Raw genomic sequence first — 72089 nt, 5'->3', positions numbered from 1 at the left:
AAATTCTCTTAATTATTTTTCTTGTTAGATATAATTTTTTATTATATAATATAATTTATCTTTTAGTTTCTACTTAAAAGTATATAGTAAATACCACATTTTTAGTATAATATTATTTAAAAAAATTTTAAAAAATTTATTTTTATATTAAATATATATTAAAATTAACTTTTAAATATAAAATATATATTCAAATATAAAATATATAATAAAAATAAATTAAATTATACATATACTTTAACAAAAATATATGGTGAACTAATTTTAGTATATAAATAATATTTTTAATTTTTATAAAATATATTAATTGGACATATAGGGGCGCTACATTCATTGTTTAATTTCGTTTTCTTTTTTAAGTTACCACAACGATATTTTTAGGATTAATTTTTACATCAATAATCACGATTCTAGCTTTTAAGTGGTCAAATTTCAAAGGAGTACGTGTGCACTTTTAACACACCCTTTTTCTATATTAAAAGAATCCACAATATCGTTTTGAAGTCATAAGTAGTGGCCATTGCAAATTGCGTCCAACTAATTAATTAAGATAATTAAGTGCGAAATTTGTTAATTCCTTCAAATATAGAAGGACATATAGTAAGGTTCTTTTGACATTTTGCACTCCCGAAACTCAGACTTATGTCTACTTTACTGATGCGCTAATATTTATAGGGGAATAAAGAGAGATATAGGCATAGTAGTGATTGTCAAAATAAAAAGTCTCGTAAGAGTTCTTTTAAGATAGAGTTAAATTTTGAAGCATTAATTATGATATTGTTAGAGATATAATTATTTATATTATTTTTTATTAATTTTTAAGATGAATAGTTTCATAATATAATATGAGAGTTCTATTTTTGAAAAAATATAGAGTTTGATTGTTAGTAAATAAAAAATGTTAGAAATATTAAAAATGTTATTTGTACACTAAAATTAGTTATTAAAATCAGCCACTAATATATTTATGTATAAATATATGTGTTGTTTAATTTATTTTTAATGTGTATTTATATTCTAGTATGTATTTTATACTGGTGACTGATTTTGGTATACACGTAGCATAACTCTAAAAATATAATAATTTATGTTGTCTTCTCCTATAGTTTAAGTTTTAGAATTAGTGATTTCATCATAGATATATTGTATAATTTTCTGGCATGTAATAATGGTTAACAAAATAATTTTTTTACTAATGTCACTACAAGAAAATAAGCTTTTTGCCACGCTTTTAAAACATGCCAAAAAGTACTAAAAAGGGTGCCGACAACTTTACGCCACGTTTTTTTAGATATCGGCACGCTTTTGAAAGGGTCACATCCGCTAGTGTACCGGTTGCTCTATTGCCACGCTTTTGTAGATCTATCAGTACTACTTGAGACATTTAAAGGAGAATTTTGGGCTGCTTGCACTAAGGCTGCTACCTCTTTGTCACTCATTCCAGGATTGAGTTGGTGCAACATCACCTTTAATAGAGCACAAACACCGTCCATCTTTTTTTTCTAATGATAAGACCTTATCGTTGTATTCAACTTTGAATTGGCGAATCTCCTCATTCTTTCTAAGAGAGCTTCTTGTAACTGAAGCCCCATAACAACAAACTCGACCTGGTTGGTCCTTTCCTAGCACTGCTACAAATGCATCCTCATGATTTTCCCCTACCTCTATGCGGCTTTGAAGTTCATTCTACCAAAAGTAACAACAATAAAAAAAATACAAAGTCACATTAACTTAATATAAAGAAAAATCTATCTAGCATTTATATTGAACAAATCCAAATACAGATACAAAACAACTCACAATTGTTGTTTGTGTTTTAGCATCAATTTTTTTTTTATTTTTACTTATGCGAGTTGCTGTAAAAACATCAGTCCTTGATGGCTCTTCATTGTTCTCTTTAGAGTCACGTTAGAGTATGAAAAAAAAATTTACACGAAGCATACTAACTAGACAATATAACATGAATATAAAGGAGAAATCACAAAAAAGTAAGTTATGTTACCAGCTGCTTGCACACTGTTACAAAATTTGTGGATCTCATTCGGTGAGGACATGTTTGCTTTGACCTATTTTTAGTATTCTTAACAGACATAGCCTAAATATAAACATGAAAAAGAGATATTATTATTCTTAACGGACACATTTTCTTTCTCTTTAAAAATCACATCACCTTTTTTTGAAATACCAAGTCTAATCACATAAAAAAATCAAGGATAGCTAGAAGAAATAGAAGACGTATAACATTACCTTGATAGTTGGAAGACTCCAATACTGAATTAGTTTGCGAATTTGAACCTCAGGAATCTCTAATGGTCGGTTCTTTATCATTTCTTTCTTTGTGTTGTACTTTAAAAAATATTCTTTTTTTATTTCACCCTTGTATTTTTTTCATGCACGACAAAATTTTCACATGACCCACGACTTTGAATTTATTGGAAGAATGAACTTTTGCTATGCAACCAATACATTAGAATGTCAAAGGTTAGCACACACAACATAACAAATAAATAAATTAAAAAATTGTCCATAAAGGTATATTTACATACGTTGGCGTACTCCCATATGTCCTCCTTGATATTATCAGGCACACCATGCCAACTAGTGTATAGCAAAGTCACAGAATAAGGATTTCTAACTGTTGAATCCAAAAATTGGCCTAGATTAGCTACGACCTCCTTGGTTGGACCAATAGGCTGCTCTTGTAAAAATTCCACCTCCCGTCGATCATTAAAATTAGTGGCATGAAATTTTTTGCATAAGGTCTTGCCACGAATTTTCTTTTTAGTGCCTAAGTCTAATTAGAATAACAGAATTTTAACTCTACCTAATTGAAAAGTAATATAAGCTATAATTAGACAATAAGGGAGATAAAAAAAAAAAGTACCTTCATACTAGTTTGTCCTCCACTACCTTCAAGATTTGCAGCATCTTGCTCATCTTGCTCATCTTGCTCATCTTCCTCGTTTTCGAAATTAATCTCATGCACCTTAAAATACATGTCAATACTCATTCCTTTTTTGTTTGATTCTATACTCAGCTCACTTGTGTCTTCTCCCTCTTCATTAGAACTTACATCATCTTGATCCACATCATCTTAATTAAATAAACATAATCAGTACAAGCAAGTAACTAAATAAGCAAAACAACCAACAAAAGTAAATCATTTAGAATACTACTAAAAAAATGCAAAGATAAACACATGTCAAGATGTTTCATAATCAACATCTTCCATGTATTCGTCATATTCGCTTTTCTCGTCTTCTTCAAAACGTTGCTTGACAAACATGTTTGGAGCCATATATATGATAGTAACTCGTATATCATTTATCACTAGATCAATTTTACCATTATCATTTGGAACACTTGAAATCATTTCAGGTTCACATGGCTCCCTTAAATATATTGTGGGGGAATCAGACTCAAGGTCGTTACTTATTCTAAATAAATCTCTCAGAATTATTTTCATAACATAGTGTTTGTCACTCACATATGGGTCTTGCACATAAAAGCATTAGTTTACTTGAGATGCTAACACAAATAGTTCTTCTTAGTAGCATTTTTTACTGAAATACATATATGAGAGACTAAAGTGGTCTTTTGCAACTGTATACCACTCACACTTAAATAGGACTACTTTAAATTGGCCATAATAATCTAACTCAATCATATCAACTATTCTACCATAGTAGGTTACTTTTGCTTCAATTGGATTCTTATCTTTCACACTAACAAAACTAGGAGTCAATGCCTCTAATGTGACACCACTATTTTGGGTTTTACGTCTCGCATCACGGTGTCTTGTATGAAACCTATATCCATTGATAACAAAATCTGAAAATCTTTTTGCAACTCTACTTGGACCTCTAGCCAACCCTTTTGCCCAACTAGGCACATCTTTTTTCATGGCACGAACTTTAAACCATTCTGAGAATTATTGACTATGATATTTGGCTTTCTCCCACTTCGTTCTGTGTAGATTGTTATCATTAACTTCACGCTCTCTGAAGATATCAAATATTCTTATTTATTAGTAAGGTACGATGTTATAATTGCAAACAAAAAAATGATAATAAAGCAAACAAAATACCTCATGTAGAGTTCGATCTTATCACAGTTATTCAGGATGTATGCATGCCCTTGTGTTTCTAACTTTTCATCTAAGATGAACACATTTTTCATTTTTTCACCCAAGGAACATCCTTTCTTTGGAAACAAACTAGGAGTTCGCATATCATCTGAAACACACTCATCATTATTTTGAGGGATTCTATTAAATCTTGTCTAAACATCCTCATACAAATATCTTGAGCAAAAGTTTATACACTCATTAGCCAAATATCCTTCAACAATGGACCCCTCTGAACGACTTCTATTACGAACATACGATTTTAGTGTGCACATATACCGTTCAACTGGGTACATCCAACGATATTGAACCGGACCACCTAACCTCACTTCATTTGCCACATGAATAGGCAAGTATATCATTATGTCAAAAATGCTTGGAGGAAAAATTCTCTCAAGTTGGCATAATGTCTCAGCAATTTCTACTTCTAAGTTTGCCACCTCAGCTAGGCTAATTACCTTCTGACATATCCGGCAAAAAAATGAGCATAATCGAAATAGAGCGATGGCAACATGGTCAGGAAGTATGCTCTTGATTGGTACTTGCAACAAGTGATGTAACATGAAATGAGCATTATGGGTCTTGTAACCAGAAATTTTTTTTCTATTTGCTGCACACATCGAGAGATGTTGGAAGCACTGCCGTCTGGTAATTTTGTCCCCTTCATTACACCACAAAAGATTGTTTTATCTGCTGGAGTCACTGAGAAGCATGCCTTTGTAACTTAGTTTTTTTTTCCATCTTTCGGCTGAAGGTTTTTCCTGATACCCATGTCTTTAAGGACAAAACGAACAGCTGCATGATCTTTTGTGTTTCCAGGAATATCCAAAAGAGTTCCTATTATGCTATCAACTATGTTCTTCTCTATGTGCATGACATCAAGGTTATGTCTAAACATGTGGTACTTCCAATATGGTAATTCAAAAAATATTGACCGCTTTTTTTTAATTTGATAGTCCATTCTTTGATCTCCTTTACTTCTTTCCGAAAGAGTTATCTGCCTCTTGCAATATTTCAAATACAGTTGTTCCCTCTAACAACTGGGGTGGAGACCTAAATTCATCTTTTCTATTGAAAGATCTTTTGTTATGCCTCCACGGATGATTCATGGGTAAAAATCTTCGATAATCCATATAAACAGTCTTGTGACTTTCAAATAGATAGAAGAAGTCTCATCATTACAACACGGACAAGCCAATTTTTCCTTTATACTCCAACCAGATACCATAGCATATGCAGGGAAGTCATTAATTGTCCATAAAAGACACATTCTCATGTTGAATGTTTTGTTTTTTGAAGAGTCATATGTCTCTACACCTGACTCCCACAGTTCTTTTAATTCTTCAATTAGCAATTGAAGAAGGACATCAATATCATTTTCCGGTGATTGTGGTCCAGAAATGAGTAAAGAAAGCATAAAATAATCAGGCTTCATGCTCATCCAAGGGAGTAGATTATACACCATCAGAACAACAGACCATGTACTATGTGTACTGTTCAAAGTTCGAAACGGATTGAACCCGTCGCTTGCTAAGCCTAGTCTCACATTACGAGGCTCCTTCGCAAAATCTTCATATCGACTGTCAAATGCTTTCCATGATTCACCATCGGCAGGATGCCTTAACGAGCCATCTTTCATTGCATGAGGAAATGTACGGATTCCTATCCTATCCTACATTATTGACCGTGTCTTGATGCTCTTGATGATTGGACTCGATCGGATGCAATGTGTCCGTCTTCATGTTGATCGTTCGCCATTGTGCGTTGATCTCCAGGTCCCTGTTAATGGCACCAATGTTCCGAAATTTACCTGAAACCGGATGGTTGAGCTCAAATGCAAGGCCCAAACGTTGAAGGATGGTGGTCTCCGAATTGTTTGCGTCCGAAAGCCGCCGTCCGAGTTGTATGCATACGTTTGAATAGGTGGGGGTGGTACCTGCAAGACACTCCGATACCTAAGTTAGCAAAGGGTTAAACAGGTTTTGAGTATTGGAACTTAAAAGTACTTGAGTGTGTCAAGGTATTTATAGGAGATGAGCCAATAACCACCGTTGAAGTTGTTCCCCTTTTAATGATGGATAACCGTGCCTTTATCTTAGGGTTATTGGGATCTCCCTTCTAGAAATAGATGAGAAATTCTGGAAGGCAGTTACTCATTTAGTTAATTATGAGCTGCCTGTTTCGAATTATTCCGACCTCTTAGAAGAGGTCGGATGCGTGGACGAGACCATTCGCTTTGGTTGGGCCTTTTAATTTTATTGGGCATAGCTTATATTTTGGAGAAGAGTATGAACAGATTCTAATACTACACAAAAATTAAATTCTACTTTTAATTGTTGCCACGCATGGTAAACAAAATATTAAAAAAAAAAATTAGCGAATTGGTTTTTCTTCAAAGTATGTCATTTCAATATTTGAAGCAAAAAATATCTATTTCAATATAAAAGTAAATACAATAAGAACTTAAAAAAATAAAAGAGTAAAAAGAACACGTTGAAGGGGAATAGAAAGTAACAGCTTTGTCCTTAGGGTTTATTTATTTTCAATTTGATTAAAATGTTTTGATATGTACCTACAACTAAAACAGATAGTATATGTGTAAATGGGCTTTATAAAGAGGTCATAGACAGTGATAAAAACTTTGAAGTGGCTTCACGTCAGTTTTTGAGATGACGAATTAAAGGTACTTGCAGAAAATTCTGATGTCTAAATAAGTAAGAATATAAGTAAGATGAATATAGAATGGATTGAAAAATATCTAAAGTATTGAGATATGCATAAAGTAAGATGATGACTTAATTCTCTATAAAAGTAATCCCATATGAAGATAGTAGGTGATTACTTTTCAAATTGTGTGAAAGGTTAACTCATGCTGAGAGGGTTATTTCTCTTAACATATTACAAAAAATCTAATAAATAGCAGCAAAAATTTAGCGATAGATTGTATAAAAAGTTAACCCATGTGCATGATAACCGAAGTAATGGGGAGAGTAACTATTACTTGCTCCTCAAGTCAGATTGGATTTGAGTGATTTTTTTTTAGATGTGTTTGGATAGAAAAAAAATAAAAAAAAATATTATAAAAAGATAATTTAATTTTTATATTATAAAATATATTAAAAAAAGTGAAAGGATATTATTGAAAGTAGAGAGAAAAAATCTTTTCATTTTTTTTCAATGTTGGAGAGAAAAAAATTAGTGAGTTTTACCAATTTTTTTCTATTTTTTTTTTTTTAGTTTCTCTCTTCAACCAAATAATAAAAAATAATCATTTTCATTCTCATTTTTTTTTTCTTTCTTTTCTTTTTTTTCATTTTCTTTCAAACAAACATAACCTTTAGATTTTGGTGGTGGTTATTTGAGTTGAAATATTTTATTAGTTTTTATAATTTTAAAAAATTTATAATTAAATTCTTATATTTTAAAAATTTTTAATTAAATTACTACACTAATTTTAAACTTGTAATTTGATAAATTTTAACAGTAAATATTAACAAAATATTTATATCCTTCTTACAGTAATAGTGAATATATATTTCAATATATTTTGTTAAGTTAAATATATATTTTTAAAATGTTAAAATGTGATTATAAATTTAAAATTGATATAAAAATTAATTAAAAATTTTTAAAATATAAAGACTTAGTTAATAATTCGAAAAAACTATACGAATTAACGACAGTAATTTAACCTTTCAAATATTAACTAATTAACAATAAAATATATTTTTTTGTATCTGTTTTTAAATTTGTTGATTAAAATAATAAAATCCAAAAGTCATTTGTTCCGCTTTCCATAGTTAGGTATAGTGGAAATATTTTATCTGCTTCCTTTCTTGACTTTTGATAAATAGTAGTACGTGCTATGTGAGTATGTGGTATGTTATTCTTAACAGAAATTATTATATAGTATATTTTTAGTAATGTGTCAACATATCAGTGCGTACCTTTCTATCAATTGTTTCAGTTGCTTGCATTGAGAATATAATGTGGCGAACTCACGATCAAAGCGGATACTACTAAATCAATAACGTTGTCTAATATGATATGCTTTTAATTTGTCACTAAATATATAATAAACACATTTCTTGTAATATATATAAACCGGCGGTGAAATGATTCAATGAACTAGGGGTAGGTGTTCATAAATCGAGTGAAATCGAATTTATTCTGACTCAGATTCAATTTTAAATATACATTAAATTTATTTTTTAAATCTTAATTCAGCCTTAAACTCAATAAAACTTAAATATTTTTGGCTTACAATTATACTGAGTCCAAATCGAATGAAAATTGGGTATTTAAAATTTTAACAATAATTTATAAAAAATTTATTTATAAAAAAAAATTTATTTATGATGCACTTATTTATAAGGAAGAAATTTATTACCGAAAAATTGATATCCGTATTTGAACTTGAATTGGTCCATAAATTTTAATTTGATGTTTTTTTGATCTATTTTATAATTCAACAAAGGTAATTAAAAATAAAACAATAAGCTTATAATTAATATAATATAATATTAAAATTAATTTAAAACATATATATCTTTTTTAGTTTTCTTAAGGTGTACATGGATCGGATGAAGCTAAATTCGCATTGATCCGAAACTCGATCCAAAATAATGACTAGATCTATTTTTGAGATTCTTATCCATCTCTAGTCCCGATAAAATCACACCAAATTAATCCCTAAAATATTCAGAGTCGGACCAAATCTTCGAACCAAACCGGACCATGTGCACCTGCAATAAACACGTCCCATATATAGATGTATACCATTCCATATTCAAGTTTGATGATTGATTTATTTTTCTCTCATTTCATTCTTTCTTTTTAATTAAATGGTGACATTTGTTGTGCATCTATCTTTTTTCTTTATATATCATTTATAGTTATATGCTAGGTATCTTATTCAATTCAATAATGATAAACAATTTGTTTAATTTACATGTGGCAGGAACCATTTATTTTTCCTTTTAAAATACAAGAAACTTTTTACAGAAAGAAAATACATTAAAAAGTAGCATGAAAAAAAAGACGTGTGTATATCTGTTCAACTGTAATGACATAAGACCTAAAGCATTTATAGATCTATAAGAAAAATTTTAAACATAAGCAATAAGAAATTTTTAATTCAATGGCGGAATTTTGTAAAACAAAAAACACTAAATATTATTAGCTATCAATTTAGTCATCATTTACCAATTAGAAATAAATATATCATAAATAAATTAAAAAAAAAAAAAACTGACTTCAAATATTTTCCTTTTGCAACAAAGTTTTGGTAAGTGGAACTCATAATTGTTAAAGCTTTATGGATAGTAACAATGGCTTGTTTGTGAAATTGAAGACAAAGCAAGTGCTTAATGTAGGTGGATATGAGTGGTTGTCTCTATATGGGACAGTTTAATTTTATTCATGTTTAGTTCATTGAATATATGTAATGTCTATGAACCCTTAATTGTGCTTGTTTGCATCATTGTCTTTCCAAGCTTTCACATGTTAATTGTTCCCAACCTAATAAGTTTCTCATCTCCGAAAATTCTCTAAAATTTATTTATTTCTTTGCATAACTTTGAAATTTGCTTTTTGTCCAACCCATTTACATGAAATAATAATATTTGAGTTGAGAGAACATTAAATCATAATGATGTTAACTTTTAGCGAAAACTTTTTCTATTCACAAAAACTCGAAGCAGAACCTTGCTTAAGGAGCAACCTAATGTACCAAAATCATTTCCATTTTTTTTTTCAAAATCATATTTAAATATATGTTTCATACTAAATTAAGTTTTGATGACTAACAATGTAATATTGAAAAGAATTTAATTTTCATAGAGTCTTACACAACTAATGATGTATTATCACATCAATAAACATAAATAATTTTTAAACTACTACTTAGGTCAATTTGGGTAAACAACTTAATTAAACTCTTTTTAAAAAAATAGTTTAAATAATAAATGACTATATTAAAAGTAACTTATAAATAAGTTATTTTATGTTTAGATTTTTAGTTCTAAAAATGTTTATTTTATAGAAATGTGATAGGAAAAATCTAGGGAGCCAGCAATTTTATTAAATTCTGGCCAGCATGTAACCATCAAAGAAGAGTGAGCCATTGGATGAAATCTCACATTAATCTCACACCATTAAAAACCTCATTGATGGCTATTTGATGGTTATAAATTTCAAATGTTGCTGGCCCCCTAGCATTCCTCAATGTGATAAAAAGTAGTAGTATTATGAGAGAAGTCATTTTTTTTAACTTCTCTATAAGCTCTTTAGCTTCTTAGAAAGCCACAATTTGATTTTAAAAATTACACCAGACACTACTACTTTTCATAAATCAAAAGCTAAAAAAAAAGTTACTTTTGAAGCTTCCTAAATGGGTCCTTAAAATGTCATCTAAACCCTAATAATAGGAATGTATGGGCGAAAAATGTAGGGACATTATGTGGGTAAATGACCCATATAAACCATGCATTGCATAAATTTACATAATTCTACCAAACCAAAAAAATGTTACAACGTTCCACCAAGAGCACATTTCTATATAGTTCGAATTAGTCTAATTCGAATTACACACGCACTCAAGCACTACTTCGAATCAAGCTGATTCGAATTACACACACTAACTCACACTAATTCGAATGGACTAGCTTCGAATTAGTCTAGCTTTCGTGCCCATAGTAATTTGAAACAGGCGGTTTCAAATTACTCCCAGTTTTGCCTAGATAAGTAGTTCGAATTAACCTCATTTGAATAACTTTTTCAAATTCATATCCCACCAAATTTTTTTTTGTGGTATAATTTAAATAAATTTATTAAAAATTATATTTACTCAAATTTTAAATATAATAATAATCTTTTACATAATTAATAATTTAAAAATTAAAAAATTATTTCATTTCATGCGAAATAATTAAAAAAATATTAAATTTAAATACAAATATTTATGTATGTATTCAAATTTTAAATAAAATACTCTACATAATCAATAATAATTTAAAAATTTAAAAGAATTGTTTTATTTCATACAAAACTGTTTAAAAAGAAAAAATGAGCTAACAAATTATTTAATTATGAGACTTTTTTTTTAAATACTCATAAGCTATCAAGAATGGGCTGAAGAGTATTGTATAGAATTCGAATTGATAGCTTATCAATATTTTGAAAAAGTCTCGTAATTAAATATTTTGTTAGTTTTTTTTAATGCATGGAATAAAATATATTTTGTTTTATTTCTAAATTATTAATTTTTTTAATAAATTTATTTAAATTATATCACAAAAAAATATTTTATTCCATACAAAATAATTTAAAAAAATGGATTAAAAGATGTTAGGAGTACTATCAAAATTTCTAATGTCTTAGTAACTTAGGTAAATATATGCATATACTCAAAATCTAAATAAAATACTCTATACAGTCTATAATAATTTAAAAATTAAAAAATATATTTTTATTATTTTCTTACCTAAATCACTGTGACATTACAAATATTTACAGTACTCTTAACATCTTTTAAGGTATTTTCTTTTAAATTGCTTTACATGGAATAAAATATTTTTTAATTTTTAAATTATTATTAATTATGTAGAGTATTTTATTTAAAATTTGAATACATACATGAATATTTGCATTTAAATTTAATCTTTTTTTTAATTGTTTCGCATGAAATGAATTTTTTTTTATTTTTAAATTATTAATTATGTAAAAGAGTATTATTATATTTGAAATTTGAGCAAATATAATTTTTAATAAAATTTTTTAATAAATTTATTTAAATTATATCACAAAAAAATTTGGTGGGATATGGATTTGGAAAAATGATTCGAATGAGATTAGTTCGAACTACTTATTATATAGGCAAAACTAGGAGTAATTCGAAGCAGTCTGTTTCGAATTACTATGGGCACGAAAATTAGACTAATTCAAAACTAGCCCATTCAAATTAGTGTAAATTAGTGTGTAATTCGAATAAGCTTAATTCGACTTAGTACTTGAGTATATGTATATGTAATTTGAATCAGTATAATTCGAATTACTATAAATATATAGTTTAAATTAGACTAATTCAAATTATATAAAAATGTGGTCTTGATGGACCTCGTAACATTTTTTAGTTTGGCGAAATCATATAAATTTATGCAATACATAATTTATATGGGTCATTTATCCACATTATATGCCAATGCTTGATACCAATTTGTTTACTTTATTTTTTTTATCAAAAGCTTCATTGCAATCTACAAACATAACTAAGAATCAGTTTGGATTCGGTGTTAACTGCAAGAAAATTGACAAAAGCACCGTCAGAAATCTAGAATCGTCAAGAAATTGGTTTTAACTTCCTTTTTACTCAATAATTTCTCGCTGTTTCGTAGTTATTTAAGTGGAAAAATAGACAAAAGTACACCCGAATTTTCACACAGTGGACAGATGTACTCCTGAATTTTTTAATGAGTCATTTGTACACATGAATATAAAATTCCGTTGTCAATTCTACTCCTCCGTGACCGGAGTAAATTTTTCAGCGGTGGTGGAAGCCAGGTGACACGGTATTGTGTGATGTGACCAATTTGAGGTGACACTATGGAAAATAGAAATATTCATTATGAAATTTGTTGAAATAAATACAAGGAAAGAAAATAATGAAATCACTGTTCATCTTCTTCCTTCTCTAATTTCTTTGAACCATATGAACCCTAACACAGGGTATAGACCTTTCATTGGCCTTGATGGCACATTCTTAAAAGGCTTCTATGGAGGACTTCTACTCACTCCAATAGATCAAGATGCCAACAACCAGATTTTTCCAATTGTTTATGCCGTGGTGGATTCAGAAACTAGAAAAAACTAGAAATGGTTCTTGGAGCATTTACACAATGACTTGGACAACTACAAGGTTCATGGTTGAAACTTCATTAGTGACCAACAAAAGGTATGCATTTACACATATTAATTGAACAGGGTCTAATTCCGGCTATGCAACAAGTTATGCCTGGAGTTCATTATCGCTTCTGTGATATGCATATTTGGAATAATTTCACAAAGAGATGGAAGGACAAACAACTCAAAGGGGCTGTGTGGGAGTGTTGTCGAGCCACCACAACTCAAGAATTTGATGCTGCAATGTTGAGACTGCAACGGATCAATACTGGAGCATGGGAGTATCTGAACAAGCTTGATCGGAAGGCAAGTAGAACTAGCACAAAGATTAGAGAAGGAAGAGGATGAACAGTGATTTCATTATTCCTTTTTCTTATATTTATTTCATCTCATCAAATTTCATAATGAATATTTCTATTTTTCACAGTGTCACCTCAAATTGGCCACATCATACAATACCGTGCCATTTGGCCTCCACCACCGCCAGCAAAATTTACTCAGGTCACGGAAGGGTAGAATTGACAACGGAGTTTTATATTCATGTGTGCAAATGACTCGTTAAAAAATTCAGGAGTACATCTGTCCACCATGTAAAAATTTGGGTGTACTTTTGTCTATTTTTCCTATTTAGGTTTTGTCAATTAAGTACTAAATTAAGGGTTAATCTATAATAAATATAAAATAAAAAAGTACTAAATTAAGTTTCAATTTGAAACTGAAAAGTTAAAGAGGGTTAATCTATGTAAAGAAAATTCATATAATAGAATCTATTATAATATATATAATAAGGAAGAGTTCAAAATAGTATTATAGTAGAAGAATGATATATAAACATTTATGTTTCGTATAAAATGATCATATCATTTATAATAATAAAATAAAAAAATATCTATCTTAAATCTATATTTATGCTACTATAGAGAATAATATTTGTATAATCAATTTAGTATTAATCTAAATTCTAATATTATATATTCTATTTGGCGAATAAATTTTATTTTATGAAAATTTATTTATCTATTTATTTATATATCAAATTATTTATAATGTATAAAAAAAATCAAATAATAACACAACAAACACTTGACATGTTAGATCATTTCTAATACTGTTACATAAATATTTTAATGAAATCGTCATTTTTATAATTTTTTTTATTATTGTATTACTTTTTAATCTTTTTAAGTAGTGTTTTGTCTTACCTTTTAATTTTTAATTTTTATGTAAATTACTCTATACCTTTAATAGTAATATCATTTTTTTATAGATATAAATTGGTTAACAAAACTTAATTTATTCTCTCTTCTTATTTTTACTTATATTCATGTTTATGGTATAAATCAACATTCAATTTATATTTTTTTTATTTCCTCTCGCATAATCTTATGCCTTTCACTATTTTTTCTTTATTATTACTAATGTTTTGCACAATTACTTAAAAATTTTGGTTTTTAATCACGATTCTTTATTTTAATTTACTAAACAATTTGCTCACTATATATTTGGGTGATAAACTCCTAAAACACTATAATATATGAAATTCTTACGATGTTATTAAGTTTTATTTTGCTATTTTTGATTTAATTGTGTTTATCGATTTTATATTGTCTAATTTGTCACATATATATCACTTTTATTTTCAACAATTTATATCTTTTAATATTATTTAAATTATAATAATAATGTTAAAAAAGCATGATGTCATGATTCATAGATGTTATTTTTAATTATTAAAACATTATATTTATATTTGCATTACATCTAATAGCTTCATTCTTGTACTATAATATTAAGTTTGTTAAACATATGTATTAGGTAATAAACTCTTTTGCCAATGAGTAATAGCTCAAATGACATAGTCTCCCCATACTCAATTAAGAAGTTGCGGGTTCAAGTCTCATATCTTTGGTAAAAAAAAAAAAGGTAATAAACTCTTTTAAATACTAGAATTAGGGGTGTTTAAGATCCGACACAACCCAAAATCCGGTCCAGACCCAAAGCATACTTTGCCGTGTTCGGATTTGTTATTTTACGCGATGTTATTTTCGAGTCGGCTTTGGTTTACGTTTTGGGTCACCCAATCCGGTTCGAAGTCGCTTTTTATAATAAAAATTATATATTTTAAAGTACTTTAATTAATATTTTTATATTATACGGTATTATTTTGTTTAAAATAATTTATTTGATATAATATTTGTTAAATTTAATTTTTAAAATAAAATTTTATTATTTTAGTATATAAAATTATAAATTTATATATACTAATTTTATATCAAGTCAACCTGATTTATTTTGGATCACTTTCAGATAAGATCAAAATAGACCCAATGATCTTTTAGAACTAAAATCAAATCTAATCAATCCTAGTTCACGAACACCGCTAACTAGAATGTATAATATCTTTATAATTTTATTTAAATTTAATATATATATATATATATATATTTATTTATTAAATAATTTCTTACGTATAAAATTAAATTAATTTTAGTTCCACAGAACCTGCGAATTTAAATCTAGTTATGCAATTATTTGGTGTTTAATGCAAAGCGTAATATCGTGGTAAACAAGCCACTCAAGAATTTCACTTTGAATCGACTCACTTGATCTACTGTGTACACATCCCAAGGCTCCATTAATGTCTAATTACATTGATTTTCAAAAAACCACTTACATTTTGAAATAGGAGTACAAATAACGTGAACTTAAATATAAACTCATTCAGCTGGTAAATTGGTATCGTCGTCAACCTTGAAGACCAAAGAAAAAGAAGAATGGAAAAAAATGCAATTTCTCATTAACCATATGAACAAAGTTACACACTGAATACAATAGGCAAACAAACAAAAGAATATGGGTTCTAATATATGTTCATCAATGTCTATCTATGCCGCGAGAAACTCGGGGATCCAGTATTATGGCTACCCATGTATGCTCTGCTAGGAGAATCCATCGAGCTCTTGAAGGCAGCTTTTGCTGGTTCCGGCACCGAGTCCAAAGGGATGGATTATTGAAAGCATGCTGTGTTAATGCGTGTCCGCTCAAGCTCTGGTTGAAGAAACTCAGAGCTACATTGCTGCGCAAGAGCCTGAAATACATGATACGAGCCTTCAGACAATAAATTTAGCCAGAAAAAGAAAATTCAAACCAAATGGTACAAGAGCCACGAAAATTTGCACCTCATTTTCAACCCCAAGTCCCACCCAAACATTTCTTTAGACTTCAGTAGGCTACTTACCCTCAAAGATAAGTTCATAGGAAAAGGGTTGGTCAAACATTTAAAAAGATTGGGCCATTTAAAGCATTAAGTTTGCAAGACTAAACAGTTTCAAGTGATCCAAGAACTATAGAATAGACTCTAATATCATCTTAGTTCTTAGAATTGAGTAACCTGACTCAAGCTTAAAAGCTTAATGGAAAGCAAATTGCTCAGGTGGTTATAAAGATTATCCAAGCTTTATTTCTTGGCGACGTGAGACTTTTAAAACAAATAGCAAACAACATAAACAAGTTCCTTACAATGAGTTCATCTGGTGATACATTTGTTCCTTGTGGTTTATCGTCTGCAACTGCATCTTCACTTCCCCGAGTGGGCCGACGAGTATGCCCTGGATTATCAACATCAGACGCACTCTCGGTGGCTTTCTCTAAAAGCAAACCTTGTAGCGACCTCAAAGAATCTCTTGCATCAGACGTAAAATATGGGTTTAATATGGACTCAAAGTAGTCAAGCTGCATAGATACAAGTCAATTAATTAGAACTATGCTAGAAGTTAATTTATCATGTCTAAGAATATGCAACCACCACCAAGTCGTCGTCTTATTAGATGGAATAGGCTATTTGAACCAAACAATTTCATCGTAAATACTGCACCCACCAAATTATTTTCTTACTAGGTGAAACAGACTATATGAACCAAACAATGATATGCAGTCATATATACAAATAGTAAAGATCCTATAATAATGTCAAAAACTCTAAATAAACACTGCAGGTGAACGCCATGTAAGCATGTACAAGATTACCACCTCTTTCTTTACATGTAACTCAGAATTACTGTCATAAAAATCATGTTTCCTTGTTACTTCAAACTTCGAAGATTCACAGCAGAAAAGAGTTTCTGATTCTTCCGACTATAGAAGAAAGCTCATGTTACCAAGACAAAGGATTTTTAAAGTAAATTACCGCCACAGAACCTCATTATAAGTCACTTTGCAGTGCAAAATGAAAATAAGTGGAGAGGAACCATATAGTATGCTCTTTAGAAGGTTATCATTCTAACGTGATAGGAAATGGAAAAACTATCATATAGTATGCTCTTCAGAAGGTTATCATTATATAGTATGCTCTTTGGAAGGTTACCATATGAATAGTTAGAAAATGGAAAGACTATTAAGCACCAGCGGTAAAAAGAAGGTTTAAGTCCTCCAAATGGACACTTCGCTTACGATTTCTCAACAATAAAAGGGTGTTCTGGGTACGAGAAGATGAAAAGAAAAGTTAAATCATAAGGAGTGCTTTATGTCATTATCTGCGGAAACCTAAACCTAATGTATTTTCTAGATTAAGGTATCCAAAATATCATATCTTTTCTTGACAGGAGCCTTCTAAACTAAATGTTTTCTCTAGATTGGAGAAACGAAATGTCTTTTCGAGATCGGCGAGGGACCGGGGCCTCCCACATCAGGAAATCAAGCTAATCTTTTTCCCGTCTCCGAAACCAACCAACCCAGCAAGAAGACCAAACAAGTGTAGGTGCAATGGAAGATTGAAGGCTATTTTTGGAAATATCATTCACCGCCAGTTCAACAGCAAGAAGTGTCAACCTCCTAATATTGATCTTGATCCTCCCAATTCAGAACCTCTGAGTGCAGAAGATCGAAAAGGAAAGAAAGTAGTAAGAGATAATGATGAATAGGAAGATGATGATAAGACGGTCTCTACAGATACTTTTGACTCCATAAATCTGCAGGAAGATGATATGGATGAATGCTTGCTTATAAAGCATCCCTCTTTATTTCCTATCTTTGTTTCGCATAGCAAAGGGAATGGCTAAAACAATTGAGAAGATTATGAGGGATTTCCTTTTGTCTGTTTTGGTGAGTTGGGAGATTTGCAATCTACATGTAAAAAATAAAAAATAAAAATAAAGCAATTGGGTCTTGGAAATCCAGTATCAAAAAACATTAGTTTGACAACAAAATGGCTATGGTGTTTTCCTTTAGAACCACATTTCCTTTGGCATAAGGTTATTATTAGTAAGCATGGCTTGAATAGAAATTGATGGGATGCAAATTTTGCTTCACATGCAACTCACTCTAGCCTTGGAAATTTATTTCTAGTGGTTACACTATTTTCAAACCATTGGTTTTATTGAAAGTCAGGGATGCTTCTCGATTTTTATTTTGAAGATCATTGGTTAGGGGATGCTCCTTTTAACTTCGTTTTTCCCCATCTTTATCACCTATCCTCCTTCCATAACATCCCTATTAGAGATTTCTATTCAATTCAGGAATGTTCCTACTCTTGGAACTCTCATTTTTTAGAAATATTAGTGATAATGAATCCATTGAGTTAGGTAACTTTCAGGTCTGCTTTGATAATGACCCTCTGTCCACTAACCCTGACAAAAGATTGTCATCTCTTGATTCTTCGGGTATACTTGTAAGTCTTTTTTTCTGTCTCTATCTCAGTCTCCAATATTGCACCTTTTTTTCTCGATAACCCACTTGGAAGTCTTTGCTTTCTCTAAAGTCAAATCTTTTGTTTGGAATGCTATGCTTAACAGAATTAACACCAATGACAAGTTATAAGTCCGAAGACCAAATAAGGCTAATTCCCAAATGTGTGTTATGTGTTCGAGAGACTCAGAAAGGATCTCACATTTGTTTTTACACTGCTTTATGGCTGTTTCTTTGTGGAATTCTATGTTCGGCAGTTTTGGAGAATCATGGTGTACCCCACATCACTAGATCAATTTCTTTTGATGAGGTTAGTGGGTTTTGGGAGAAAGAAAGAGGCATAGTTTTTGTGGCAAGGTGCAATATCAAAAGAAAGAATTTTATTTATGTATAGATAAAACAGTACACAGGAGTGGATGAAAAGGTATCCCAAAAAAAAGGAGAGACAGCTACATGGAACAAAGATAATACACTAATGCTACATCATTTTTTCTCTCCCAATTCATCAAAGTGAACTGTGGTTGCCCAATTCAAGGTCAAGGCCTGCCACAAGTTTCAGCTAGGCTCAATATACCATATTTATTATCATTTTAAGGCTTAAAACAATAACACTAAAACTTACCTCAAGCATGAGCTGACAAAATCCATTTGCATCAAGTGCTCCGAGATCCTTATCTTCGTTTTCATGAAAAATGCTGATGAATGTATCAATCAAACCTTCCACAAGGATGCCAAGTGTTCTATCCAACAGGGGTTTAGCACCAGCAAAAACCTACAAAAAAGAATTCAGCTCAGCATGGTACTTTGAAGAAAATAAAGCAAAAACAATTATTTATACACATAGCTACTCATCACTCATCAGGTACCGCTTAAAACCCCAAAAAGGAAACAGACCTTAATAACCAAGTTTCTAAACAAGGATGTGGTTGTCACTAGAATGTTGAAAACACCAGGTTATCAACTCAATCTTTCTAAATGTGTGGCCAAAAACTAACGTGAACAAGCTAAGTTTAGCAATTCAACTTATATAGAAGAAAGGACAGCAAAGTATCATAAGGTTAGTATGAGGTACACAAAAGTGTGACAAGTCAAATTACCATAAACTTTATGAAAGAAAAACAGTAAAAATTCTTTGAAAAGTGTAAACCTCTTTGATATAGAGAAGCCCCTTCTAAGGTCAAGTGCTTCATATGGACAGTAGTCGTGGAATGTTTATTCATCTTAATAGAAAACAGCGACGTATTTGTTTAAACTTTCGGAACACTAAAAACTCCTTGAAAAGTGAAAACCTCTTTGATATAGAAAAGCCCCTTATAAGGTCAAATGCTTCATATAGACAGTAGTCCTGGAGTGTTAATTCAATAATATAAATACAGCAACATATTTGCTTCTTCATTAAACAGCATCCTTGCAGATAAGCTTGTGCACTCAAGTTGGAGCATTTACTTTTCAGCAATTCCAACAGGTTTTGACCAAGTAAGAAGCTTAGTATGGGAGAGTTATTCTATTCCTTGTGTCCTTCGTTGGAAAAAAGAATGTTCAGACACTTGAAGGAAATTTTTCATCTCTAGATTCACTTTAAAATACCATAGTTTCATGGCTCTTGTGGTTTTCACCATGTGGAGTATGCTTTAAAGTAGCCTCCTTGGATACATGTAGATACTAAGCTTGACTTATTGCATTCTTAAGTAATTTTGTATTTCTTTTTCCATCAATAGAACTCATTTTTACCATTTTAAAGAAAAAAGAACTGAATTTAGGATTTATACATCCCATATAAAATGCAATAATTACCTCTGCATGAACAGCTACCAATGTGTGCAATAACTCTACTGCAGCATCACGAACGCCCTGAAAGAAACCAGCATAAAATGAAACATCATATCCAAGCACCATAAGGTAAAACAAACAACCACATAATGAGAACTATAACATTTACAATAACCACTGTTGTCACTAGTTCCTCACTTTAACTGCAGGTGCAGCTCCCCAATTAATGCCAGAGTTCAACAGATAATTCATGGCAGCAGACCTGATCAAGTTTGCCTGATGAAAATAGAAGAAAGCGTCAATGTATTTGATGGTTAAGGCTGGACTATATTGTGTACATTTTTTCTAACAAGAAAGTGTGTATCCAGTATTAGTAAACGCACCCCCCCCCCCTCTCGTTCATATATTAAAATGTGCAGTCTTTTTCATTCTGGACCAAACTGAATACAAATGCAAATCACTGTACAATACATCATATCTATTATTCCATCATGCCATACAAAGGTGTAAACATCAACAAGCCTGTACATTCATTCATTAAAAAAACCTGGTTGTCCAGCATTTTATAACAACTAATCATTGATCATCTTTTGTTGGCTGATCTGATTTTAGAACTTTGCGGTAACATAAGCAGAAGCAACTATTAATTTCTCAATTTCAGTTTCTTCCATTATCCCACCTCAATGACTGAAACTTAGGCTATACAGAATACAGGCTAGCATTCTTTGGGGTAATAGTAGCTGCTGACTAATGCAATGTGAACCCTTTTTTTTTGTGTGTGTGTGTGTGTGGGGGGGGGGGGGGGGGGGTCTGGGAGTTTGTTCAGAAAATGATCACTATTTGAATAATTTATATTTGTGAAAGATGAGGCAACATCTATTATTCTAACATAATTTTATTATCTTCAACTATGTCAACAAGAGGAGGTAATACATTGCCAAGAAATGTTCCTTCCACAAAATCAACAAGTCAAACAATATCCAATATCAACTTAAGTAATTTAATGCTCCTTAACTTTGATTAGACTGCTAAATTTCATACGTTTTCCTCCCACTTATTTCCTTGCAGAAGATGGAAACAATACTTTCTCCATTACCTTTGCAAAAGTATATTGTTCAAGGACCTTCTCTTCAAGCCCTGAGAAACAAATCATAAGATCTTGTACATCATCACCGTTTGCCTCATCCTTCCCTCTGAATCATAGGAAAATCAAGGACCAGAATGTCAGCAAATACAAAGTAGGATACAATATTTCAAGAAAGCACCACATAGCACAAAGTAAAGTATTCAACCATGGGATTCTGAAAGAGAAAACATTTGATCATTTGAAATGATTTATAGCCAAATTGGAATCCCAGTCCCATCTCTTTTGTCTATATAGCTTAGGAAATTAACTATATACAAATCAACGTATTAAATGAATTCTCACACAATCCAACTGGATCATCAAATCAAATTGAACTGAAATAGTACCATTCCTGATAAATGCATCAATATTTTACAAGAACTCAAAAACGTACATAAATTAAGAAGGAACAACTATGATAAAGTACCTGGAATGCTGCCAGATATGTTTATATTTCTCATACAATTCATACGAAAGTTCATCTTTGCAATATCCAATATTACTTAGAACAATCAATAATTGTTGATGTGGATCGGTAACACCATCAGCTGCATTTTGTTCTAGTTCATGGGAATATCCGTTTGTTAACTGGGAACCTTCTATGTCTGATCTATTTTGGCCAATCTCAATTCCAATACGCTCTAAATTACCTAAAAATCAACCAAAATAGCCAACTTTTTAACTAAAAATCCAAGTGCACCACCATTTTATACTTACACTGGGTTTCTTTCATTCTGCTGTTACTTTTACCGGGAAGAAATAAGCTATTGGACAATAGAGACAAGATCAGACAACTAATCCAACATACCAGCAAAATCAAGGAAGCAGTTTAAAAATGCCAATCTGACAGATTCTTGAATTTCTTGAAGTTGTATAAATGTATCCTCTGACTTTGTTGCCTCGTTCCTCAAGGACAGAAGCATCCTGAAGAGATGATTATTGAAAAATTAAGACAGGTTTTTAGAACTTAGATAAAGTAAATATCATGAGTCCATGACAACTGAAAAACAAAAAAGTATGTTGCCTGCAGTATGCCGTGTCATCGTTTAAAAATAACTAGAACCAACCAGGAAGAGGTTTATCTGTTCTATAGTCTGTACCTATTCTAATATTGCATTAACATCATTTATTTTAATATTCAATAATATTGAGCTAATTCTAGTTATAGATACAAAATTATCCTTGGGACTCTACCTAAAGGTCGTAAGTGCCCTTGTGTGGCAGGCAGCTAGTTAGAACCATTATGGGTCCTCCATGGCTCCACCTGAAAAGTTAGACTTGACCACTAACAAATCTAAACCTAAGATTTTTCCTCTGCAATCATGATTTTCTAAAGTATGAGCTAAGAAAACTACGCATTTCCCTATTTCCCCCAAAACACTAAACTGTGTTTGACAGTAAGACTAAGACATATGAAGAACTTAAAAGTTTTTTTTTTTTTAAAGGTATAAAAAAAAGGTATCATGGTGCAAAGCTTTATTGTACATACACAACTATACATATTTTGAACTTTAAATTTGTGTGTCTTTTATTGAAATATAACCATACCAGATCCTATAAGATAATCATTTAGACTTACGTATTTATCTGATCCAACGCTGAAGCTATAATTGAACGGAATGTTAAAGGCAAGTATGAGATTGCGTAAGGTGATTTGTTCCGTTCAAGAATAGAAACAATAACCCATGTCACATTCTTTGAGATCTCTTCAACTGATGCTCGCGTCCAAGAGCAAAGCCTCAGAACATAAATCTTTGTAATCTCTGATTGCAGTGATCGCAGAGCACCAACTGAAACAAAAAGAAAGACATACACTCAAAAACTTAACAAGGACAACAACTCTAGACCCCAAAAATTAATACCAGCAATCTGAGGAGCAGCTTCCTTCATTTCAAAAGCTACACATGCTTTAGATATATCTTCTATGGCATCACTCATGTAGGACCGGAGGACATTTGATTCCTCTAGATCACTAAAGATGGTAATAACCTGCGCTAATGAGAAACTATCAGAATATGGAAGCGTAAGTAGGAAAGAAAGGGGGGGGGGGGTGTTAAAAGAAAGGTAAAAAGAAGAAAACCTGCAGCCTACATTCTAAACCAACCATAATTAATGAATGCTTCTCCAAATTACTGCATTAGGTGTTGGCATGCATGTAGCCTGATGATCTTATGTATGTCTATTTAAAATAGTTTCCATATAATAACAACTAGGACAATAATGCTTCTACAAATTACTGAATTAGGTTTTGGCATGCATGTAGCCTGATGATCTTATGTATATCTATTTAAAATAGGTTTCCATATATAGCAACTAGGACAACAGAAAAGGAAGAGGGCCCACATGTAAGCGTGTTAAAAAAGAAAAACGAAACATAGAAGAGACTACTTCAGAAGCAAGATACCATTAGCATCTAATGATGAATGCATTTATTTTATAAACCACTTAGCTTTCTTGGATACATCCCACACACTTTAAGATAAATTTAAAAAGGAACAAAAGAAAACATACACGGACACTTTCACACTCAACTCACAGAAAAATACATATTCTAAAAACACAAGTTCTTGTTCTGAAAATAGGTCCATCTAAATGGCTCTTCCTTCCAGCACAGGATCATGGAAAAAATAATCAAAGACCAGAAGCATCAAGGACACTACCACCAAGTATATCCAGATCGAACACAGGGCTCAAACGTCATGATAATCCTTTTACCTTTTTGGTAAGAAAATAGCACCATCCATTCAAAGCAAACATTTCTCTAATTGAGTACAAACAAAATGGATGAAAAATTGAGTTTTGAGATAATGAACACGTTTTTAAATGAAGAAAAAAATGAATAGAGCGCAATTACCTTGTCTCCATAAACTGAAATTGTGCTGCATATCATTGCAGAAACTTCATCCATAGAATGACTTGAGTATTTTGTGTCTCCAGCTTTTTCTTCAACTCTATTAGCAGAACTGTTGGTATTTGAATCTGTTGGAACTTGTGAAGACTGGAAAGAAAAAAAGATGCAAAAATATAGCAGATGTGATTCCTTATGACATCTTGAAGAAAATAAACAGCATTAAAATAGAGTATATACAATGGTAACAACAACAACAACAAAGCCTTGTCCCACTAGGTGGGGTCGGTTACATGAATCAAACGACGCCATTGAGCTCTGTCATGTATCATGATATACAATGGTAAAAGCAAAAAAACAATAAAGCAGTAAACCCAGTTAAAAAGGCAATGGCAATCAAGGACGGCAGCTAGATTACAACGAGAAGTGGAAGAGTTTTTTAAGCATGATGATTCAGACATGCCTAAATTAAGACTCAAAATAAAAATGTCACAAATAACTCATGTATACATAGATTAAGTCAAAAATAAATTAATAAACTCATAGTACCTTAGCAAATTTTCCACTGAAAACAGAGAGTGCAACCTTCCAGAAGGCTGGTATGTGGCGGATGATTACAGCAGTTAATCTACGGATATACTTTCCTCTTAGAGCATCAACCTCTTCACCAGTTAGATCTACCAGATGAGATTGGGTATTACCAACAATAGGAGAGCTGTTGATATCTGACTGACAATAGTTGTAAAAAGAATATTAAAAAGGAAAAACTTAATGCCATTTTCTTAAGTCAACTAAAGAACAACCCAACAATCAACTTAATGCAGTTTGCACCTACAGATTCACCCAATTCATCTTGAATCTTCCTCCACCTAGCATCAGAAAGAGCCCTTTCATGCAATTCCTTCTTCAGATGTTCCATTCTGACCTCATGATCTGATGTACACTTCTCAAGCAAACCTCGGATTCTCTGATTCTGTAAAGGAAACAAACCCAATGGACTCCACATTCAGCCATCTCAAAGTAAAAACTAAAGGCTTGTTTTTGTGAAAACATTTTCTATTTTCAGGATTTTGTGAGTGAAAAGAAAATAGAAAACACGATTTTATTCTTTTCATTTTCTTCACAATCTTAAAAACAAAAAATATTGGAAATGAAAAAAGAAAATGTTTTCACAATCCAAACAAGCCTTAAGGTTCTTAAGGAATAAGTGAAGCTTAAAAGAGAGAATATTAAAAGTAAAAGGGACATTGGACAGGGGAGCTATAAAGCTACACAATATATATGCAAAGTTACAACAACTCTAGCAGCAAAATATGAAAATACATGACAAATATTTCAAACAATGGGTACGAAGAAAATTTCCAAACCTGTATATTCAAATAATGCCAGACTGGATCGGACTCTGGTTCCAAATCCAACAGCAACCTCACAGTATTCTCAAGCTACATGGAGAATAAACATGTGTAAAAATCACCCTGCAAGCAGAATACAGATAGAAGACCAAAAACAAAAAAACAAGAAGGCAATACTACTTAATAGATTCATACAATTCAGCAACTTCCAGAATGTATAATGTTTATCAGGGTAGACTCAGTCTTTTAGTCTTTTCTCACATAACAATTTGAATAGTCATGTTTTATTCTAAATTTACCGAGGCAATGCAATTTTTGTAAATAAATGGTTACACAAAGGGTCAACCCAAAATCTCCTGCAGAGTACCCCAAATTCCTCATCAAACACCACTAATCCACTACCAGGGACATGACTCAATTAACAGTTTGAAATACCACACCAAATGCGAATGAAACGGTTAAGCTTCAAGTAGATACCAATCTTTAAGAAAACATCAAACCTGCTATCCTTGATGCTCCATTGTATTTAACCCATTAACCAAAATTCATTCTAAATATAGCTTGATGCAGCATTATGCATTAATTACCACGGAGAAAGTTGTAGGAGCAACCATAAAATCAGTCATCACAAACAAGGATACTGCCTGAAATGCTACCTCCCTTCTAGGTTGATGATTCTGTCAATTAATTCGAGTCTGAAATGGCTGTTAAAGTGAAGAAATTAAAAACTTACACTTGTTAGATCTATTTCCGGATCTTCCATAGATTTGAAAAGCATTGCCTTGAACTCATTCATCACTTTTTCAACTTCTTCGAGAACACGTTTTAGGATCCCCACCTGAATCTGAATCAAGATCATATGAAAAGCTAACTTCAATAAGAAAAGAGCATGACAAGTTGTTCAGGAAAAGAAGAGAAAATCCATAAATATTATATCACATGGTAAATGCTGGAACGAATGGCAACTCTTCAATGGAAAAAACCTCAGTGACATAAATATTGAAATTTCAATAAACCTCTAAAATAATATAGCTTACCACCACCAATCAAACAAGAGTAACCAATAAAAAGATTTAAATCAATATAATAGTCTCGTACATGAGAAGGAAGAGCAATTGACTTGGCCTTCTTGTACTCCCTGACTGCCAAATCAAATTCCCCCTTGCTAATGCTACCACGGATAGTACTTGGTAAGTTGAAAAGGGTTCGGAATCTCTGCAGCATTCCTTGGACAGTCCTAATTTTTTCGGCTTGAGCCTACACAATCCAAATAATTCATGGAAAAAACTAATTCTGAAATATTCAAAAAGACACCACAAGAAAATGTAAAATTTAGACTTCACTCACTTGTCTCTCAAACAAAGGCTTCAAAGCACGATTAGCTTGCAAATTAACTCCTTGAATAATACTATGCAAATGGGAGGTCCCAGATCCTTCAGGGTCATCCTCAATTCTTCTTAACTTTGATTCAATATCTGTATAGTGGTTGGGGAGAGGGAAAAAAAAAAAAAAGGCCAGCATGTTTCAGTTCACCAAATAAAACTGAGGGGGAAAAAAAAGAGTGCTTCTTATAAAATTGAATGACATGTTCCAAAAGTGTAGGGCTCTAACCACTTTGTATCTAACTGTGTATAGTGTGTAGTCTAGATTTCGATTAAGTGGTTCATATCTTTATCCATCAGCGTGAATCAAGATCTCTTGAGACAGTTCTGAGTTTGCTTCTCATAAAGAATCAAAGCGTATATAATAAACCTCGATTTTTGCAGTCCTCTGGTGTATTTGTTGGAAGAAAATCTAAAGTTTTTAATTATTCCCTTCCGATTATTGATATTATTTCAAGAGATTACTTTTCTGGCATCTGTTTGGTACTTTGTAAATGGCCAGTTTGAGTTCCTTTAGCGAATATATAGAAGGATTGGCATGCACTGCACGCTTTATCAATTATAGCACTTAGCATAGCATTCCAATCTCTCAACACACCAAAGAGGGAAATACTCTAAACCCTAAACAGATCATGCACTTTACACCAAATAGAGGCCAAAAATCAATCCTATCACATAAATTTGTTTGTCTCAAAAGTCTGTCATTGAAAGTATGTGAATTGGGCATGTTTAGCCTGCAAAGGCTTCAATGCATGATTGTGTTACAAACCAACTTCTTGAATAATATTAAACATATGGGAAGTCCCAAATTCTTAAAGGTCATCCTCAATTCGTCTTAACTTTGACTTGATATCTAAATAATGAATAAAAACTAAAAAAGGTGTGTTTGAATTTACCCGAGGAGAAAAAGGTGTGTATGGTGTATATTGCATATATATTAAAAGATTTTGCCTCTTTTGAACTCCTAAAACCAGCAAAGTAATCAAGAGAAATTGATCTAAGGTTGTAGAGCACACTCAACATTCAATAAACAAAATATTCCATTAAAAGCTAGCCACAGGATAGTGCAAAAATAGCTGTGATTTTTTAAAAATAAATAAATAAAAGAGGAACATCAAGACAGATAAGGAGGATAAAAAAGTGATATTAAACCTAACATTTTACAGATATAACGGACAACAAATGGAAATAGAGTAAGAACATGAGCAATGAGCATGATAGGAGTACCAGTCATCAAGAATAAATGATTGATTCTCAATGGTTAAAATTGCAGTTTGAAAACCATACAATAATAATAATAATAATAACAATAATAATAAATCAACCACATACCATCAATTGTGGTTTTGCAAGAGACAAAGCAGTCAAAGTTATCCTTAACCAGCTGCTTTTTCTGCTCGGTACGACTTTGGAAATCAGCTTTTAAAGCACGTGCACCAGCTACCAGATCTTCAGTTTTTGTTTTAGCATGTACTCGTGATAAGAACAGCTTTGGATCGAAGTTCTCGGAAAAATAAAGCAATTTCTCTGCATAAAGGCATCAAGTACACTATCAACCTAAGTAACACTCAATAATAATCATATGAACAAAGACCACAAGGAGAGGAAGTAACAAGGTTTCCAATCTAAACAACACATGCTAGTTATTTGCACATACTTGTGTAAAGCAGAACACATTTGCTAAGAGTTTATGCAATACTAGATATCCCAGTATACCTATATCTGCACACTGTAATTTGTGATTATAAATTCTCTGTATAAATTAAGAGTTTCAATATGATTTCAATGGACATTAGCCATAAATTTTGAGTGTTCGATACAGAAGCAAGAAGTTATAACATCCATGCTTATTGCATTTTTCCACACAACCAACCTGCTGTACCCGTAAAGGAATATATATAATAGCAACTACCTTCAATAATTGATCAAAATGGAAATGGAGAATCCACAAGCCAAGTACTGGAAAGACAAAGCCCCCTCAACCCACAAACATACTTATTCCTTCCCTCCAAAAATTGATGGAATTTCCTTTCCCTCCATTTTATATTATACTATCAAATTATGACCCTTAATTAAACCAGAGAAAGATAAACAATACAGACAGACTTACACTCACAGACACTCAAAGACAAACACACATACATGGGGAGACATAGACATAATATTCTTCTCCCCAAACCAAAAGGCCGATACTGGCCAAACTATTTCAAACCCATCACATTTACTTTTTTATATTAAATGATAAAAGCATCCCTTGCCATATAAAATGTGTGCAAGTGTGTGTCTACATAAATTTCTGCTTTTTTGTCTCAAGGAAATGAATAAGATAAGCAGATTTGTGGCTTAACCATGGCCACCTCCTTGAGAAATTTAAATGCATCGTGAGAGTGGGGGAAATCAAATACAATTACTTTTAGTGGTATAATTACCAAAAGAACAAATAATATGATTTTTTTTTTCCATAATATCCTCCAAACCGACAGGCCAAAGACTAATCTGTCACGGATCGGAACTCCATTTAAAGGTTTGTCACTAGCCAATGGGTTGATGCATGCACAAGGCGGGATTCAAACCCCTGACTATGATTTAACGGTGTGTAAATAGGTGACTGTCAATGTATGGGGAAAAGTGACATTTCATCTCAAAACTCAAAAGTACTTTATATTTCTCACAAAATGAAAGGCAAATTAAGGTTTAATTCTCCCAAAATTAATTATGGCTACCTCAAAAGTAATACTAGGGAAACAAATACAATCCAAACAAGTTAATATATAACCAAAAATATCTCTTTTCCAGAATTTCATTTGGTTCTTAGCCAAACAAGCACTAAGTGTCTGAAGTAAATCACTAAATTGAACCAAAAATTACTTCCACAATCCAAGTAATACTATCTGCAGCTGCAGATACTGGGATTTGGATCCTCTAAAGAGAATGTAATTACAAAGTGAGAGTGAGGAACCAATCACCTCTACACTAATAACAGTCATTGCATGTGGATTCAACAAAACTATTCCAAGGGATGTTACTAGCTTACTATTTAAATTTGCAACTATCCTCACTTTAGAGAATACTATCCCAATAATAAATGCAGAACAACACCTCATATGTCAGGGTTGATTTTAAAAAGTGCTTCCTAGGGATAACATAATCTAATAACAGAAAACAATTACCTCGAAGGTTGGGATCCTGCTCTTCATTGTCAACATTGTGAGAACTCTCTGAATACTCGGTGATCAACCTTAGTGTTCTGTTGTCTATGATCCTACAAACAATCACCAAGATTAGGTCCGCAGAAAACTAAATGAACTAAAGCAATGACAGATTGTAAAAAAACACAATAAAAAAAGTCGCAACAAAAGGAAGATAAGCATCAAAATGAACTTTACCCCAAACCCAGTGGATCGACACATTCCATGCCGCGAGGAAAAGACTGCGTGTAATTGAGCCCCTTTCTAGGACCTCCTGCCGCAGTGGCTTTATTCTCGTATTTCTGAGCCACTGGTGCTATCCTTGATTCCCTCATCGCTCGAACCCTGCGAGCAAGCTGCCCAACAAGCCCAACAATACCAAATTAAACACAAGTTCCACAACAACTACTTCTTCCACCATACAAACATAAACACCACTTCCACCAAAACTACTTGCATCAATATCACTTTCTAATTCCCTAGCACAACGAACACACAACACAATAATAATAATTAAAAAAGAAAAAAGTTCAATTAAATTCAGCATTCATTAATGCTTCTTCAACCAAGCAAACACAAAATCAACTTGTCATTCAGAAAATCTAAACAAATTGAGCTAGCTCTAGATGAACGCAAATCTAAAATCATCGAATTATAGCATACGTCAGCTTCATTGACGTGCTTCCAGCAACTAGGCTCTTCGCCGTCCCAAGCGCGTTCGTTGTCTCGAGCTCCCGGCCTTCCGCGACCCTTGGCAGCGGCAGCCGGAGCTCTGGCGTTGTCCTCTTCGCCGCTGGATATGCTGAGCATCTCGACTTCGGAGTCGTCATCGTCCTCGGCCACACGACCTTTGCTCTGCGCCTGCTTGGCGGCGGCCGGAGCTCCGCCGCGCTTAGGAGCCTGGACGTAATTGGCGACGGGCTTACGGGAATTGGAGGAGGGTTTGCCGTAGTTAACATCGCGCTTTTCTTGCTCCTGCAGCGCTTTCAAGATGAGAGCATCCTCGTCGCTATCGCTCGACATTTCCGCCGCTTCTTCTTCTTTTGCTGAATTGAGATTATGAGTGTGATTTTCTCGATTTTAGATCTGAGACTCTCTAAAGAGAAAGAACAGGAAAAGAAGAAAGTTCAAAGCATAATCTTCAATCTTCAAAAGAGTTGTGAATTATTTGTGAAGTTGAAGTTAAAAAAATTACCATTTTTTAAATCAAAATTATTTTTTAAAGATTATTATATTAGTCTTTGGTGACTTTTTAATAAATTAAAATGATTAATACAATTAACTTAAAAAAATTTTAAAAAATTAATTTTAATTTAAAAATTTTACAGAAATCGATTTTAAAAAAATAACTTTTTAGAGATAAATTTAATAATTTATTTTAACATTTTTCTTCTAAACATTGATTGGAAAAATATTTTAGAATAATTTTCAATGTTGTTATTAATTTTTTTATTTTTCTCATTGTTAATTTAGTAAATGTTTACGAAATAATAATATAATATAGGAGGTGTAATAAAAATATATGATAAATTCCTGATAATATAACTATTGCAAGTAAAATTAAAAAAAATTAATAAATAATAATATTTATTAAAAAAGATAAAATTGAGAACTTGTGTAAATATTAAGTATGAAATTCAAAATTTTCAAATATTGTAAATAAAGTTAAAACTAATGATAAATATTGAGGTTGTCAAAATTCCTAACACCTTAAAGGCAGAGGAAATAATTTAGGTGAATGCAATGGTTTTCTAACTATTAGTTTGTGTTTTATTATATATTCAATTTAAAATTTATCAACTTCAATTACTTTACTTCTCTTTATTCAACTTGAACCGAAAATTTATTTAGACACCAGATTATATTACTTCAAATAAATTACCCACTAAAACTAAAGTGATGTTTGCTACCTTCTATTCTTGCCCCCTCTGCCTTTTGTTGTGTGCCACAATGCCATGATGAATGGAAGAAGAAGAAGATTTTTGGTGAAGATTCTAAAGTTCATTTGGAATTAATTACTCACTAATCTTACTTCTTTTTGTCAATTAATTACTCACTATATAATCACCCAAAGAGGAAAGTAAGGGAAAACATAATAGAATATTAAGTTCAGAACTAAAAGTATTATAGGTAAACCAATACAAGACATTATTAAACCAAATCCAACTCGTGAAATAGATAAAACAGAACAAAGCAAAGCAAAATTCTTCAACTGAGAATGTAATTTCTTATTGGCATTAATCATAGACCAAGATATTAACCTGTCACTGCCAAAAGCAAAATTCCAAGCATAGTTGTAACACTTCTAATTAGTTAGTTTACTCAATATTAAATACAAAAATCTTTTACGACATATCTATAAATCTTTTTTGGTATAGTCATCAAAGACAAGACATGCAAGAAAATAAACAATGCGACAAAAAAATATCATATTTAATTCCTTATCAACAAATAATATCTTGTACCAAACCAACAAAACCAATAATAAACACTCAAAATAGCTAGAAAATTAAATCATCAATTGCACATCTTTTAGTTTTCAAAATTGGCCATATGATATCTCTATCCTCCCACACCTCCTCTTGTTCTTGAATTCAATCTTGATAATAATAATTGTAATTCCTCTCCAAAACACATGCTTCAGAGGTCAATCTTGCTTGCCTTTTCTCCATGTTTCTTCCCTTTGGATACAGTAGGCGTTCTTTTTTCCGGCGAGATCTTTGAAGCATTTTGAAATTTTTAGTACTCTCTCGCCTTTGCCTTCTTCTATTTTTCATAGTGACCCATATCATATCGATATCCTCCCAAACCTCCTCGTCTTCATATTTTACTACTAATTCAAGTTTGGCTATTTTTTCATCTTGAAACCTGTGCCATTGCTCTACTAAATAGTTGAAATCCGAATTCTTGAGTGCCTTTTCACAAGGTAGTAAAGAACAAAACTCATAGTCAATTGTTGATGCACTTAAAATTGGAAGTCTAAAATCCTTGATTCTTCCTTGCAACATTTCTATTATTATTTTTCTTTTCAAATCAAGGTTGATACAGTGACGTAAATCTAGAGATTTCAGATGTGGACAACCGTTAAGAATAGCATGCAAACCATCATAATCCAAATTGCTTTCAACAAGTTGGAGATGGCGTAATTGTGGCATGCTTCGTGCAATAGCATATGCATATTCATTACCGGCGAGGAGGTGACAAGAAGAAATGTCATCATAACAATACTGTCGGTGGTGGCTGAATTTGAAGGTTTTTAGAAGAGGGCAAGCTTGACCAAAAGATTCTAAAGAAATCGGGAGAATACAGTGGCAATTGGTAATTTCAAGCTCCTCAAGCAAAGGAAACTTCTTAGCCGAGTCACACAACACTCTTTTTGATATGCGTGCGTAGTCGCACTTGTAAAGTCGTAAACGCCGAAGACGACTTCCACAACTGTATATAAAATCACCAATACAATCATAACATTATTATCAAAAGGAATTTTATCATGCATTGTTAAATAGGGATATTTTTGGATCTAATCTCCATATCCGCGGTATTTATTCGAATTCAATCCGTAAGTTTATTGGATCGGATTCGATCACACTTATAGAATCGAATTATAAATTTTATGTAGGTATTCACATATTCCGGATTAGTTAAAAAAAAATTTTCTTTTGTTTTATTTCAACTAATAATTATCATATATATTATATTATTTTAATATTATTATTTAAGAAAATTATGTTTAATATTTTTTAAAAATAAATATATTTAAAAAGTAGAAAAAAATTTATTAATATTTTTTAATAAAAATAAGATTTTAAAAATATTTTTATGTTTTGCGAATATATCCGATATCCAATCCAATCAAATCAGCAAATGTGCGGATGGGATCGGATCCAAAATAAAAAATTGCGGATATTAGATCTGATCCGATAATTTTAGTGCAGATCAAATCGAAATTTTGGTCATATCTGATCCGATCCGCCTATGTTACACTTGTGGTACATAGCCGGTCCCAAACCCGGATAAAGGAGGAGGGTTGTGTTAGGTCTTCGGCAACCAACATAAAAATATAGCCGAACCCCCATGACATGAATCAAAGACATTATTGCACTAAAGCTAGGTCGTTGCCCGGAAGCAACGCGCCGTATGGCTCGAGTACGGTGTCAAAGCAAGAGCCGCTGCATCGGTGCTCGGATGTAGTGTTAAATGAGCAAGGGTTCTCGCGTTTTCGTGAACGGACAAGGGTAAATAAGCTAGTTCACAAAGTAAAAGGTAAAGGTCGAAGCGACAGAAGATTGAGATTTGGGACATGGAACACAGGCACTCTAACAGGAAAGTCCATGGGGTGGTGGACACCATGACAAGGAGGAAGATTAACATTATGTGCCTACAAGAAATGAAATGGGTTGGTGCAAAGGCTAGGGAGTTGGATACTTCTGGTTTCAAACTTTGGTATACAGGAAAGGTGAAGAATAGGAATGGGGTTGGAATAATTGTGGATAAGCAGTGGAAGAAGGACGTAGTGGATGTCAAGAGGGTGGGAGATCGGATCATCTCTATCAAACTTGTGGTGGAAGGAGGTGCTTTCCATGTGATTAGCGCCTATGCACCACAAGTGGGTTCAGACGACAACACAAGATAAGGTTTTGGGAGGACCTAGAGAGTTTGGTTCAAGGCATACCTTTGGGAGATAAGATTTTCTTAGGAGGAGATTTAAATGGCCATGTTGGGAGAGAAGTGACTGGATATGGGAGTATTCACGGAGGCCATGGTTTTGGGGTGATCAATGTCGAGGGTAAAACTATTTTGGACTTTTCTTCAACCTTTGATCTTCTCATCGCAAATACATGTTTTAAAAAGAGAGACGAACATCTTATAACCTATAAGAGTAGCATGACAAGCTCTCAAATCGACTTCTTCTTGTTGAGGAGAGTCGACCGAAAATTTTGTATTAACTGTAAAATTATCCCGGGAGAGAGTTTGACAACACAACATAGGGTGCTCGTCATGGATTTTTGCGTTGAGCAAAAGTTGAGAAAAAGACATCATACAAAGAACCCAAGGACGAGGTGGTGGCAGATGAAAGGTGAGGAACAAAGAAGCTTCCTAAGACTGGTAGGAGAAGAGGCAAAGTGGGATGGGAATGGAAGTGCGGAAGAGATGTGAAGGGAGATGGCAGAAGTTATTAGAAGAACAACAAAAGAAAATTTTGGTGAATCTAAAGGAATAGGACCAAGAGACAAGGAGTCCTGGTGGTGGAATGCGAGTATACAAGAAAAGATAAAGATAAAAAGGGAATGCTTTAAAGAGTGGTCTTTATGCCGCAATGCAGATAACTGGGAAAAATATAGGGCAGCTAAGAAAGAGACAAAAGTGGCTGTAAGTGAAGCAAAAACAAGAGCATATGAGGGTCTCTACCAGTCTTTGGGCACAAAAGAAGGAGAAAAAGGTATATATAGAATCGCAAAGAGCCGGGAAAGAAGAACGAGAGATTTGGATCAGGTTAAGTGCATAAAGGATAAGGATGGAGAGGTATTGGCTCAAGAGGAGAAGATTAATGAAAGGTGGAAGAGCTACTTCTACGAGTTATTTAATGAGGGACAGAAGACTCTTCCGAGCCTTGGTCGATTATGCACAAGGGAAGAAGATCAAAACTTTGACTACTATCAAAGGTTTCGAGACTTCGAGGTAAAAGAGGCTCTAAAGCAGATGAAAAATGGCAGGGCAGTAGGACCTGATAATATCCCGATTGAGGTTTGGAAGGGTCTTGGAGAAAAAGGCATCAACTGGTTAACCAAGCTTTTTAATGAGATTTTAAGGTCAAAGAAGATTCATGATGAGTGGAGAAAGAGCACATTGGTACCTATCTACAAGAATAAGGGGGATATACAAAGTTGCGGAAACTATAGAGGGATTAAGCTTATGAGTCATACTATGAAGTTATGGGAAAGAGTGATAGAACGGAGGTTGAGAAAAGTGACACAAGTAACAGAGAACCAATTTGGATTTATGCCAGGAAGATCTACCACTGAAGCGATAAACCTATTAAGAAGGATGATGGAGAGGTATCGTAGTAATAAAAGGGATCTACATATGGTGTTTATTGATTTGAAAAAAGTGTATGATAGGGTACCAAGGGAGGTCTTATGGAAGGTTTTAGAAAAGAGGAGAGTAAGGATCGCATATATTCGGGCAATTAAAGACATGTATGATGGGGCCACAACTAGTGTGAAGACTCAAGGTGGTGTGACGAAGAAATTCCCTATTGGTATATGATTACACCAGGGATCATCCTTAAGTCTATACCTTTTCACATTAGTCTTGGAAGTACTCACAGAGCACATCCAAGAGCCTCTGCCATGGTGCATACTTTTTGCCGATGATATCGTCCTTATGGGAGAGTCAAGGGAAGACCTAAATAAGAAGTTGGAGTTATGGAGAGAAGCTTTAGAAGTATATGGTCTGCGCATAAGCCGTAGCAAGATGGAATATATGGAATGTAAGTTCAGTCTGAGAAGGGAAAACCCCAATATAGAGGTGAAGATTGGAGAAAACATCCTAAGAAAAGTTAAAAGTTTTAAGTATCTTGGGTGCATCATACAGGATAATGGAGAGATTGAACAGGATGTAAATCATAGGATCCAAGCAGGTTGGTCAAAATGGCGGAGTGCATCTGGTTTTATATGCGACAAAAAAGTGCCTTTAAAACTTAAAGGTAAATTCTATCGCACCACTATAAGACCGGCTATGCTGTATGGTACGGAGTGTTGGGCGGCTAAAGGGGAGCACGAACATAAGCTGAGTATGGCAGAGATGAAAATGTTGAGATGGATGAGTGGTCATACGCGATTGGATAAAATAAGGAATGAAGATATAAGGGAGAGAGTTGGAGTAGCACCCATTGTGGAAAAGATGGTTGAATCGCGTCTCAGGTGGTTTAGACATGTGAGAAGAAGACCGATAGAACATCCAGTCAGGAGGGTGGATGAGATGGAAGATGGACAAAGGGCGAAAGGCAGAGGAAGACCTAAGAAGACCATCCATGAGGTGGTCAAACGAGATCTACATGTAAACGGTCTCTCTGTAGACATGATACATGACAGAACACAATGGCGTCGTTTGATTCATGTAGCCGACCCCACTTAGTGGGACAAGGCTTTGTTGTTGTTGTATCTGATCCGATTCGCGTTCATCCCTTGTTGTATGATTAATAAAATTTATTATTTTTTATCAATATTTAGATAATATTTTAAATTTAAAATTTTAGTAGTATAAAATTAAAATATTGACTCTCTAATATAGTGTTTTTACTAAACATATAATTGATAGGAATTAAAATTCGAGGAGTGCTAGGAATCAACAAATTTTGTAATTTGTAGCCATCATTAATATTTGTAATGGTATGAAATTACATCTAATGGTATAAAATTGTTCACTTTTTTCTTGCTGATAAAATGTTGGTCAAATTTTAATAAAACTGCTGACAGCCTTAGACTTTCTCTTAAAATTAATTGATAAAAACAGAAATAAAATAAATAAATTTGACTTTTATAAGTATAAGAAAAATATACAGAAAAATTTTTACAAATATTCTTTTTCTATTATTAGAACTGTCTTTTGAAATATAGTTTACTTAAAATTGTAAACCTATATTTGAAAAAAAAACTTTTAATAAATACAAATAATAATATTATATTTAATAAAATAATTTTTATAATTAAGATTTTTTTTATTATATCAGACTTTTTAATTTTAATAAGAGTATATACCCATTTTGGTTCTCAAAGAATTTTGGACCAGACACTTTAGTCTTCAACTAAAATTAATTATTCGAATGGTCCCTAACAATTAATTCCGTTAGTCACTTAGGTCCTTGGCTCCGTCAACTCTAACAGAAGACAAAATGGTCCCTGACAACTCTAACAAGGAACAAAATGATCACTGACAACTCTAACAAGAGACGAAATGATCCCTTACCCCTTTATTCGAAAAGGACGCTATTCTTCTCCAATTTTTATCATATCTCACATAACCCTAACATTCATACTCTCCTTCTTCACCTTCACAGTTTTTTGTTCCATCTTTTCCTTCCTTTTCTTTACCTCCAAGATTAAGCCATGGTGTAATTGCCACACGTGTCTCACATACCTCAACATTTTATGGACCACACACTTCCTAAAACTCTATAACTGGTACATCCACCTCCTCTGTGATGAGCGGATAATTTATACACTTTTTGGCATTGTTTTTAGGTAGTTTCTAGTAGGATCTAGCTACTTTTAGGGATGTTTTCATTAGTTTTTATGCAAAATTCATATTTCTGGACTTTACTATATGTTTGTGTATTTTTCTGTGATTTCAGGTATTTTCTGGCTGAAATTGAGGGACCTGAGCAAAAATCTGATTCAGGCTGACAAAGGACTGTTAATGTTGTTGGATTCTGACCTCCCTGTACTCGAAATGGATTTTCTAGAGTTATAGAACTCCAAATGGCGCACTCTCAACTGTCTAGTATAAATAGGACATTTTACTATTGTATTAGACATCTTGGTATCTATCTTTGGACGTTTAGTTCTTAGACTTTGGAGGCTGGCCATTCGGCTATGCCTGAACCTTGATCACTTATGTATTTTCAACGGTGGAGTTTCTAGACACCATAGATTAAGGTGTGGAGCTCTGCTGTACCTCGAGAATTAATGCAATTACTATTGTTCTTCTATTCGATTCAAGCTTATTCTTATTCTAAGATATTCGCTGCACTTCAACCTGATGGATGTGATTATCCGTGACACTCATCATCATCCATCCTTATGAACGCGTGCTTGACAACCACTTCCGTTTTACCTTAGACCGAGCGTGTATCTCTTGGATTCCTTAATCAGAATCTTCGTGGTATAAGCTAGAACCCTTTGGCGGCCATTCTTGAGAATCCGGAAAGTCTAAACCTTGTCTGTGGTATTCCGAGTAGGATTTAGGGATTGAATGACTGTGACGAGCTTCAAACTCGCGATTGTTGGGCGTAATGACAGACGCAAAAGAATCAATGGATTCTATTCCGACATGATCGAGAACCGACAGATGATTAGTCGTGCTGTGATAGAGCATTTGGACCATTTTCACTGAGAGGATGGGAAGTAGCCATTGACAATGGTGATGCCCTACATACAGCTTGCCATAGAAAGGAGTAAGAATGATTGGACGAAGACAGTAGGAAAGCAGAGATTCAGAAGGGACAAAGGATCTCCATACACTTACTGAAATTTCCACCAAGGATTTACATAAGTATCTCTTTCATCTATTTTATGCTTTATTTATTATTATTTTCGATAACCATTATAACCATTTGAATCCGCTTAACTGAGATTTACAAGATGACCATAGCTTGCTTCATACCAACAATCTCCGTGGGATCGACCCTTACTCACGTAAGGTATTACTTGGACGATCTAGTGCATTTGCTGGTTAGTTGTGCGGAGTTGTGACAAAGTGTGATTCACGTTTGAGAGCACCAAGTTTTTGGCGCCGTTGTCGGGGATTGTTTGAGTTTGGACAACTGACGGTTCATCTTGTTTCTCAGATTAGGTAATTTTCTTTTCAAAAAGTTTTCAAAATTCTTTCAAGATTTTTTTTCTTTGTTTTCGTTTTTCCAAAAAGTAATTTTCGAAAAATCCAAAAAAATTATAAAATCTTAAAATAAAAAATATTTTGTGTTTCTTGTTTGAATCTTGAGTCAATTTTTAAGTTTGGTGTCAATTGCATATTTTTAAAATTCATGCATGGTGTTCTTCATGATCTTCAAGTTGTTCTTGATAAGTCTTCTTGTTTGATCTTTATATTTTCTTTTTTTGTGTCTTTTGTTATTTTTTCATATGCATTTTTGCATTCATAGTGTCTAAACATGAAAAATTTCTAAGTTTGGTGTCTTGCATGTTTTTCTTTTCTTGAAAATTTTTCAAAAATAAGTCTTAATATTCATCTTGATCTTCAAAGTGTTCTTGGTGTTCATCTTGATATTCATAGTGTTCTTGCATGTTTTCTTTGTTTTGATCTTAATTCTTCATGTTGTGAGTCATATTTGTGTTTTTCTCTCTCATCATTAAAAATTCAAAAAAAAAAAATCTTTTCCTTATTTCTCTCATAAATTTCGAAATCTTTGGGTTGACTTTGTTAAAAATTTTTAAAATAAGTTGTTTATTGTTAGTCAAGTCAAGATTTCAATTTTAAAAATCTTATCTTTCCAAAATCTTTTTCAAAAATCAAATCTTTTTCATTTTTCTTTTATGATTTTCGAAAATTTGAAAATATTTTTCAAAATCTTTTTTTTATCTTTATTTCATGATTTTCAAAAACTTTACTAACAATTAATGTGATTGATTCAAAAATTTGAAGTTTGTTACTTTCTTGTTAAGAAAGGTTCAATCTTTAAATTCTAGAATCATATCTTTTAGTTTCTTGTTAGTCAAGTAATCAATTTTAATTTTAAAAATCAAATCTTTTTCAATCATATCTTTTTCAAAATTGATTTCAAAATCTTTTCTAACTTCTTATCTTTTCAAAATTGACTTTCAAATCTTTTTCAACTAACTAATTGACTTTTTGTTGTTTCTTATCTTTTTTCAAAATCACCTAACTACTTTTCTCTCTCTAATTCTCGAAAATCACCTCCCTCTTTTTCAAAATTCTTTTAATTAACTAATTGTTGCAAACTTTAATTTTAATTTTATTCCTTCTCTTAATTTTCGAAAATCACTTATTATTTTTCAAAAATAATTTTTGAAATTCTCTCCCTCTCATCTCTTTCTATTTATTTTATTTATTTACTAACACTTCTCTTCATCTTAAAATTCGAACCCTCTCTTCCTCTCTGTGTTCGAATTTTTCTGTTCTCCTTCTTCTATTCTTTTCTTTCTTCTACTAATATAAAGGAATATCTATACTGTGACATAGAGGATTCCTCTTTCTTTTCTGTTCTCTTCTTTTTTATATGAGCAGGAGCAAGGACAAGGACATTCTTATTGAAGCAGATCCTGAACCTAAAAGGACTCTGAAGAAGAAGCTAAAGCACAACAATCCAGAGAAAACCTTATAGAGAATCTCGAAAAAGAGAGAAATATAGCCGAACCCAATAACAATGGTGGAGGCACAAGGAGGATGCTTGGTGATTATACTACACCTACTTCCAATTTTTATGGAAGAAGCATCTCAATCCCTGCCATTGGAGCAAACAATTTTGAGCTGAAGCCTCAACTAGTTGCTCTAATGCAACAGAACTGCAAGTTTCATGGACTTCCATTAGAAGATCCCTATCAGTTTTTAACTGAGTTCTTGCAGATCTGTGAGACTGTTAAGACTAATGGAGTAGATCCTGAAGTCTACGGGCTCATGCTTTTTCCTTTTGCTGTAAGAGACAGAGCTAAAACATGGTTAGACTCACAACCTAAAGATAGCCTGGACTCTTGGGATAAGCTGGTCACGGCCTTCTTGGCTAAGTTCTTTCCTCCTCAAAAGCTGAGCAAGCTTAGAGTGGATGTTCAGACCTTCAAGCAAAAAGATGGTGAATCCCTCTATGAAGCTTGGGAAAGATACAAACAGTTGACCGAAAAGTGTCCTGCTGACATGCTTTCAGAGTGGACCATTTTGGATATATTCTATTATGGTCTATCTGAGTTCTCTAAGATGTCACTGGACCATTCTGTAGGTGGATCCATTCACCTAAAGAAAATGCCTATAGAAGCTCAAGAACTCATTGACATGGTTGCAAATAACCAATTCATGTACACCTCTGAGAAGAATCCTGTGAGTAATGGGACGCCTCAGAAGAGGGGAGTTCTTGAAATTGATGCTCTAAATGCCATATTGGCTCAGAACAAAATGTTGACTTAGCAAGTCAACATGATTTCTCAGAGTCTGAATGGATGGCAAAATGCATCCAACAGTACTAAAGAGGCATCTTCTGAAGAAGAAGCTTATGATCCTGAGAACCCTGCAATGGCAGGGGTTAATTACATGGGTGAACCCTATGGGAACACCTATAACTCCTCATGGAGAAATCATCCAAATTTCTCATGGAAGGATCAACAAAAGCCTCAACAAGGCTTTAATAATGGTGAAAGAAACAGGCTTAGCAATAGCAAGCCTTTTCCATCATCTTCTTAGCAACAGATAGAGAATTCTGAGCAGAACCCCTCTAGCTTAGTAAACATAGTCTCTGATTTATCTAAGGCCACTTTAAGTTTCATGAGTGAAACAAGGTACTCCATCAGAAATTTGGAGGCACAAGTGGGCCAGCTGAGTAAGAAAATCACTGAAACTCCTCCTAGTACTCTTCCAAGCAATACAGAAGAGAATCCAAAAAGAGAGTGCAAGGCCATTGATATTGTCAATATGGCCGAATGCACAAAGGAGGAGAAGGACGTGAATCCCAGTGAGGAAGACCTCCTGAGACGTCCTTTGAACAAAAAGGAGTTCCAAATTGAGGAACCTAAGGAATCTGAGACTCACCTAGAGACCATAGAGATTCCATTGAACCTCCTTTTACCATTCATGAGCTCTGAGAACTATTCTTCTTCTGAAGAGGATGAAGGTGTAACTGAAGAGCAAGTTGCTCAATATCTAGGAGCCATCATGAAGCTGAATGCCAAGTTATTTAGTAATGAGACTTGGAAAAGTGAACATCCCTTGCTCATTAGTGAACTAGATACATGGGTTCAGCAAACTCTACCTCAAAAGAAACAAGATCCTGGTAAATTCTTAATATCCTGTACTATAGGCACCATGACCTTTGAGAAGGCTCTATGTGACCTGAGGTCAGGTATAAATCTTATGCCACTCTCTGTAATGGAGAAGTTGGGGATCTTTGAGGTACAGGCCGCCACATTCTCATTAGAGATGGCAGACAAGTCAATAAGACAAGCTTATGGATTGGTAGAGGACGTGTTAGTGAAGGTTAAAGGCCTTTACATCCCTGCTGATTTCATAATCTTAGACACTGAGAAGGATGAGAATGAATCCATTATTCTTGGAAGACCCTTCCTAGCCACAGCAGGAGTTGTGATTGATGTTGACAGAGGAGAGTTAGTTCTTCAATTGAATGGGGACTACCTTGTGTTTAAAGCTCAATGATCTTCCTCTGCAACCATGGAGAGGAAGCATGAAAAGCTTCTCTCAATACAGAGTTAAACAAAGTCCCCACAATTGAACTCTAAGTTTGGTGTTGGGAGGCCACAACCAAACTTTAAGTTTGGTGTTGAACCCCCACATTCAAACTCTAAGTTTGGTGTTGGGAGGTCCCAACAATGCTATGATGATATGTGAGCTTCATGAGAGCTCACTGTCAAGCTATTGACATTAAAGAAGCGCTTATTGGGAGGCAACCCAATTTTTATTTATCTATATTTCTATTGTTCTTTTATGTTTTATTAGGTTTATGATCATGTGAAGTCACAAAACAATTGCTAAAATTAAAAACAGAATAAAAAACAGTAGAAGAAACAGCACACCCTGGAGGAAGAGCTTACTGGCGTTTAAACGCCAGTAAGGAGCATCTGGCTGGCGTTCAACGCCAGAAACAAGCAGCAGTCTGGCGTTTAAACGCCAGGATTGCACCCTGAGGAAAGCTGGCGTTTAACGCCAGCAACAAGCATCAGGCTGGCATTAAACGCCAGAAACATGCTACATTTGGGCGTTTAATGCCAGAAACAAGCTTCAGTCTGGCGTTAAACGCCAGGATTGCATGCAGAGGGCGTTTTACATGCCTAATTGGTGCAGGGAAGATAAATCCTTGACATCTCAGGATCTGTGGACCCCACAGGATTCCCACCTACCTTCTCCCTCTCTCTCACACCTTTTCATAACACTCTTTCCCAAACATAATTCACCAATCACCTCAATCACTCTTCCCCATCACCTATTCACCACTCACATCCATCTACTCTTCCTCATAAACCCCACCTACCTTCAAATTCAAAATCTCTTTCCCACTCAATCCCACCCTACATGACCGAACCATAAACCTCCCTCCATCTCCTCCATTTTCTTCCTCTTCTTCTCATATTCTTTCTTCTTTTGCTCAAGGATGAGCAATATTTTAAGTTTGGTGTGGTAAAAGCATAGCTTTTTTGTTTTTCCATAACCATTTATGGCACCTAAGGCCGGAAAAACCTATAAAAAGAGAAAAGGGAAGACAATTGCTTCCACCTCCGAGTCATAGGAGATGGAGAGATTCATCTCAAGGGTCCAAAGCTCAGTAGTAGAGCATTTGACTGCACATCAAGAGAGCACACTCATGGACCTCAACAAGAGCATGAGGAATTCCCTCATCAAGAAATCCCTGAGATACCTCAGGGGATACATTTTCCTCCACACAATTATTGGGAGCAACTAAGGATAGGAGCACCAAAATCACTAGGGATCAAGCAACAAAGGCAAGGAAGAGACATAGAGGAGCTCAAGAACACCATTGGTCCTTCAAGAAGAAGGCGCCACCATCACTAAGGTGGACTCATTCCTTAACCCCTTGTTCTTATCTCTCTGTTTTTCGGTTTATGAACTTCATGTTTGTCTATGTTTGTGCCTTTACTACATGATCATTAGTATTTAGTAATTGTCTTAAGGCTATGAATAATTCTATGAATCCTTCACCTTTCTTAAATGAAACATGTTTTTAATACAAAAGAACAAGAAGTACATGAGTTTCGAATTCATCCTTGAAATTAGTTTAATTATATTGATGTGGTGACAATACTTTTTGTTTTCTGAATGAATGCTTGAACAGTGCATTTTTTTATCTTGTTGTTTATGAATGTTAAAATTGTTGGCTCTTGAAAGAATGATGAACAAGAGATGTTATTGATGATCTGAAAAATCATAAAATTGATTCTTGAAGCAAGAAAAAGCAATGAATAACAAAAGCTTGCGAAAAAAAAGTGGCGAAAAAAATATAAAAGAAAAAGAAAAAGCAAGCAGAAAAAGCCAATAGCCCTTAAAACCAAAAGGCAAGGGTAAAAAGGATCCAAGGCTTTGAGCATCAATGGATAGGAGGGCCCAAGGAAATAAATTCCAGGCCTAAGCGGCTAAAATCAAGTTGTCCCTAACCATGTGCTTGTGGCATGCAGGTCCAAGTGAAAAGCTTGAGACTGAGTGGTTAAAGTCGTGATTCAAAGCAAAAAGAGTGTGCTTAAGAGCTCTGAACACCTCTAATTGGGGACTTTAGCAAAGCTGAGTCACAATCTGAAAAGGTTCACCCAGTCATGTGTCTGTGGCATTTATGTATCCGGTGGTAATACTGGAAAACAAAGTGCTTAGGGCCACGGCCAAGACTCATAAAAGTAGCTGTGTTCAAGAATCAACATACTTAACTAGGAGAATTAATAACACTATCTGAATTCTGGGTTCCTATAGATGCCAATCATTCTAAACTTCAAAGGATAAAGTGAGATGCCAAAACTGTTCAGAAGCAAAAAGCTACAAGTCCCGCTCATCTAGTTAGAACTAATATTCATTGATGTTTTGAGATTTATAGTATATTCTCTTTTTTTTATTCTAATTGATTTTCAGTTGCTTGGGGACAAGCAACAATTTAAGTTTGGTGTTGTGATGAGCGGATAATTTATACGCTTTTTGGCATTGTTTTTAGGTAGTTTCTAGTAGGATCTAGCTACTTTTAGGGATGTTTTCATTAGTTTTTATGAAAAATTCACATTTCTGGACTTTACTATATGTTTGTGTATTTTTCTGTGATTTCAGGTATTTTCTGGCTAAAATTGAGGGACCTGAGCAAAAATCTGATTCAAGCTGACAAAGGACTGCTAATGTTGTTGGATTCTGACCTCCCTGCACTCAAAATGGATTTTCTGGAGCTACATAACTCCAAATGGTGCGCTCTCACCTGCGTTGGAAAGTGGACATTTAGGGCTTTCCAGCAATATATAATGGTACGTACTTTGTTCGAGCTTAAACGACGCAAACTAGCGTTCAATGCCAGTTCCATGTTGCATTCTGGAGTAAAACGCCAGAAACACGTCACAAACCAGAGTTAAACGCCAAAAACACGTTACAACTTGGTGTTTAACTCCAAAAGAAGCCTCTGCACGTGTAAAGCTCAAGTTCAGCCCAAGCACACACCAAAGTGGGTCCCGGAAGTGGATTTCTGCATTTAGACTTATTTCTGTAAACCCTAGTAACTAGTCTAGTATAAATAGGACAATTTACTATTGTATTAGACATCTTGGTATCTATCTTTGGACGTTTAGTTCTTAGACTTTGGGGGCTGGCCATTCGGCCATGCCTGAACCTTGATCACTTATGTATTTTCAACGGTGGAGTTTCTACACACCATAGATTAAGGTGTGGAGCTCTGCTGTACCTCGAGAATTAATGCAATTACTATTATTCTTTTATTCGATTCAAGCTTATTCTTATTCTAAGATATTTGCTGCACTTCAACCTGATGGATGTGATGATCCGTGACACTCATCATCATCCATCCTTATGAACGCGTGCTTGACAACCACTTCCATTTTACCTTAAACCGAGTGTGTATCTCTTGGATTCCTTAATCAGAATCTTCGTGGTATAAGCTAGAACCTTTTGGCGGCCATTCTTGAGAATCCGGAGAGTCTAAACCTTGTCTGTGGTATTTCAAGTAGGATTCAGGGATTGAATGACTGTGACGAGCTTCAAACTTGCGATTGTTGGGCATAGTGACAGACGGAAAAGAATCAATGGATTCTATTCCGACATGATCGAAAACCGACAGATGATTAGCCGTGCTGTGACAGAGCATTTGGACCATTTTCACTGAGAGGGTAGGAAGTAGCCATTGACAATGGTGATGCCCTACATACAGCTTGCCATAGAAAGGAGTAAAAATAATTGGAGGAAGACAGTAGCAAAGTAGAGATTCAGAAAGGACAAAAGATCTCCATACACTTATCTGAAATTTCCACCAAGGATTTACATAAGTATCTCTTTCATCTATTTTATGCTTTATTTATTATTATTTTCGATAACCATTATAACCAGTTGAATCCGCCTAACTGAGATTTACAAGATGACCATAGCTTGCTTCATACCAACAATCTTCGTGGGATCGACCCTTACTCACGTAAGGTATTACTTGGACGACCCAGTGCACTTGCTGGTTAGTTGTGTGGAGTTGTGACAAAGTGTGATTCACATTTGAGAGCTCCAAGTCTATTGGCGCCATTGTTGATGATCACAATTTACGCGCACCACTCTGCACTTCACCCACCAGAAGCATCTACTTCCACGTCGTCGATAACATCATCTCAAACCCCGACAACGTCCATGACATCCTCAAGACCAAGTTCCACAACTATCCCAAGGGCACGCCTTTCTCCACTCTCTGGCAAGCAATATAGATTGTTGGACATTAGGACATCATGAGAAGATTATCCTTAGACATCATATACAAATTCTCATTTGAAATAGACATTGAGTGCTTCATTCCTTCTTTCCCGAAGTCCAAGTTGGCAGACAGTTTCGACCTCGCATCCAAGCTATCGGTACAATGAGCAATGTCACCGTTACCGCTCATATGAAAACTGAAGTGATTACTGAACATTGGTTCGGAGAAGAAGCTGAAGGAAGTGATCGAAATGGTGGACAATGTGGTCATAGAGTTGATAGGGCAGAGGAGGAGGGAGATGGCAACGACGACGACGGGTCTTGACAAAACAGACTTGCTGTATAGATTCATGGGATCCATCGAAGACGACAAGTAGTTGAGAGACATTGTCATTAGTTTTCTGAGTATGAATTGGTTGAGAACAAGTTGAGGATTTTTTTTCCTGTGAACATTGAAGTTGTAGAGTGTGCATTGTGTAGCTTGAAGTTACAGTGTTAGACTATTAGTGTTATGCGAGATATGATGGAAATTGGGAGAGAACAGTGTCATTTTCGAACAGAGGAGATGAGGGACTATTTTGTCCCATGTTAAAGTTGTCAGGGACTATTTTGTCCTCCGTTAGAGTTGACGTTGTAAAGGACCTAAGTGACTGACGAAATTTATTGTTAGGGACCAATCGAGTAATTAATTTTAGTTGGGGACTAAAGTGTCTGGTCTGAAATTCTTTGAGGACCAAAATGGGTATATACTCTTTTAATAAATATAATTAACTTTAAAAAATAATTTTTTAAGTATTTTTAAGAACATCTTAACTTTAAAAGCTGTAACTATAAACATATAATTTTTTATTTACCGAATATAACACAAATAAAGTGCTAATAATATCTTGATAACTCTCTAATAATTAGAATTATATTTTCATATCTTTTATGATAGTTTATGATTTTATTTTATTAAAATTTAACAAAAAAATGTCTAGTTTAGATTATTGTTAACTAATATTATTAGACAAATAAAGAGTGATATTTGTATAAATTTTAGATTATGATAAAGGTAAAATCAATCAAAGAGACACAAGCATGCATAAAATCAAATGACAACTCGTAAATAATGCAACTTATTTGGACTAGAAAAGAAAAACAAAATGCAGAAAAGTAACAAAAGCACATGATTTCTATCAAATTAAAACTGCAGTGTCATGAAAGTTAAGAAAATCAAATTGCCAAATGAGAATTACATTAAAATTTTATGAAAATTCAAAGATTTTCAACTGCCACGCACAATCACATTTTCTTCAAATATACATGTATATGTTGAGTTGAAAATACTACATTTTTTCCTCTATAAAAAGAAAACTCACTCAAAATTTAAGACATAGAGTTTTTAGTGAAAAATACACTCATAAACGAAAATACATTATAGAAAAAAGATAGTTATTAGAGAAAATTAGAGTTTATAATCAACAATCCAACTTCACTTTTCAATAATATACAAATTTTTTTATTACTTGAACTTAGTAGTGCACTTATTAAAAGGTGTGGGCGTCTATCTCACTACATGCTTTTCTAAAATTGTTTACCAAACCAAGCATAAATATAACTATAATTTGATTTCACTTCCAATAAATTATGAGAATTTTTTTTTGAGAATCCTTAATCTACAATTTTCCACAATAGAATATATATGTATATGTATGTATGTATAGATGCACTTACGAATTAGCGATGTGGTTGAGGAGATCTTTGGTAGCAAAATAGTCAATACTTATGTCCACCAAGAGACCGCAGCTGCGTTCGATGGTACGGCGGCACAGCGAACTCAATTGGTAGTCCATGAATTTGGGAACCCCGACGACGCGCATGTTGATCACGCGCCACGTGTACGGATCCTTGCAGATGGTTCGCCAGAGCATACACACTCGCTGGGCAGTGGTGAGAACCTCTATGGCTCCCAGTTTCTCGAAGATGATAAGAATGAGTTCCACCGGAAGATGGAGCCAGTTCCTACTACTCCTCTCTTCTTGGCGTTCTTGGTGGGGGCGGCGCAATAATGGATTCGTATACCAAATGAATGATGGAGGTGTAAACAAGCGGCGTTGGAATTCCGCTTCTATCGCATAACTCGGACAATGAAGATGCATTTCTCTTTTTGCCGTTTCGCGAGACTCGAGAGAACAATGCTTATTTATATACACGTGTTTGCTACTTGAGGCGCAAGCTAGAAAGAACAAAAGAAGGAATAGGGTTTGAGTTGGATGAAATTTTGAGGTAAGTCATGGTACTGGTGTCATGAAAATTAGGGGTGTTTATTAGGGGTGTTTATGATCCGGCTCGATCCGAAGATCCAGCCTGGTTTCGAACTTTTTAAGAGTTAATTTGGTGTGATTTTATTAATTTAGGGTCGGGTAAAGGTCTCAAAACTAGATTTGATAGATTTGGTCATTATTTTGGGTCGAATCCGGGTCATGGTTTGGGTCATCCGAATTCGGTCTGGTGGCCCGGTCATTATTGATCATATATAATTAATATTTTGTGTTATTAGTGATGGATAGATGATGACTATTCTTACGTGGAATTTAAGTATTGTAAACCTTAATATTTTGTGTTATTAGTCATTATAAGACTATAAGTTAATATTTTATATTTAAAATGCGTAAGACTTTAGACTAATGCATAATATTATATTATTTGTATTGATTTTAATATTTAATGTTATTAGACAATATTAGTATTGATTGTGGTTATGCTTTAATTTTAGGGAAGGTTTGGTTCTTGTTATATTTTAAATTTTTTTTTCTTGAAAATAAAAAACTCAACACAATACAGTGGAGCAGTCAAACAGAAACAAAAGCCAAAATAAAGAAACGCAACAACATTAAAAAAAATCTCTTGTCATCTCCGACATTGTCATCAATAGTTAAAGGGGTCTACACCTCTCCATTTATAGTGGCTCAACATAGTCATATGAGTGATTTCTTCAACACCTTTGTTTATATTCTAAAATATCCTTCTATTCATTTCCAGTCAGATATTCCAAACGATCATACAGAAGCATCTCAATCGTTGCTCTCTATCCTTCCTCTTCCTCGGCCCCTCTGTCTAACACAGAAAATGTTCTCTCAGTGAATTTTATCATGTCAAATAATGGTTGGAGTCTTAAAAATTTGGATATTTTCACGTGCTAACTTACAAGAAGATAATATTAATGGCCCAATTTTATCTGATTTTTACTCAGCATAATCATAGCTCGAAAATATGTAAGTTTTATCGGATTTAGGGCCGAATTCGAGTCTAATAAATAGACTTAATATATATTTCGAACAAAATTTAAATCACATCAAATCTAATTTTACTCCACCTATATGATCACCCCTAATGAAAACTTTCTTAGCTAAGAGGTTATATATGTGGCCCTGAGAGTAACCATACAAAATCCTGCCATTACAATGGAGTTGCGCCTCAAGGCAGACAAAATAAAAATTTTAAAAAATTAAATACATAAAATAAAAGATTGTAACTTGACCATTTAAATGTTTACCTCACAGAAATCAACTTAGATATATATTAAAAATTAGTTATAAAATAATTATTTATATAAAATATATATTAAAATATAAAATAAATATATATAAATATATAATGACTAATTTAAAATGAATGCTTTTTTTCTTCTCTAAGTTTTTTCTCTATACATTTATAGTTTTTAGGATTCGTTACTTCTCTAAGTTTTCTCTCTATACATTTATAGTTTTTAGGATTCATTATTTTTCATTGTTTTTGCATTGGGATATTGAGAAGAGTTATTGCCTCATCAAGACTTCGACATTCTAGTTCGTTCTCTTTACTTGTCTCTTACTCTTCCATGTTCCTTAATGTACTTAATTTTACTATTGGATTGTTTTAGCATTTATTAATATAAGAATTACTTCTATTTTTAATTAATCTTTTGACCATTATTTATCATGTCTTTCTTTAATTCTCTTTTTTATATTATAAATTTTACAATTACAATGAGCGAGTAGTTCTCTAACTTGATGGGGAGTTGAGTGAAAGGAACCCTTGAGTTGGAATGCTCAAGAGAAAAATTGTAATTGAGTTTATTGTTGGATTGCTCTCTAGTCACTAACACCAATTCTCCCAAGAGTGGTTTGGAACTTGTGGATAGAACAGCGTTCTAACTTGTTTAACTTTTCCTTACTTAGTAAGGGACAACTAAACTTAATAATCCTCAATTGTCAATTAATCTTGAGAGTACTCCAATAAGAATAGGACTTTCAGCTAATCAAAGGACACTTTTTAGCCAAGTCACACAACACTTTATTTGATATACGGTCGTAGCACTTGGTAAGTTGTAAATGTCCAAGACCACTTCCACAACTGTATATAAAATTATTATCAAAAGGAATGTTACTATGCGTTTTGTCACTAATAAAATTTATTATTCATTATTAATATTTAGATAATATTTTAAATTTAAAGTATTAAATTTTAGATTCTAAATTTAAAATTAAGATATTGACTAATATTAATAAAAAATATTTACTTTCTAACTTTTTTTTATTAAAAGCAATAATTGATAAGTATTAAAATTAATTAATAAGAATAGAAATAAAATAAATAAATTTGTCTTTTTATAAGTATATAACAAAAATATACGGAAAAAATTGTACAAACATTCTTTATCTATTATTAGAAGTGTTTTGAAAATGAGAAAGAACAGGAAAACAACTTTTTTTTAACAATATAAATAATAGATTAAAAAATAAAAATTAATTTTAAAAATTAAATTTTGAATTAATTAAGTTTAATCATCATTTTAAATTTTTTTATTTTTGTTGCAACCGCTCTTTCGCAATCCTGTATCACTACCGCTGCTGCTGTATCGCGACCTCAGTGTCTCATAGCTACTCTCTCATTACTTGTTTCTTATTAACTAAGTCAAACGACGTTCATTTTAATGTGTATGCGCGCGGATAGTTCTTTTCATTCTAAAGTTGATTTTTTTTATTTTTCTCATTGTTAATTTAGTAAATGTTTGCTAAATAATAATATAATATAGGAGGTGTAATAAAAATACATGATAAATTCCTGATAATATAACTATTGTAAGTAAAGTTAAAAAAAATAATAAATAATAAATAATAATATTTATTAAAAAAGATAAAATTGAAAACTTGTGTAAATATTAAGTATGAAATTCAAAATTTTCAAATATTGTGAATAAAGTTAAAACTAATGATAAATATTGAGGTTGTCAAAATTCCTAACACCTTAAAGGCAGAGGAAATAATTTAGGTGAATGCTATGGTTTTTTAACTATTAGTTTGTGTTTTATTATATATTCAATTTAAAATTGATTCATCATTGAGAATTTTTATATCAATTTCAATTACTTTACTTCTCTTTATTCAACTTGAACCGAGAATTTTTTTTAGACACCAGATTATATTACTTCAAATAAATTACCCACTAAAACTAAAGTGATGTTTGCTACCTTCTATTCTTGCCCCCTCTGCCTTTTGTTGTGTGCCACAATGCCATGATGAATGGAAGAAGAAGATTTTTGGTGAAGATTCTAAAGTTCATTTGGAATTAATTACTCAGTAATCCTACTTCTTTTTGTCAATTAATTACTCACTATATAATCACCCAAGGAGGAAAGTAAGGGAAAACATAATAGAATATTAATAGAGTCCAGAACTAAAAGTATCAGAGGTGATCCAATACAAGACATTATTAAACCAAATCCAACTCGTGAAATAGATACAACAGAACAAAGCAAAGCAAAATTCTTCAACTGAGAATGTAATTTCTTGTTGGCATTAATCATAGACCAAGATATTAACCTGTCACTGCCAAAAGCAAAATTCTAAGCATAGTTGTAACACTTCTTAGTTAGTTTACTCAATATTAAATACAAAAATCTTTTACGACATATCTATAAAACTTGTTTGGTATAGTCATCAAAGACAAGACAAGAAAATAAACAATGCGACAAAAAAATATCATATTTAATTTCTTATATCAACAAATAATATCTTGTACCAAACCAACAAAACCAATAATAAACACTCAAAATAGCTAGAAAATTAAATCATCAATTGCACATCTTATAGTTTTCAAAATTTGGCCATATGATATCTCTATCCTCCCACACTCGTCTTGTTCTTGAATTCAATCTTCAGAATAATAATTGTAATTCCTCTCCAAAACACATGCTTCTGAGGTTAATGTTTCTTTCCTTTTCTTCTCCGTGTTTCTTTCCTTTTCTGGCGTGATCTTTGAAGCGCTTTGAAATTATTACTACTCTCTCGTCTATGCCTTCTTCTCATTTTCATAGTGACCCATATCATATGGATATCCTCCCAAACCTCCTCGTCTTCATATTTTACTACTAAGCCAAGTTTGACTATGTTTTTATTCTTCATGCTAGCTTGATGAAACCGGTGCCATTCCCATGCTAAAGAGTTGAAATCCTGATTCTGGATTGCCTTTTCATAAGGTAGTAACGAACAAAACTCATAGTCAATTGTTGATGCACCTAGAATTGGAAGTCTAAAATTCATGATTCTTCCTTGCAACATTTCTATTATTATTTCTCTTTTCGTATCAAGGTTGATACAGTGACATAGATCTAGAGATTCCAGATGTGGACAACCGTTAAGAATAGCATGCAAACCATCATAATCCAACGTGCTTCCAAGAAGTTGGAGATGGCGTAACTGTGGCATGCTTCGTGCAATAGCATATGCATATGCATTATCTTCGCGGACGTAACAAGAAGAAATGCGATCATAATAAAAATGTTGGCGGTGGTGGTTGAATTTCAAGGTTTTTAGAAGAGGGCAAGCTTGACCAAAAGATTCTAAAGAAATAGGGTAAAACCACCAGTAGCAATGGGTAATATCAAGCTCCTCAAGCAAAGGAAACTTTTTAGCTAAGTCATACATCAGTCTATTTGATTCGTGTGTGAAGCACTTCTTAAGTCGTAAACGTCGAAGACGACTTCCACAACTGTATATAAAATCACCAATACAATCACACATTCACACATTATTATTAAAATGAATTTTATAATGCATTGTATATGGCTAATAAAATTTATTATTTTTTATTATTATTTAGATAAGATTTTAAATTTTAAATTTAAAAATATTAAATTAAATTTTTAAGAAAAATAACTTTTAATAAGTACAATTAATAATAATTTTTTTTTGCCAAATAGAAAAACTCTAAACCCACGAGCTCTTAATTATAAACATATAATTTTTTATTATTTGAAATTAGTAGTGCACTTATTAAAAAGTGTGGGCGTCTAGCAGCTCACTACATTATGCTTTTCTAAAATTGTTTACCAAACCAAGCATAAATATAACACTAACTAATTTGATACTAAATTAAAATATTTGTTTATCAAGTGTACGTTAGTCACTTCCAAGTTATGAGAATTTTTTGTTGAGAATCCATAATCTACAATTTTCCACAATAGAATATGTACATGTATACGTATATATGTATGTATAGATGCACTTACGAATTAGCGATGTCGTTGAGGAGATCCTCGGTAGCAAAATAGTCAATACTTATCTCCACCAAGAGACCGCAGCTGCGTTCGATGGTACGGCGGCACAGCGAACTCAATTGGTAGTCCATGAATTTGGGAAACCCCAAGACGCGCATGTTGATCACGCGCCACGTGTACGGATCCTTGCAGATGGTCCGCCAGAGCATGCACACTCGCTGGACACTGGTGAGAACCTCTATGGCTCCGAGCTTCTCGAAGATGATAAGAATGAGTTCCACCGGAAGATGGAGCCAGTTTCTACTACTCCTCTGTTCTTGGCGTTCTTGGTGGGGGCGGCGCAATAATGGATTCGTATACCGAATGAATGGTGAAGGCGATTCTGGTGCAAACAAGCGGCGTTGGAATTCCGCTTCCATCTCATAACTCGTACAATGAAGATGCATTTCTCTTTTCCGTGTATCGAGATCATAGGGCTTTTCCATTTATTATTCTTCTTTTTATTCTTTGTTTCGCGAGACTCGAGAGAACAATGCATTTTCAGGCCTCTACTTTTCTGCAGCGTCAAAATGCGGATTATTTGCAGGAGCCTAGGGATACACGTCTTTGCTACTTGATGCGCAAGATAGAACAAATCTAAATTTTTATCTTTACAGAATTACAGTAACTAGCGGCTCAACACGCAGGCGTTTTTTTATTGTTTTTTAAGAATTTATTTTTATTTTTTTATTAATATATTATTTATTTTTAAAATTAAAATTATTATAAAAATTTTTTAAAATATTAAATTATAAAAGTACATAATAAAAAAAAATATATATATATTATCAGAAAAAACATACTTCAACAAATAATGATAATAATATTATTCTGATTCAAAAAAATTATATATAAATCAAAATACATATTAGTTATTTACAAAAGATTAATTTTATTTAAATTTTATAAATATTTATATTTGTTTTCATCTTTTTTAAGTGATGGGCTAAAATATGGATCTAAATTTAAAGAGGTCTTCACTTTCTTATAAATAATAAAAAAACTGAAGAAATAAAAATACTTATTTTTTTCGTTTTTAAATATCAAATTATAAGGATAATTAATAAACAAAATAGAAGAATATAAAAATTATGTACCTGAGAAAAATTTTCGTAATTTATCATACATATTCTTATCAATAACTTTTTGAGTTTTGAAAAACTGTCAGATTTATTAACCATAAAAATAACTATATAAACGCTTCAAGATTATTCAATTAAATTGATTTCTTATTATAGGGATGAATTCAATTAATTATAGATTTGATAAAATAATTTAAAAATTAAAAATAAAAAATATTTAAAAATAAATATAAAAATTGTTGAGTTAAGAAATTAACTAAATTAATTAGTGATGACAAACATTATTTTTGGACAAAATAAATAATTAGTGTTGATTAATTATATTTACTTATTACTAATTGTTTATTGTTGCAGGCCAAAATTCAATAGCCCAAATGGAATGAAAAGCAATCAGCAAGGATGGTGGGCTGAAAGCAAAATTAAGAGCCCAAGGAAAAGCAAAGAAAGAAGCCAAAGGAACCAATGAGCCAAGCTAATCAAATCCGATTCAAGCCCGTGTCCATCAATTCAATTTGATCCCACCAAGCTTCTCATACAACATTGAAGCCTTCATTCTCTCTCACTTGCTTTTACCAAAGCAACGTTCTTTTCCCTCTGACCATGTCAAATCACAGAAGCAAGAGAAAGTGCTTAGCTCCCTGAACTAATCACCAAAGAAGCAATAGAGAGAAGGATTAAGCTTGAAAGGCAGATGTCAAATCACCAAGTTCAAACCAAATCAAGCTTAGGTTAAAGGTAACCCATTTCCTCTTGCATGCATCAAACCTTCTTCTTTTCTTCCCAACTCTCTGCTTTATTCGAAATGGGATTCAAAGGAAATATGGTTTCTGTTCTTCTCTGCTGTGTATCTACGGTCACAAGTGATACTTTGGGACTAAGTAGTTTCTCAATGACTAAGATCAAGTTGTCCATGAGAAGATTTCTATGGTTACTGCTTTATGGCTTTCGGTCAAGATGAGGAAGTCAGAAGGAGAGTTTCTACTCTGGGGATTAAAGTGAAAAAGTGAATCAGTGGGTTGGTGAAGCTCAAGGCTCAAGATGTTGACCTTGGAAGAAGAACCAAGCAACATGCAAGGAGATAAAAGAGGTTTGCTGTTCATTCAGAAACTAAGGAGAGAAAACCAGAGTTTGAGAGTTGTGTTCTAAAAAGAGGTTCCTCTACTTGGATAATGCTTTCTTTCAAAGAAGCATTCGGCCAATACTGAAGAACTCAATCGGAGGTTTGCAAATCTGGTTTTGCACATAGCGAAGAGGCTGTTGATGAAGTCAATCTCCTTCATGTTTTACTGATTGTAATGAACTTTTCAATGTTTATCTTTCTGTAATTTCTTGTGAGAAAAGGCATTGTGAGAAAGCTCAAGTAAAAGCCATGAGTGGAAAAAGGCTGAGTGATACACTTGAGAGAAAAGCCTAGAGTTATTTCAGATTTCTTTAGGTATGTTCATGTCTTGTATCTTGTACCTGTGAGGTATCCCTTTCTTAGTTGGGTTAGCACTAAGAGTGAATAGTTAGGTATTAGCATAGCCAATGTCAAGTTAGGTTAGAACTTGAGTATGAAAGGATTGGGTCAATCCTGTGAAATTGGTGTATGTAATACTGTTAACTATAGCGAAATTCTTCCATAGTTGTGGAGGAGACTGGACGTAGGTTGCAAAGCACAAGGCAACTGAACCAGAATACATGTTGGTGTTAGCTTTTCTCTTCTCTGCTGTGTTCTATTTTCTGATATTCATGAGACAAAAATAAATTGTCTCATAAGTTTCCGTTGCTGAGTACAAACAGAATCAGAATTGAAAGCTTGTTTTAAAACGATAATAACAGCAACTTAAAAGGAAGGCATAGATTCAACCCCCTTTCTCTAAGCCTACCACAACTTTCAAAAATTTTATAAGTTATTTAACTTTTAGGATGTTAAAATTTAAAATTTTAAACTAAATAAGATATTAAAAAATTTATCATGTTATTATTATGTGTAATAAAATCAAAATAAATATTTATAAAGTAATTATTTATAAATATTATAAAATTTATTTATTTATTTTTCTAACAGTGTTTAATTTGAAGCAAAGATAAAAATTTATATTCTGTTACGGCCTGGCCCAAGCAGTCCACGGGCCGGCCCGACCCGAGCAACACCCGACCCGAACAGTCGGGGGCAAAACGCTTAGACTCCGACCCGGACACGCCCCCTGACACGCGTCCCTAATAGCTTCGCCACAACTATGCAAGGGAGGCCTCGAAGAAGGTGGGCCTGTCCTTGCAGGGCCCACCTCTGACATAGTATAAATGGGGAAGGATCTACCCTTCCCCCAAGGTACGTCACATACCAACCACCCCCTTTTTCGCCTGCGCACTTGACTGACTAGAGCGTCGGAGTGTCTTTGCAGGTGACACCCCCCTTTTTCACATCCGAAGAGTTCGGGACCTCGCCTACTCCAACCCTGAGACGTACGACCAGACGACTTCCCCTTTGTTGATTAGGATATTCACCCGATCCGTCCGATACTCGACCAACCGAACATTGGCGCCGTCTGTGGGGACCGTCCATGGACTTCGTACTGGTCCAAAGTGGAACAGGACGCGAGGCTGAGCCCGGAGGGGACGCTGTCGTGACTACTTCCCAGCAGCGCACAAGATCCCCTCCAAGACACCCAACACAATCTCGCGAAGGACGCCCCATCGGGGGAACTGGCGATAACCACGCCAGAATAATGCAAGAACTGCGCCATAGGATGCAAGACTTGGAACGCTGGCTGGCAGACAGGGAACACGAACAACACACCCCAGAACAAAGCCACTCCCGCTTTCACTCTAGGAGCCACTCCAGACGCACGCCCAGCCCCCAGGCTGAATCCGAGAGCGCTGGGGAAAGAAGACGTCATGACCCCATCATCTATGCCAGACAAGAAAGGCGGCACACTACAGGTCGAGAAACCGAAAACGCTCGTCGGGAGGACGACGAAGGAAGAATAAGGAGAACACGGGAATCCGTGATAATGAGGGCGACCCCATTTTATCGTTCCATACTCGAGGTCCGGCTGCCAAAACACTTTGACAAGCCAACGGACATGAGGTACGACGGAGCGCAAGACCCGCTGGAACATCTCACGGCCTTTGAGGCCAGAATGAACCTTGAGGGAGTGGGAGACGAGGTAAGGTGCCGCGCCTTCCCGGTCACCCTGGCGGGGCCTGCAATACGGTAGTTCAATAACCTCCCACAGGGCTCGGTGACCGGCTGAACAGACATCAGACATGCCTTCTTAGCCCAATTCACGTCTAGGATTGCAAAGGCGAAGCACCCAATCAACCTGTTCGGGGTGACCCAATGACCCGACGAGTCGACCAGAAAATACCTAGACAGATTCAACGATGAGTGCCTGGAAATCGACGGGCTGACGGACTCAGTCGCGAGTTTGTTCCTGACGAACGGACTCCTGAACGAGGACTTCAGAAAGCACCTTACCACGAAACCGATGTGGAGTATGCAGGAAATCCAATGTGTGGCCAAGGAGTACATCAACGACGAAGAAGTGAGCCGAGTCGTGGCTGCCAACAAATGGCAGCCCTCTCAAAACCAAGACCGGCACCGCAGAAGCGGAGAAGGACAAACGGAACACGCTAGAGACGGCGGCTCGAGCAAGGCTCCCAGACCATTTCCTCATGTCGGAAAGTTCACCAACTACACTCCCCTCACCGCGCCGATCATGGAAGTTTATCAACAAATTGCCAAAAAGGGGATCTTGTCGAAGCCCCGACCACTGAAGGAGCGAACAGGGGAAAATCGAAGCCTCTACTGTGACTATCACAAGGGCTATGAGCATAAAACCCAAGACTGCTTCGATCTAAAGGACGCACTGGAGCAGGCCATCAGGGATGGAAAGCTAGCCGCATTTTCCCACCTCATAAGGGAGCCGAGGCGACGGAATCACAACCACGACAGTGAGGATAGGACTCGTGTACCGAAGCGACGCCAAGAACCGGAGGACGACGACCGGGGCCTCACCATAGTGAACGTGGTAACAGCTAGGAATGCAGCACCTAGGTCAAAGTCGACACACAGGAAAGACGCCAAAGTCCTGGCGGTCTCCTCATCCTCTACGCGAAGCACTAGGAAGCTCCCACCCATTTCGTTCGGCCCGGAAGATCAGTGGTTCGACGAGATCGGAGAGAGTCCTCCCATGGTCATAACGGCCAGAGTAGGAACCGGTCTCGTCAAACGAATCCTTGTAGATACGGGGGCGGACTCGAACATCATGTTCCGCAATGTGTTCGATGCTTTGGGCCTAAGGGACGCCGACCTACTGACGCACCAGCACGGTGTCGTAGGGCTTGGCGACCATTTCATCAAGCCGGATGGCATAATCACCCTGCCGATCTCACTGGGACAAGGACAGGGGAGAAGAACGGTAATGGCCGAATTTGTGATCCTACGGGACTCCACCGCCTACAACATCATCTTGGGGAGAAAAACAATCAACGACCTAGGAGGAGTCATCAGCACGAGGATGTTAGTAATGAAGTTCATAACTGAAGAAGGGTCAGGAGGATCTGTGAGAGGAGACCTGGAAACGGCGGTTGCTTACGACAACGCCAGTCTCTCGTTAAGAAAAAAGTCTAAAGAGGCATCGAGAATATTTCTCGCCGACCTGGACGCCAGAGTCGATGACAAACCGAGACCCAAACCTGAAGGGGACCTGGAGAAGTTTAGGGTCGGGAACTCAGAGGAAAAATTCACGTTCGTGAATAGGAACCTCTCCCATGAGTTAAAAGAATCTTTGATGGAAATAATCAGAGCCAATGGCGATTTGTTTGCTTGGACACCCGCCGACATGCCGGGCATAAACTCTAGTCTCATGTCGCACCACCTAGCCATCAGACCGGAAGCCAAACCAGTGGCCCAAAGGAGGAGAAAAATGTCTCAGAAAAGAGCAAAGGAAGTGGCCAGACAGACGGTCGGCCTCCTCGAAGCGGGGTTCATCCGGGAGCTGGACTATTCGACCTGGCTATCAAACGTGGTTCTGGTAAAAAAGCACAATGGGAAACGGAGAATGTGTGTGGACTACTCCGATCTCAATAAAGCGTGCCCTAAGGACTGCTACCCCCTTCCCAACATCGACGCACTCGTCGACACAGCTGCGGGATACCGGTATCTGAATTTCATGGATGTCTTCTCTGGCTACAACCAGATACCGATGCACCGGCCAGACGAGGATAAAACGGCGTTCATAACGCCAGGAGAGACCTACTGCTACAAAGTGATGCCGTTTGTCCTAAAGAACGCGGGGGCAACGTACCAGAGACTGATGAACAAAATATTCAGCAATCTCACCGGCAAGACGGTGGAAGTTTACGTGGATGATATCCTCGCAAAAACCACCTGCCTTGACGATCTCATAAGCGACCTGGAGAACGTGTTCGCGTCCCTCCGACAACATGGCATGAGGCTCAACCCGCTTAAGTGCGCCTTTGCCATGGAGGCCGGAAAATTTCTGGGATTCATGATAACCCAGAGGGGAATGGAGGCCAACCCTGAAAAGTGCCAAGCAATACTCCAGATGAAGAGTCTGGGCTGCATCAAAGACGTTCAGCGGCTGACGGGAAGGCTCACAGCGTTGTCCCGTTTCCTCGGTGCATCGGCAGCAAAGGCCCTCCGCTTTCTCGCTTTGATGAAGAAGGGAATAGCATTTGAGTGGACCCCTGCGTACGAAGAAGCCTTCAACCACCTCAAAGAGATTCTAGCAGCACCCCCAGTGTTCGGGAAGCCGAAAGCCAGAGAGCTACTCTATCTATACCTAGCCATCACAGAGGGGGCACTCACAGCAGTGTTGGTATGGGAAGAAGGGAAGGCCCAACAATCGATCTACTTTGTGAGTAGAGCACTGCAAGGGGCAGAACTCAGATACAGCAAGCTAGAGAAGCTGGCACTGGCACTTCTGGTCTTCTCCCGCTGATTGCGACAGTACTTCTAGAGTCACCAGGTGGTTGTGAGAACGGACCAGGAGATACGCCAGGTGCTCCAAAAGCCTGATATGGCGGGGAGAATGATGACCTGGGCCATCGAACTATCCCAATACGACCTAGGCTACGGGCCCCAACATGCGATTAAGGCGCAAGCAATGGCAGACTTCCTGGTGGAAGTAACTGGGAATCCAACCGAGGACACGGACACATGGTGGAAGCTCCATGTAGACGGAGCATCCAACCAGACGTTCGGGGGTGCCGGGATCATTTTAGAAAGTCCAGCCGGAGTCATCTATGAACAATCGGTTAAGTTTGAGTTTCCCGTGTCGAACAACCAAGCAGAATACGAAGCCCTTCTAGGGGGTTTGGTCCTAGCCCAGGAAGTCGGGGCCAAGAGGCTGGAAGTATGCAGTGACTCGCAAGTCGTCACTTCGCAAGTGAATGGAAGCTACCAAGCCAGAGACTCACTGCTACAAAAATACTTAGAGAGGGTCAAAGAGCTGAGCAAACAATTTGAAGAGGTCACGATCCAACACGTTCCAAGGGAGAGGAACACACGGGCAGACCTCCTATCCAAGCTGGCGAGCACAAAACCCGGAATCAGCAACCGCTCCCTCATCCAAGGCATCACAAAAGAGCCAGCAGTCGCCCTCCACTGACCAAAATAGGCCCTTCTTGGATGGACTCCATCACCGACTTCTTGGAAAACGGCAAACTCCCCCAGGACGAAAAGGAAGCTAAAGTGGTAAGAAGGGAGGCTGCCAAATATACGATCATACAGGATCAGCTATTCAAAAAGGGACTCAGCCAACCTTTGCTGAAGTGCATGCACCCCGACCAGACGAACTACGTACTCAGAGAAGTCCATGAGGGGTGCTGCGGCCACCATATCGGGGGCAAAGCCCTAGCAAGGAAGCTCATCCGAGCTGGATACTACTGGCCGACAATGATGAATGAGTCCAAGGAGTTCGTAAAGAAATGCGCGAAGTGTCAACAAAACACCAACTTCCACAAAGCGCCAGCATCCGAGCTGAGTTTACTAACGTCCACTCGACCTTTCGCGCAGTGGGGAGTCGACCTCTTGGGACCCTTCCCAGTTGGTCCGGGGCAGGTCAAGTACCTCATAGTCGCCATCGACTACTACACTAAATGGATAGAGGCTGAGTCGCTCGCTAGCATATCCTCATCCAATTGTAGGAAGTTCATGTGGAGGCAGGTGATAACCCGTTTTGGCATCCCGGAGACCGTCATTTCGGATAACGGGACGCAATTCACCGACAAGAAGTTCACAGAGTTTCTCACCGGCTTGGGGATAAAACATAAGTTCTCCTCAGTTGAACACCCCCAAACAAACGGGCAAGTGGAGTCTGCAAATAGGATCATCTTACTTGGTCTTAAAAAGCGTTTAGATAGCAAAAAAGGTGCGTGGGCCGACGTGCTTACCTCAGTTCTCTGGTCCTACCGAACAACCGAGCAAAGCTCCACAGGGGAAACCCCCTTCCGCTTAACGTACAGGGTCGAGGTAGTGATACCCGTGGAGATCGGCGAATCGAGTCCGCGGTTACTCCTCGCAGGAATAGAAGAAGCAGTGGACAAAGACCTGGTAGACGAGGTCAGAGAGATGGCCCACTTGTCAGAGGTAGCGCTGAAACAGAGGATAACCCTACGATACAACACCAAGGTCCTCAGAAGGGAATTTGAAGAAAGAGACCTCGTCCTGCGACGAAACGACGTCGGGCCACCGACCCCAGGAGAAGGAAAGTTGGCGGCAAATTGGGAAGGCCCCTACAGAGTCAAAGAAGTGCTTGGCAAAGGGGCCTACAAGCTGGAAAGACTCGACGGCAAAGAAATCCCGAGAGCATGGAATACAGGTAACCTGAGAAGGTTCTATTCATAGCTTGGGCACACCGGCCAAGCGGCCTAACGAGCTAGATAGATGTTTACTTCTATCATATGATAATTTCCAATGATTTACTTTTATCAAATGCCTACCACGTTTACGGATTTTTTTAGCTAACGACTAATTTTTACTTGTCTGAATTCTTCCATCTACTATTCCCCAATACGTGTCCCAAACAATTGCATTCTTCAACGGCAACCCGGGACTGATCACCCCGGGAGCCAGTCGGATCACAGCCACAATTAACGGCCGTGATAATATGACCAAGACGGTCTTAACCACGTTACCAACGAAAACGGCAAAACGGACACAAGCAATAAGTCCACACCAGAAAAATGATAACGAAAAACAAAATACCGTTAAATGAGCAAAAGACGATAATTACTAGCTGACCAAGCGACCCAAAGTATAAGTGAGTTTCAAAAGATCTACACCAAAAATCCATAAAGCTACATAAAATCACAAGGCATAAGAGTTCACTTTCGAGGCATATCGACAATCTTGCCGTCCTGAATCGTCTTAAAAACCCCAATCGCCGAGATGTCAAAGTTGGGAGCTACGATCTTCACCTGAGCCTTGAGAGCCTCCTCAGTCATGAAGATCACATTCTTCCCCTGTTCCTTGGTCGCCTTATGTTTCCTCTTGAGCTCTTCGACCTTAGCTTGAGCAGCTCTAGCCGATGAAACGGCCTGGTCACGCTCCTTCTCCAAGGCCGCCACCCGACCCTGCGGGACATTTAACTGGCTCTCTAGAGTCATCTCCCGCTCGACCAAATGGGACACGGTCTCATCGGAAGCTTTCAACTTCTCCTCAGCAGAGGCAGCTTTCTCCTCAGCAGCCTTGAGCTTCTCCCCCGCCTCGGACAGCTGCCCCTGGAGCAACTCGACTTGAACCTTGAAATCATTATTCACCTTGGCAGAAGACTCAAGTTTCCTCCGAAGCGCCTGCATCTTCGACAACTCGAACTCGGCCTTTCGGGCTATCACAGCTCCACGGAGCAAAGTACGATACATCCACCTCACCTGGCCCACCATTCGGTGCCATGGAAGTGATCCTCCGTGCCAGGGATCAGCTGGGAGTCGAGGAAAGCGGTAGCATCAAAATTCCTCTCCATGACGGTAAGAGTTCCTTCCGGGCTGGAGGAGGCCCTCTGCCTCTTGGGAGTAGGGACAAGCTTGAAATCATCATACTCCCGCTGGGTGGAGGACGACTACCCAATACTGGCCGCCTCCTCGAGAATAGGAGAGGCCTGCATCCCAGCGGAATTCTTGTCGAACATCGCGGTGTCTTGAGGAGAGGGCACAGCTTGGCCCCCTTCTCCTCGGCAGGGCCTTCCGACTTCCCGTTGACCTTCTCTTCCGTCTTCTCCTCGTCGCTGTCCTCTAAAAAGGTCTTGACCAAACCTTCAAGCCCAGTTACCGAGGCAGACATCTCCACTGCAGCAAATAAGCAAACGCGTCAGTCGTGAAGTCGGGAATAACAAACAATGATAAACAACACAAAGTATAAGACAAAACTACTCACAAATATAACTCCTGGCGGCCTCCCGTTCACCCATAAGGAGGTGGGGGTTCACGGGGTTCCTTTCAAAAAGTGCAAACAACACGTTGGTAATCCTCTTATTTACAGGGGACATCTCCTTGTAGGTCACCTTTATGAAGGAGTTAGACCCCGCCCCGAAACTCCAATACGTCGGGATGAGGCGTTCTCCCTCTAGCGACAACCAAAAGGGACGGCGACCTTTGACAGGGCAAACTTTGAAATATTTGTCCTTGAACCCATGATAGGAGTCCTCGAACAAACCAAATATCTTCCGACCTTGGGCAGATCGGAAAGACAGGAACCCTTTCCTCGCTTTCCCTTGTTTGGAAGGGTTAGTAAGGCTGAAGAAGAAAAGAAAGACATCCACCGATGCCGACAGCTCGAGATATTCACAGACCATCTCGAATCAGCGGATAGAAGCCCAGCTATTCGGATGAAGCTGCGACGGGGACACGGATATCCGATTAAGAAGCGACATCTGAAAGTCGAAAAACGGTATGCGAATGCCCACCTGGGTGAACATGGCTTTGTAAAACCATATCCAGTCGGGAACCCAGGGGGAATGAAAATTAATCTCGTACAGCCGCTCATTGGGGCAGGAACGAAGACCTCGTAATTGGCCTCCTCGTCTGTCCCCCCACAGAGATACTCGGCTTGACAAAATTCTGTCAACTCCTCCAGATCCATCCGGTTCGGCGAATCCTTCACATCGGAGGTCACCCAGGCGTAAGGGTCGTAGCTCGCGGCGGATGGAAAAGCCCGGGAAACGACGCGAGGCATACCTACAGTGGGGGTACCACTCCGTTAGTCTATGAGGTCGGGTGCCCAGGAAAAACCCAGAAACTATGTCCACCCTATTCAACAGTTAAGATCAGGCATAACTAAAGTTATCTATCATGCAAGCTACCTAAAAGCCTAACCTGGAATGGTACCCTTTCCCTAACACATCTACTTGGCACCAAAAAGTTATCCACCAACAAAAATCAAACAGGACAGCAAGAACACAAAGCAGAATACAAACAACAAACGTACAACAACGAAGCAGAAAAGAGAAGGAATAGAGATTACCTGAATCGGTTGTGAAAACTAAGAAGGAAGAACGAAAGATGCACAGAGATGCTAGGACGAAGCTCTGGGATGCTCTGGATTTTCTGGGTGAAAGAGAATGAGATAGTAGAAGCAAGAGTGTAAAGGAAAAAGATCAAGGCAAAACTGTTTAAAACTGCCACCCAGGAAGCGCGAAAGACCTGGGGGCAAAATAGTCTTTGCATACGGGGTTTTCCAACCCATTATGAGCATTAAATACCCTGTGCGAAGAACAAGGCGACAAATGGTCGCTCCAACAACGAACAGACACGCGCACAAGAGGCACGTCCACCCCACAGACGGCCGGCCTGACGACTCCACACGAGAAAGGAGATGACACGCCATCAACTACCCTCTCGATCGTTGCTGGCGCGTTGGGGGCACTGTTACGGCCTGACCCAAGCAGTCCACGGGCCGGCCCGACCAGAGCAACACCCGACCCGAACAGTCGGGGGGCAAGACGCTTAGACTCCGACCCGGACACGCCCCCTGACACGCGTCCCTAATAGCTTCGCCACAGCTATGCAAGGGAGGCCTCGAAGAAGGTGGGCCTGTCCCTGCAGGGCCCACCTCTGACATGGTATAAATGGGGAAGGATCTACCATTCCCCCAAGGTACGTCACATACCAACCACCCCCTTTTTCGCCTGCGCACTTGACTGACTAGAGCGTCGGAGTGTCTTTGCAGGTGACACCCCCCTTTTTCACATCCGAAGAGTTCGGGACCTCGCCTACTCCAACCCTGAGATGTACGACCAGACGACTTCCCCTTTGTTGATTAGGATATTCACCCGATCCGTCCGGTACCCGACTAACCGAACATATTCAAAGTATTTTTTAAATTTTATATTCATAATTCTAATAGGTAAAAAATATTTTATTTTTAAATTTTATTTTTAATTTATTAAATTATCTTTAATTTTATTACTTTTTTAAATTATTAATTTATACTTTTATTATATCTTCTTATTGTATCACACACTATTATTTTCTATATCACACACTATTATTGCCTTGTTCTCCTTCTCATTTTCTTCTTCTCCTCCCACCTTCTCTTCACCCGATCGTAATTAATAATCATCAAGTACCATTATCGCAACTTTCAATCTTGTCTATCACTTTGATCTATAATCTTTTATTGTGTTAACTTTTATGAGTCATTAAAGTGTTGTTAAAAGAATTAGTTTTTGTGTCTTTTGAATATCTAGATGTATAAAAATAATAGTTTTTACTTGATGTGCATTTTAACTTGTCTTATTATTCTATTAAAAAAGATGTACGATATAAAACATTCAAAATTTTTACTCAAATTATCAAAATTTGATGTCAATAATCCATAAAAATAATATCAAAATATATTATTTTTAACTAATTTAATAAAAATAGTACATTATTGTAAGTTTTTAACTAATAATTATAAATTTAAGCTGCAATTTAATATAGGCCCTTAGAATAAAAGACTATCATTGTTTCTTATATTTGACTACTTTTATATAAGTTGTACGTTTGTTTAAACTATATTAATTAAACTATATTTTATTATAATATTTTGCATATTTTGAAATAATGCGATCCTACTATAAGGATGACATTAGTTTTCATAATCTAATACGAACCTTCTTATTATTTTATTTATCACTTAAATACTATCTATAAAAAAATAATTACTTAAGGTGAAACACTGTAAAAAGAGAGACATTTTTTTGAATCTAGAGTTTTAATTTATTTCTTAACTTGTTCTATAATAAATTTTTTAAATTATCTAATGTATAAAAGGTCACATCTTTGCATTTATGTATCGGAATATTACAATTTATTATATTATTATTTTATCTTTGCACCATATAACAAAAAGTAAAATTTTATATCTTCTTATTTTTATTTATTTTACTTTATTTTTATTACCGTTTATTATATTATTATATCATCTTTGTACCACATAACAAAAAATAAAATTCTATATCTTCTTATTACTTATTTTACTGTGTTTTGACTATTTAAATTAGGCGGTATAATATCGTGAAAGTTGAAACGTTAAAAAATATATAATAGAAAATTTAGATATTTATTGTGTTATCAGGTTATTTGAAAAAATTAATTAATAAATATTTCTATCCTACCACATCTTCAATGTTATATGTTATCTAATATTCAATAAAAAAAATAATATTAATCAACATAAAATTGATTAAAAATTCAAAAAAAAAATTAGCAAAATATCCATGAGAATTTTTTTATTTTACCATTGATAGGTGCATATTTTTTTGCGTCTTTTTATATGCCAATCTAATAATTAGTACCATATGTCAAATGAATAACATTAAGTTAATAAATTTTTTTGCAATATAAGTTATTTATTTTAATTTAAATATGAACGAATTTGCATGTACTTAAATATCAGTACTCTACATCATTAATTGTTTAGAAAATAAACATATTAATATTTTAACAAATCATTGGTAGGTGTAAATTTTTTTTTTGCGTCTTTTCTATGTTAATCAAATAAGAATTTAATTTTGATGTTCTATTAGTGTAAAATAGTTTCACATGCATCTAATTACACAATGCTATCAAAATTAAACTCATCAAATAATCAGGGTTATATACCAAACAATATTGTGGAATACAAAATTATTAAATTTTTTGTTATATAATTTATTTAATTTAATTTAAAAATAAATATTTGTGCACTCAAATTTTAATTACAATGCTTTACATAATCAATAATTTTAAAAAATAAAAAAATAATATCATTCAATACAAAACAATTTAAAAAAAATGAGATTTAACTAAAAGGCAATAATTTGTAATTATAGTGAATGGAGACGAGACAATCACTATGTTGAAAGAAGGAGAAAGATGGCAATAGTAAAAATATAGAAAAGTGCATCTAGTGGTGAGAGTAAAAGCACTATGAATCTAATAATAAGATAAAAAAAATTAATAACAGATGAATGAGATCAAACTCTTGGTATAAAGTATTTTTATATTGAGTTAAAAAAATATTTTTATATTTTTATTTTTAAAATTATAAATTTAATATCAATAATTAATAAATAAATTATAAAAATATAATATTTTAAGTACTTTAATATATGTAAAAAGTATAAAATAAATAAATTTAAATTAAAAAAAGTAAATTATGAAGTCATTTTCATTTTTTATAGGAATACATATATTATGTCATAAAACCACAAAAACTCATCCAAATAATTGTTATATACAGAGAAGCACATCCAGAATGGAGAAGAGAATTAAGAAAAATTGAAAAGGATAAATGATTGAAATGAAGAATTGAAGAAGAGGTTACGCGTTTTTACGGTTTATTAGTGAAAACACAGGTATCAACTTCACGTGAAGTCGATTTCACCTGAATTTTTACCTGTTGTTGTTAACGGTGGAAGTTTTTTTTATTTAAAGTAACTGACGCATGCATGTACGGAGAACTTTTATCATTAAAGGCAATATTGGAACATAAAGTTGGACACCAAAAACTCTGTTTTGGCATTATATATTGTTATAGATACAAATAAAAAGCTCTTATGTTGACGTGGCTCATACTTTGGGTTTGAAAATTTATTTGTTTAGGACTTTAGGTATAATCATTAAAAAATTTTAGAATTTTATTTATAAATTATAAATTATTATTTGCTTAAGTTGTTACTTTTTAAATTTTAAATTAGGTTGTTTTATTTAGGGATAAGTCGTATTGTTTGGTTCCTAACGTTGAGGGTCAGAGTCGAAACTGTTCCTGATAAAATTTTTGATTTAAAATCGTCCTTAATGTTACATTTTATTTTAAAATCGTCCTTTTTAATAAATTTTTTTTCTAAATGACAAAAATACCTTTTTTTACCATTTCATTCTTCTTGTTCTTCTTCTTCTGGTTCTTCTTCCAGAAGAACAAATTCTTCTTCCATTAACAAATTAAAAATACATATTCAACAAAAAAAAGAACATACAACTCAAAATCAGAAATTTAAGAAATCCAAAAACAAATTCTTCTTCTTCCAAAAGAACAAATTCTTCTTCCATTAACAAATTAAAAATACAGATTCAACAAAAAAATACACAACTCAAAATAAAAAATTCAAGAAATCCAAAAACAAATCAACAATGAATCCAAAAACAAGAAAAAAGTAACAGCAATTCACAAATCAAAACAAAAACAAAACCAACAATAAAAATTAGGGATTATGATGAACAAATCCATTATTCCAATCCAGATTCAACAAATTAATATCAAATTCAATAAATCAAATTCAGATTTAACAAATCAACATACAACAATGATAAAATCAGTAAATAACAAATTAAAACTAAATTAGAAGTAGAAGCAGAAGCACTCAAGCAGAAGCAGAAGCAAAAAGTAAAAGACGAAGCAGAAGCACAGAAGCAGAAAGTAGAAGATGAAGTAGAAGATGCAGAAGATGCAGAAACATAGATCGAGGCAAGAAGCAGAAGCTACGAGGAGCAGCGGCGAGGCGGCAAGGAGCAGCGGCTGGGTAGATCGGCGGTGGCAGGAGCATGCATGAACGGTGGCGACTCACTCCACGGCTGGGTAGATCGGCAGCTCGAGCTCCCCTTCTCGGCGACGCACTCCACGGCGACGGCAGATGTAGAGGCCAAAGTAGGACCACCGGTGGGCTGGGTAGATCGGCGGTGGCCTCCTCCCCTCCCTCCTTCTCGTTTCCTTTCCCCCACCCCCAGCACCCCCTCCCCCAACAAATAAAAACGCGTTTCCTCTACCCCTTCCCCCAAATTGCGTTCTTTTTTATATTTTAATTTTATATTTTTTATTAAAAGAAGGGTAGTTTAGTAATAAAATAAATAATTTTATTAAAAAGAACGATTTAAATACGAAAAAACGTTAAGGATAATTTTAAATCCAAAATTACGATGGGGACGGTTTCGATTCTGACCCTCAACGTTAGAGACCAAAACAATACTTATCCCTTTTACTTAGGTTGTTATTTTTTTAAATTTTAAGTTATTTTACTTGGTAGTTATTTTTTTAATTTTAAGTTATTTGTTTAGGTTGTTATTTTTTAAATTTTAAGTTATTTGCTTAAGTTGTTACTTTTATTTATAAATTATAAATTATTATTTTCTTAAGTGGTTATTTTTAAATTTAAGTTGTTTTATTTAGGTGGTTATTTTTGAAAATTTAAGTTGTTTTGCTTAGGTAGTTACTTACTCTTTTAAATTATAAATTATTATTATTTGTT

General features: G+C 35.0%; 3 protein-coding genes and 1 pseudogene across 4 annotated transcripts; 1 reads left to right on the top strand and 3 right to left on the bottom strand.

The window, feature by feature from the left end:
* Nucleotides 1-15799: 15799 nt before the first annotated feature.
* Nucleotides 15800-31556, bottom strand: LOC107617663 (exocyst complex component SEC5A). Of its 2 annotated transcripts, none has more exons than XM_016319480.3 (21): nucleotides 31036-31556; nucleotides 30571-30728; nucleotides 30355-30446; nucleotides 28517-28711; nucleotides 27150-27277; nucleotides 26901-27059; nucleotides 26536-26646; nucleotides 25818-25892; nucleotides 25286-25423; nucleotides 25000-25179; nucleotides 24457-24600; nucleotides 23465-23591; nucleotides 23182-23392; nucleotides 22411-22526; nucleotides 22030-22252; nucleotides 21573-21669; nucleotides 20675-20752; nucleotides 20501-20557; nucleotides 19329-19478; nucleotides 16544-16756; nucleotides 15800-16112 (listed from the first exon to the last, which is right to left on the bottom strand). In XM_016319480.3, the coding sequence occupies exons 1-21, from the start codon at nucleotides 31393-31395 to the stop codon at nucleotides 16032-16034; spliced, it is 3093 nt and encodes a 1030-aa protein (XP_016174966.1). In that variant the 5' UTR covers nucleotides 31396-31556; the 3' UTR covers nucleotides 15800-16031. The 2 variants fall into 2 exon arrangements, with proteins under 2 accessions (XP_016174966.1, XP_088354363.1); XM_088498237.1 differs by having other exon boundaries at nucleotides 25000-25175; nucleotides 25282-25423; nucleotides 31036-31532.
* A 1230-nt stretch (nucleotides 31557-32786) lies between these two features.
* On the bottom strand, nucleotides 32787-49871 carry LOC110266316 (putative F-box/LRR-repeat protein 9). The gene is made up of 2 exons (XM_021110703.2): nucleotides 49447-49871; nucleotides 32787-33807 (listed from the first exon to the last, which is right to left on the bottom strand). Exons 1-2 carry the CDS (start codon nucleotides 49869-49871, stop codon nucleotides 32967-32969), a joined length of 1266 nt encoding a protein of 421 aa, XP_020966362.1. The 3' UTR covers nucleotides 32787-32966.
* On the top strand, nucleotides 38481-43677 carry LOC148546782 (uncharacterized; annotated as a pseudogene).
* A 3993-nt stretch (nucleotides 49872-53864) lies between the features above and the next one.
* On the bottom strand, nucleotides 53865-55737 carry LOC148546781 (putative F-box/LRR-repeat protein 9). The gene is made up of 2 exons (XM_088499359.1): nucleotides 55265-55737; nucleotides 53865-54744 (listed from the first exon to the last, which is right to left on the bottom strand). Exons 1-2 carry the CDS (start codon nucleotides 55735-55737, stop codon nucleotides 53958-53960), a joined length of 1260 nt encoding a protein of 419 aa, XP_088355485.1. The 3' UTR covers nucleotides 53865-53957.
* Nucleotides 55738-72089: the final 16352 nt, after the last annotated feature.

This window comes from Arachis ipaensis, chromosome B9 (genome assembly GCF_059453495.1).
Source record: "Arachis ipaensis isolate K30076 ecotype BB chromosome B9, ASM5945349v1, whole genome shotgun sequence".
Lineage (NCBI taxonomy): Eukaryota > Viridiplantae > Streptophyta > Magnoliopsida > Fabales > Fabaceae > Arachis > Arachis ipaensis.
This window is presented reverse-complemented; position numbering and strand designations above follow the sequence as displayed.

Excerpts from the sequence above, each read along its gene's own strand:
- LOC107617663 (XM_016319480.3), bottom strand. The coding sequence starts at position 31,395 with ATGTCGAGCGATAGCGACGAGGATGCTCTCATCTTGAAAGCGCTGCAG. Across the intron at positions 27,060-27,149 it reads AGCCTTTGTTTGAGAGACAA|GCTCAAGCCGAAAAAATTAG; the intron begins GTGAGTGAAGTC and ends TGGATTGTGTAG. Across the intron at positions 22,253-22,410 it reads CTGCTTCCTTGATTTTGCTG|GTAATTTAGAGCGTATTGGA; the intron begins GTATGTTGGATT and ends GTTGATTTTTAG.
- LOC148546781 (XM_088499359.1), bottom strand. The coding sequence starts at position 55,737 with ATGGAAAAGCCCTATGATCTCGATACACGGAAAAGAGAAATGCATCTT. Across the intron at positions 54,745-55,264 it reads CTCAACGACATCGCTAATTC|TTGTGGAAGTCGTCTTCGAC; the intron begins GTAAGTGCATCT and ends TTTTATATACAG.
- LOC110266316 (XM_021110703.2), bottom strand. The coding sequence starts at position 49,871 with ATGCATCTTCATTGTCCGAGTTATGCGATAGAAGCGGAATTCCAACGC. Across the intron at positions 33,808-49,446 it reads CTCAACCACATCGCTAATTC|TTGTGGAAGTCGTCTTCGGC; the intron begins GTAAGTGCATCT and ends TTTTATATACAG.